The sequence below is a fragment of the Mus musculus genome, chromosome Y (genome assembly GCF_000001635.26).
Source record: "Mus musculus strain C57BL/6J chromosome Y, GRCm38.p6 C57BL/6J".
In the NCBI taxonomy this organism is placed as follows: Eukaryota; Metazoa; Chordata; class Mammalia; order Rodentia; family Muridae; genus Mus; species Mus musculus.
In genome coordinates, this window is record NC_000087.7 from 19837298 (window position 1) to 19909386 (window position 72089).

At 38.1% G+C, this 72089-nt stretch overlaps 1 long non-coding RNA gene across 1 annotated transcript; it reads left to right on the top strand.

The window, feature by feature from the left end:
- The first annotated feature begins 30581 nt into the window (after positions 1-30581).
- Gm35843 lies at positions 30582-43638 on the top strand. Its single transcript, XR_882313.1, has 3 exons — positions 30582-30610; positions 41808-41875; positions 43616-43638. It is a non-coding gene; the product is annotated as a predicted gene, 35843 (long non-coding RNA).
- The last annotated feature ends 28451 nt before the right edge of the window (positions 43639-72089 follow it).

A 72089-nucleotide genomic window follows, 5' to 3' on the forward strand; every position in this document is an offset into this window, starting at 1 on the left:
GTTGGGGAGATTAGTGGGGGTCCCATCTGGTCCTGGGATGATTTTTTCTGGCTTCTAGCAGGATCCTCTCTCTCTCTTCAGTTGTAAAGGGGACCTGAAAAAGTTGCTGGCAGTCATCCCAAGTGGACTGGTAGGAGAACATTAGGAACTCAAGGAGTCCTGTTAAGGCTGAGGGATTCTATGAGAAAGAGGAGTGATTAGTTATACATATCTGTTATACATATCTGCCAACACATCTACCAATGAAAATGGCCAGTACTGCAATGGGACTAACTGCCCGGGGCAGGGGCAGGTCCTCCTACATAAGCTCTTAAAGGCAAAGCAACAGTGGAATCTGGTTTAGATTCACTTCCCTCTGAATTATGGCCTTCTCAGCTAGGAGTCCCTCCCAACGGTCCTGTCACAGAGGCTACCCTGGGGTCTGCTGGGGTGGGCAGCTGTGAGGGATCAGGATTAGAAGTTCTTTGGGGGTAAGGGGGTGGGAAGGAGTCAAGGAAAAAGGGATCATCAATTTCAGGATAGATCCTCAGGGGGGCCGATGGAACGTGCTCTGGCAGACCCGCAGGCATCATTTTCGGTTTCATGGCTACTGCCACCATCGCTGCCTCAGCTCCGGAAGTCCAGGAACCCAGTCAGGGTGGCAGATTTTGTACCAGGTCCTGCCACACAATTATATATGGTACCGGATCAGGATGCCCTCCTGCGGTCTGAAAAATAACTTGACACCTAGAATAACAGGCAGGCTAAAATTTCCCTGCGAAGGCCAGCCCACACCGAAAGCTGGCCATTTAGAGGAGCAAAAAGTTTGCCAAGGTCTCTTCTTGACATCAAAGGAAAGATTGTTGGCCCTAGTCATAACGTCTGTCCAATGGTTCTGAGTAAGTGTTAGTGGGGTCGTCACAGTCTTTCCCATGTTAAGCTCTGTCACACACATGATAAAAACGATTACAAAGGCTACAAGACTCAAAAACAAAACCAGTCGCCTACTCTGTGTCAACCAGAGTTCCTGAAAAGAATCAGACGGCCTAGTAACAGGTCTCAGAAAGAGATCGTCAAGGAGAAAATTTATCTCCTGACTTTTCCCGAGGGGGTTTACTAGGCATCCCTGGCCCTCCCCCTGACTTCCCTGAAAGTCTCCCAGGGCGAACAAATGGTGGACACCTAGACACATCTGTCCTTATCTACTTTGCTCTCCCTTCGAAGCGCTGTCTCATAAGAGCATTTGCAAAACTGAAACTGTGATCTCACAAGATTTTCAGACAGAATATAGAGACAAAACCAAGACAAGATAGAGGGCCTTACCTCCAAGTGGGTCTAGGACCCCTGGGTGGTCACGCACCTCCTGGCCAATGCACCACATGAAAGACCCCTTCAATGAGTCCCTCTTCAGGGAGGTGCGCACACAGTAGGACACTGAGGCAGAGCTCGCTGTAACTATACAAGCTTTAATCTCACACAAACACACAAACAAAAAAAAAAGCGCCCAAGCCAGCATGCTGGGGTCGAAACTCATGCACCGCGCAGGGGGCAGGGAAGTTCAACCCCGGCCCAAACTTTTTACAGGCTTATAAAGGCAAAAACCACAAACCAAAAACAGAGGAGCCAAAAGAATTTGGGACATTACACATGATTGGCTCATTTAAATGTTGGCAGGATGATTACAAATTAACAGGGTAATATGTGCATGCTAAGGTGTAGGGAGGCACAAGGGCTTGGGACTTCTCGAGGTCAGCAGGACACCTGGTCAATGTATGATTTATGGGGTCTATAGGGAGGTGCCATCCTGCCAGATGGCCTTTTGGTCCGCCCTGATAGCAGTGGCTAGTTCCTGTATATTCTTTTTTATCTTTTATGACTGGACATTCTTAGCTACAGGGTGGGTTTGGCTGTGCCTGGACCCGCCTGGGTCTATTCTTCAGCCCTGAATTTCTTGAACTTACATACCACAATGCTATAAGACCCAAAATTATAAAATTTTGCTCTTCACTACAACATCCAAGATTTTACCTCTTAATCAGATCTCTTACTTTTTAGCTCCAAGTTACTATAGGTTTTGCAATTTTCACAATGTGTCTGACAATCTCCATCACTACAGCCTGCTGCTGTTCTTCAACAATTGTCAGACAAGCAACCAAGCTCCTGCTCTTTCTATCAAAGAAAGTCCCACCGATTCCTCTTGTTCAAAAGTGCGGCTGCACAGGCACTCTCAGGCCAAGGAGGCCTCAGTAAACTTTATCTGAACATTCAGGTGCTCTCAGGCACTCCTTTGTTGAGCCATGCCCAGGCGTTGAAAAACAACAGCCCAGTGGATAAAAGTCATTTCATTTGTACCTGGCTGTCCACTTTGAACAAATGAGCAATAATTCTGTTTTTGTGAAATATAACAGGTAATGACTATTTTAGTTTCAGTCAGTGGAAACTAACGGCTGTTCCCATTAACTCTTTCACACAAATTAACATTTTTGCTTCACGGTCCCTTTAACATTTTCGATTTCCACAGTATTCACACTAGGATGAATACTGAGACATTAAGACCAGGGACATCATTAGAGCAAAGGTAAACAACTCTGTCTCAACCTATGTTTTTTCACAATGGAAACAGACCAGAGACCATGGGGATGCACAACTCTGAATAGTTTATAAAAGGCCTTGTAGATATCTGTTCCTGTATATTGAGGGGTGTGTTTAAGTGGAAAAAACTTACATCTGTCATTTGGGAATAACACATATAAACCTCAAGTGTTTTTTTTTTAATGAGAAATGTTGACAATTACGTTTCTTATACATAGGGAATATCTGGATTAAGAACTAATCCTTACCCGGACTTCACACTTCCTCTGACCCTGACTCTGTACCTTCCAGGCTAAGAATAGTCTTGATAGCCTGATTTCCCCAGTAACAGGCTATCCAGCAGAAAAGAACAACAAACTTCTCAAGATGCAACCAGTATACTAAGACATGGTTCATGTCTAATTGTTTGCACAGACAGGCAGAATACAGTACCACTACAAAGATTTGGGAATAAGAAGCCAGTGTCTATGAAAATCAAAGAAACCTTCTGCAGCATCATGATCAGGAGTAGTGGAAACTGCAAGCTTTGTGGCTGCAGTGGTGAATACTTCTTCACCTGACAGCTCATCCCAGATTTATCACACTAACCTCACAGGCCACTTTGAAGAATACAAGCACTTTGGATGTGGACAGCTTAAGACAGAATGCTACCCAACAGGATGCCTTACATAGGCTCTATGTGGTAAGGTTGCTACAGAAAGTTAGATGTGTCTGAAGGCATTACTTGGGATCCGTTATGAGGACATCTTCTAAAGAAGTATTGTTAGACAGAAAATTAAAAAAAATGTTGATGTCAGCTTAGAAAGGGGTTTAATATCAGGATTTGGTGATAAAATCCAGTAGATTTGAATTCAGGACTGAACTGCACAACAAGGCCCAGAATTGCTAGGACTATACAGAAAAATCCATTTCCAGATAAGTTAAACAGAAAAAAAGAAGAGGAATGAAATGAAAAAAGAAGAATGTCAGTGTCCTGATGGTAAATCCTGTCTTTGTGAGCAATAATCAACAAACTTTGAAAGGAATAATGCAACAAGGTGAAAAAAAATGGACACACCATTTGAAATATCTTACATAAATCAGTAAAAAAAAAACATTAAAAATATCTCACTAAAAATGGCAATATTTGCAGGGTGTTGGTGGTGCACAACTTTAATCCCAACACTTGGGCGGCAGACGTAGGCATATTTCTGAGTACAAGGCCAGCATGTTTTACAGAGTGAGTTCCAGGACAGCCAGGGGCATATAGAGAATTCCTGTCTCGAAAAAATCCAAAAATCAGACCATACACACATATAAGAAAATAAACAAACAAACAAAAACAAAAAACAAAACACACACACAACACAGAAAAAACAGAAATACACCAATATAAGGCAATATTCCCTTTCCGTTTTGTCTTGTGGTTTTCTTTTTTAAATGTGTTATTGCATCTCAGAGATGCCTCCTCTTTTATAAACACTGGCATCACAAACACATCATAGATATGAACTTGCAACATCGCCACAGGTGGTTTACAACTCCTTCTACTTCAGTGACAAAAAGGACTCCACACACATACTCCTTCCATAGAGTAAATGTATCCAATATCATACAGATTATTCAAAACAATGGAAATATCTTCAAATTATCTCAACACTTATGCCCAGTGATCGGGTGTCTCAGCTTGAGGCTCCCAATGATCAATTGTTTATAAGTACTAGCTTGTAAAACTGTAAATGAGTTGTCTATCTGGAACCCTTTATAAGATCCTGACCTCAGCAAGGATCCTGTTCAAAGCCATTAGCCACTTTTTTTTAATGTGCACATTTAATGGGATAAAGTAATGAGACTTTTCCTAATTGTAGAAACGACCTCGTCTCTTTATTTCCCCCCACATTTTTTATTACATATGTTCTTCTTTTACCTTTCAAATGCTATCCCAAAAGTCCCCTATAACTCCTGCCCCCTGCTCACCTACCCACTCACTCCCACTACTTGGCCTTGGCATTCCCCTGAACTGTGGAATATAAACTTTGCTAGACCAAGGGTCTCTCTTCCCAATGATAGCCGACTAGGCAATCTTCTGCTACATATGCAGCTAGAGGAACAAGTTCTGTGGGTACTGGTTAGTGCATATTGTTGTTCAACCTATAGGGTTGTAGACCCCTTCAGTTTTTGGGTACTTTCTTTAGCTCCTATATTGGGGGCCCTGTATTCCATCCTATAGATGACTGTGAGCATCCACTTCAGTATTTGCAAGGCACACTATTTCATACACCAGCAAGATTTTACTTAAGGGACCCTGATATAGTTGTCTCCTGTGGTGTTTTGCCCTCAGTCACTTCTATGCTTCAGAAGAAACAAAGTTCTAGTTGTGTGCCATGCAGATCATGTACAGGGCTGTCAATATCCCCTCTCCTCCAGCAAAGCCTCACAAACAGTCACAACGATTGTCTTCCAGGACAACTTTGAGTGCCTTAGATAAGGATCAAAGCACCTCTGCTTGCTCCAATGTCTAAATGCCACTGAAGATTAAGAAATTCCCTAGCAAGACCCTAAGATTCACAGTCCAGGACCATTTCAGCAACCCATTACTTTTCTAGGGTCCAAACTTGTTGCAATTCTACAGACCTATACATTGTACCCTTAGAGCCCTTCTCAAGAGCAGGCAGCAACTGCTCCAACTGCTTTCTCCAAAAGCAGCTAAACAGAAACAACCTGCAGAGGCAGGTGATCTGCTCCTGGTTCCACCAAGGTGACTTTGCCTTTTGTGTGGGGTGGTGGTGGGAGTTTACCTGCTGTGAGACCCTTTTCCTGTAGTTGTGCTCATCCACCAAAGCACTTGGAAAGACAAGGAAAGAGTTCCTCATTCAAAATCCCTCCTCCTGCCTGTGGTGTTTGTGTTTCTAAGGAGTGGTAAATTGGCTCTATTTGGGGGGGTTCTTTTTGTCTTTGTGAGTCCACACACAGTGATTGCTCTCTCCTATCGTACCTTCTCAGAAAAATTAGAATCATAGTCTACACATCATTTCTTTTATTTTATAAACTTTGATGGTGGGTATGGTTGTTTGTGTACATGTCATTTTGCTTGGATACTTCATGTGTAAAATACCTGCAGAGGCAAAAAGACACTACAGCAGCATATGCTGCTGGAAAAGGAGGAAGTGAGAAAGAGAAAGGAAGAGGGGGACTATTAATAAATTTTAAAGCTTTCTAGTTAAATCTGCTCTTCAAGATAAACAATTGAAAGTGTAATTAGTCGCTGGCCTTGTTATATTAGTACTGACTATAACAGTAAAGCATTTGAAATGTTTTGTAAACATTTTTATTAATTTTCAAATACAGGGTAATGTGGAACTTTAAAAAAAACACTTCTTAAAAAAAAAAAAAACAAAGGACAAGATAAATCATATCCCCATGCACATTATTTAAATCACACTTTAAGAACTTTGAAATTTGGATGTCAAAAAACTTAAAAATGCCTGATAGTATCTTAAATAGGAGACATAATCATGTCTAGGTCAAATGAAAATAATCTACTTATTGGTATATGGCTTGATCCTAAGTAGCTACTTTATTGGGAAATGGACAAGCATAGGTTCTCTTCACAGAATGCTGCATATATGAAGGCTAATTTTTGTGACAAACTAAAAGGTGTGTTTGCTTAGTGCCCTGACTGTAGTGACAAGAAAGCTGTATTGGGTATATGTTTTTGACCTACCTTTGTTTATCATTTTCCCAGTTTGGACAAGCTAAGATGCCTTACTTCAAGGTTTTTAAGACTTATGGGACATGGCACAGTAGAGACTGTGTAATCTGATTTAGAAAGCCTAGTCTCAGGATAGAATTATAGTGATTCATCTTCTAACCTCACTGTGAGCAGTTATTCTAATTCAATATTGGACTGGTCTATTTATAATTCCAGTATTAGAAGAATTAGGGAAGATAGCTAAAATCTTAATTAGCTAGCAAATTTAATTTGAATCACAGCCTCCACCCCAGAGAGGCTGCAGCCTTTCTGCTATTCTCAAAGCCACCTCCCCCACACCTGGATCTCTAAGACTAAGCTTGATCATTGCTAATTTGCAACTGAATGGTGTACCTGAACTTCACCAAAGAAACTTTCACACTGTTGCTTATCACAGTCCCACCTTTGTTTCTCAAGCAGGTCATCCAAGTTCTTCAGCCTGACTGTATCAGATATACAGCCTTGCCTCCAACAGCGCAGGTGGCAGTTATTGATCTTCATTCTAGTACATATTATGACTTTGGTATGAATTGGGAATAAGGTGTGCTAATGAGGGCTGGACATTCAATGACAGACATCCAGATCTCAGAACCATACCAATCTAAGACAGAGGTACATGCCAAAGGCCATGACTGTTGATAACACAACACAGAGCCATGTTTTGTGTGAAATATAACACAAACTTGTTGCATCCATAATGGAATTTGATGCTTCAGGAAGATCTAAGATTTCCTAAGGTGTGGCCTCCAGCCACCATAACTCCCAGGCAAGACTATACAGCATAAATACATTTTAAGCCTCAGTACAGCACTTTTTAAAATATTATTAATTGGGGGGGGGGGGATAACCTCCTCCAACCTATGCAGGTTCAGACCTTATGCCATTGAGGCAGGGCCACCTGCAGTGCAGCTCCTCAGCTAATTTCCTTTGATGTGACACTACCTGCCATCTGCCATGAGGCCAAATTGGTTCTCCAAGATTTTCTGTAGTTAACTGCAATCTGTGAATTTGGTGACTTAGTGCTAAAAGGCTGTGCTGACAAATTGGTATCAGGAAAGCAAGAAACTTGGCATGGCAGAGAATGGGTTTCCCCCTTTATAAGTGCAAACTTTTATTAAATGTTTGAGCCTAGATCAGAAAAATGTCTTGGCTCCATTTTTCTCTCACCTATATAGTTCCCCTCTCTTTTCAGCCTCTGTTTGCCTCCCAGGTGAAACACAGTTCATGTTAGGTAAGGCCTGGTTTCCAACAGTTTTGGTCCTGATCTTTATCACATTGAACACAAGACAGAATTTTACACTAACACTAAAGTTATTTGCCTGTGCTTAAAATTCTGATTACAAAACACTTCCTTTAGAACAGTGGAGTGGTTGATGAACACCGGACTCTTACTTAGCAATAGTTGGCCTAGGAATTTGGAATAAATTTCGTATTATGTGGAAGATTCAAATTGAATTTAATAGTTTTACAACAAGCTAGGAAGGAAGTAGACATAAAGGAAAAAAAATTCTAGAGTAGATCAGTACTAAAACTGAATTAATCTGAGGGTTATCTGTGTGGTAGTGGGGAGGCTAGAGGGAGAGGGTGATATAGAGGGAGAGGGACAGGGACAGGGACAGGGACAGGGGCAGGAAGGTGGAGGCAGAGGCAGAGGTAGAGCAGAGGCGGAAATGGAGGTGGAGGTGGAGGCAGTGGCAGACTGAGGACCTAGAATTCCAAGCCACAGAAAGGAGCGTAATTGAGGCATTGTCTCCATAACAACTGAAAGCAACATAACCTAAGAGCATCTGTCGATTTCCTGGACAACCATTCAAAAAGCTAATCTTTCAAATTCCAACCAAAATTTTCATAGAATGAGAGGATTGGGATTTCGAAATCAGGTGAACATATTTCTTATTATTCATTAATATTTTTTACTTAAACTAGCAAAATGTATGTATTCATTTTTTTTTAATTTCCAATGTATTTCATTATTATTATTATTATTATTATTATTATTATCTTTTTTTGTTATTTTTATTACTAAAAATCAGTTTTTCAGTACAGTTCTTGTTTTCCTCTTGGTTCAATTTGGTTAGAATAGCCTCTAATTTTCTCTCATTGATTAAATAGGTTGTAACTTCTTTTGCTTTTATGTTGTGAATATAAGTTATCGTTGTTAAAAGCCTGTTAAATATACATGACATTTTCTAAAGCTAAAATTCATAACGTAAAGCAAAACTTCATATATGTTAAAACTGTATTTAAAATCTATTTGTAATATTAACCATGGTAGAAGCAAAAAATAATCTCAAACAAAATCCTGTATGAAAGGAAGAAGTGACCAGTTCCTCATTAGGCAGTGACCATGCCATCTCCACAGGAGAATATGCAGTGTAACTGTGGCTTCATAGAATGAATTGGGTAGTGTTCCTTCAGTTTCTAATTTGTGGAACACTTTCATGAGAATTGGTATTAGGTCTTCTTTGATGTTCTGATAGAATTCTGCACTACAGCCATCTAGGCCAAGGGTTCTTTTGGTGGGAAATTTTCATGATTGTTTCTATTTCTTAAGGTGTTAAGGGGCTGTTTAGATGGTTTATCTTATGGATTTGGTATATGTCTAGATAATTGCATATTTCACTCATCTTTCGCAGTGTTTTTTTTTAATTATTCATTACTTAACTATGTAGTTTATTCATTTCAAGTTTTTTTTTTCCAGGCTGCATTCCATGGAATATCTTTGGCTGAACTGGAATTAGCTCTATAGACGAGACTGACAAGGAATTTAGAGATTTTCCCGCCTCAGCATAATAAGTCCTGGGATTAAATGTGTGTTTGCCCCCCCCATTCCCTGGCACCTAGGAATTAATTTTGAAGACTACTTACATACCTTCATATAGTTCAAAATATAGTTCAATATTACAAAATGAAAGCCTATCACAGTGACTCCTGCTTTTAACCAGAGGACTATGGGTCTTATGAAATCATATCTCTTTTGACTTCTAAGACAGCCATACATACATAGCCAATTTGAGGCCAGCCAGTGCTAATCAATACAATTTGGCCAAAATGGAAAGAAAAAAAGAAAACAAAGTGAAAGTGCCTTTCTTATTTTAAGAATGGGCTACATTATGATAACACACACTCACTCACACTCAGACTCACAGAAATAGACACACACAGAAAAACACACATACACAATCAGAAACAGAGAGTGAGACAGAGACAGAGAGAGAGAGAGAGAGAGAGAGAGAGAGAGAGAGAGAGAGAGAGAGAGAGAGAGAGAGAGAGAGAGAGAGAGAGAGATCCACAGTGCTGGTGTTGGGAATCATAGCCACCTCCTATGTGGTAGCTGCAACTTTGTGTAACAGATAAGTCATCTTTTTAGATGCTGGCTCTACTTTTGAATTGGCCAAGAAAAAACTGATGCTATGCAGTCTGGAGCTGACATTTTGGATTTCATAGGATCCCTGAAAATGGTTTCTGAGCTAGAGAACATAAAGTTTAATCATTCCTGGTGCATCTCACATATCTTCTGCCCAGTCTCCAAATGAGACACACGGAATTTACTGTTGGGGAATTGATAAAGGGTGTTTATTTCTGACAAGAAGCCCCTGAAGGATTACACCAATACAGTTGAAACAACCTTAGCACTTGTCAGAATGTGGTACCTGCCTTCTTTATGCTTCTCAGTGCAGCTTCATTTAGTGTGTTCATTTAGTCCTGGTCAGAACACACCACAGAGCAGAAACAAACATTCTTTTCAATTTTTACCACCTTCTATTTTTTCTTGTTTTTGTTGTGTATCTTGACAGACCCTTGCAAGCATTAATTTATTCTTAGATGAATTTGGACCTTTTGAGTAATGTTCTCTTCCTACACCTTCCTTCTCTCTCCAGAAATGTGGAGATCTTTACATGACTCAGAGTATAAAATCATTGGCTACTCTTGCAGAGGGTCTGGAATTCAATTCCCAGTGATCATCCTGTGTGTCACAGCCACATGTAAGTTTTGTTCCAGGGGATCTGATACAAGCTAACTTAGGACCTCCATGTAGTCCAGGAATGTTCACATCCAAAAAATACACTCCTTCAGGTAAAAATGTTCATCCAATAAAAATAATGAAAAGTATGCTGTTTACCAATCACCATGTAGAACTTGATTTCCAAATGAACACACATATTATGAAGAGCAGACTTTAAAGTATGCATGTAGGTCAACCATTGTGATATGTTTTGTACTTATTTTTTCTTTCTTTTCTGTTTTTCATCCCCTAGGACCTCGCATCCCTATGACTTGGAGGAAAGTAATCCAGAGTTCTTCCATAGTCTCTGCTTCAGTTTCTGCCTCTAATTACAAGCTCTGAATCAAGTTCTGTCCTGACTTTCCTAGGTCATGCAATTTACAAGCTGAGACTTGTAAACAGAAAGAAACCATTACCTCCTTTTGTAGTTTTGGGCCCCGATCTTTATCACATTGAAATCAAGACAGGCTTGCATACTTACACTTATGCTATCTGACTGTGCTTAAACTACTGGTTACAAACAGTTTGTTCAGAACAGTGGAGTGACGGTTGAATGCCAGACAGTTACCTAGCAATTGTTGCCCTATGAATTTGGGTTACATCTCTCATTATACTGAAGATTCAAATTCAATCAAATGGTTTTAGTACAAGGTAGAGAGGCAACTTAATGTTCATAGAAAACCAATTCCACAGTAGATCAATTCTAAAACTAAACTAACCTGAATGTTATCTCAGCACTAATGAGTAGCAGTGGGACAATCAAAGGTATAGGAAGGTGCAGAGGCAGAGGTTCAGATACAGGCTGAGGAAGAGAATGTAGAGGCAGAAATAGAAGGAGAGGCAGAGTCACAGGGACAGTCATAGGAAGATTCAGAATTAGAGAATGAATCAGAATTTGTGGTGTGCATGTACCTGGTGTGTGTCTTTGTAATTCTTGGACATTTTAGGAAGTTACATTAATTCAAGTCCTGAGAGGTGGGGTGATTGGTTATGACAAAGCTATCAGATTGCAACAAGTATACCAAGACATGGTTTCTGTCTATTTGGCCACGCAGACACAAGGAATACTTATAAAAGGAGAGATTCCAAGATAATGGCTTTCTTCCTACTGATAAGCCTGCCTCCCGGAGTCTCAGCATAAACATTAATTATGATTCATTAGAAAAGAGCACACACAAGACTGCAGAATCTCAGCCAACGCTATTGAGAACACTTTTTTTTTTTTTAATCACAAAGCACTCACACAACATTTTAAAAATCCTTTACTGGATTCATCTTCTAAGTATACACTATATGTTATATTTAGTATATCATAAAATACTAAAGAGGAGTATCTACTTATGCACACTGAAAGTGTACTTCAAACAGAAAGCATTAATACTGTTACTCCATAGATGAAACATGTTTATGAAGTAACACTAAGGGAGATTTACACACAATATTTGCATTTCATATGAGGTCCCCAGATGAAACTTAATTGTTTCAAAACACATGGCACAGCATGGAACAGGTATGACTAATATTAAAATAGTAAACAGCTGAATGCAGGAAGTATGGAATACAGAGTTACGAAGATTGGTGGAATACTATATTTACATACAACATACATTAGTGAAAAACTCCTGCTGCATTAACTTTGCACAAGATCGAGCGTCAAAGCTAGTACTTTTTGTCTGGTGTTTGGTGGTTGGTTACGCAAGTTGGTTGTGGTTTTTTCGTAGCCATAGTTAAAGAAGAAGCACTAGGAAAAAAAATTAGAATCAGAGATTTTCTAATTCCTCTCTCTACCCTTATTTCTGTCCTTTCTAGTGTTTTGGGGTATAAAAAGAAGAACCTAGAAAATATCAAACACAAGCTATAAAAGTGAATCTTCCTTGCCCTCCACCAGAAATCATCAACCGTGAAGAAATACACTTCATCTTCTTTATCATAAATTTTAAAGGACTCTCTTCAATAGCTTCTTGACTGGACTGTTTGTTTTTACTTGTGTGTATGTGTGTGTGTGTATGTGTGTGCCTTGCTGTGTATAATTCCTTCCTGTGTTGCTATCCATTCATGTTTGTGGATTTACTCACAACAAAGCAGATACAGTGCATTGGATTATCTTTTGCCTTTTTTGCTTGTTTGTTTGTTTGTTTTTGTTTGGTTTTGTTTTGTTTTTTTCTTTTCTTGTGGTAGGGAGTGCATCTATGCTTTTTGTTGGGAGCTATTACTGCAACGCGATTGTCTTGATCTCTGAATTGGGTCTCACCCCCCCCTCCATTAAGAAAAGAGGGTCAAAAGCAGGCCACAGACATGCTGCTCCAAGAACAACTACAGATTGTTCCAACCCTAAGTCAGTGCTGGATGTCCTGACCTCAAGATGTACCCTGATAACACCAGTTTCCTGCTTCCACCAGTAGTCGCCAAAAGAAAAATTTCCGCTGCCCCTTCCTTCCTGCTGAGAAGTACTTCCTCTTCCCCCCTACCTCACTGCCCCATCCCTCCTGCTGAGGTGCATTGCTTCTGCCCCATTCCTCCTGCTGAAAGGCACTTCCCTTTTTGCTTGTGCATTTAAACCTTGGTCATGGTTAATACATTGGGGTCCTGATGTAATTCAGAACGTTTCCATATCTTTTTTTCGCACAATACCCTAATCCCTCTCTACCCCCCATGTATTTCTTAGGAGAAAGTCCTCTCGAGACCCTCGAATAACTGGACCTGCTGGACGGGTCAGCTTTTGAAGTTCCAAATCAAATTGAGTGACAAATCTACCTTACACAGGGTTTTGAATACTTTAACAGAAAGTATTTCTCTCTTTATTACTAAGAAATTATAATCTTGTTTTTCTTGTACTCATGAACTGTTACAGAACATTTAGTTCCATTTCTACCAATTTTATGCAGACACTAAGCAATGCCAACCCATTGCTGATATTTTTTATTGATAATGCAATTTGATCAATACATGAGTTCTTGTTTCTGCCCTGTGTCAGATTGTGTTTTCTTGAAGACTTGTATCTTATGGGCTATAACAAAAACTTGGAATGCTTGTAATGTACAGTTGAGGAAGGTGGTCTGGAGACTCGGGGGTATTTCTGTGTATAGAATGAATGCCAAGTGCCTGGTGTTCTATCAGGGAAATGTTGCACCTTAGGCTACAGGCTCATCGTTTTGTCCTCATACATTTGGGGACAATATTTTTTAGTACCACAGAGCAAACATTACAGGTACTTACTTTTTAAACTGTCAGTAATCTCTAAATCTGAAATTTGGGCTTTGGAACACGCTGTTCTCTCAAAGCTAGTCAGAAAATGCTTAGCCATATGAGCCCAATCCTTGCTTTTTATCCTGAGAGTGGAGGAAAACTGGTTTTTCCTGTAAGGGTTTTGAAATTCGAGATTCTGGTGTCAGCAGAGCTTACATGACCCCTATTGAGGTTGATCATTTGTAATAGCAAGGGAAAGGTGGGAGGATTAGAACACACTGCATTCTTCCCCTTGTGGGTGCCATCCCTGTCACATTTTGAAGAGAAACAGTGCTCCTCCAGGAAGCTGGAGGAAATTGGCCTGTATTCCTTTGGATGCTGTTAGACCCAGCCTCCAGGTTTGGACTGACTATCATTAAGGCCCCTGTCCCTGCTGCTCTCAAAGTTCTCCACAAAACAAGAGACTCTCTTTAGCTTTTGTGCTGAGTGATGTCAGCGCTGCTTCTCATATACTGATTAACTAGGCTATTTGGGCCTTAGAAGAATGTCTTTTTCTCAACTATCTATTTACCAGGTAAACTGTCAGTGAGAATGGTGAGACATATATTCTTGGCAAGGTTACCATAATTAAGGGCAGGGAATATGAAGATAAGGCAGACTTATTAATATATTCCCAAAGTCTAGCTTTAATTGACACTCTAATGACTGGCACAAGAAACATGAGATTGTAGGTTGACTTCAAAGTGTAACATATGAGGTCCATATAGAAAATCAGGAGATGACTCTTGAGAACAGCACTGGGCTTTAAAAAATTTGTTCCACCATTTCTTTCCATTATGTCACCATCTTAATAAGTATGTTGTGAATGCAGGAGATGGTGTAAGAGTGTTCTCATCTGCATCTAGCTCCCCATGGATGCTTGTACACTCTATCACTTCAAGATATCTGTGGCACAGTGGTACCTGATTAACAAAGAAGCCTTTGTAGTGCCACAGAGCAGCAAATAGTGGCCTAGGAGCAGGAAGTAGGAAGGTTGACCATGGCCCTCCTTTCAGGATTTACACTATAAAGCCGAGACTCACTGTAAAAACACACGTGTTTCAGACATTTATCTCATGGAATGTACAGAGAATATCTTTGTCGATTGGTGTGATGGATTTAGACATGACTGAAAATGCTTTTATGTTAATCTGAGTGTGCTAGTAATCTTATGCCAACTTGTGAAAAACCTAGAGTCACCTATGAAGAGGAAACATCAAATAGGATCTCCCTACATTAGATGGGTCTATAGGCATGTTTTTTGGATTAAATAAAAGTATATATTAATTTAATTTTTTCATGTAATTTGGGTTGAACAAATTCTTTCCCTACTTTATATCCCTACCATTCAACTCAGAGACACTGTGAAACTTATAGAAGTCATGGGCCAAATGGATTTAACAGATACATGTGGAACATCTCTCCCTAAAACAAGAACACACATGGTATGCACTCACTCTTATGTGGATATTAGACAAAGAACACAGAATACCCATGATATTATACAGTAAATATCTGCACCGAAGCAGTACCCATACTGTATTCATATCATCACGAATCAGTATGCACAGTTCTCAGTACTGTGCATCTCCTAAAGGAGAATTGCCAACCTCAGATTTAGCAAGGCCTCAACAAGAATTATATCACTGGTAACACCACAATTCGTGGCTTTTAGGCTATATTAGGAGCTGGAGGTCATCCTCCTCATCTCTGTTATTCCCACAGCCTGAGGAAATTAGGGGAGCATGCAGTAACAGCAAGGGTGGAAAACCAGAGACCAGCAAAGGGACTAAGACCGTCTATCAGAATAAAAACCAATCTCTTCTAATATTTGAAATATCTGCCTTTCTAGCCCTTCTAATAAACCTATTTCTCTAATCAGACCTAAAGCCAAAATGCATGGTAGAATGTCTTTAGAATGAAAATAGCAGTTGCCACCTTAAGCCTTTGTTTGCAGGGATGCACTCCCACTGCAGTCTGATTGGAGGATGTTGATTAACCTGCTTGAGAAAAAGAGACCCATCCAATGAGAAAGTAGTAATGCAAAGCTTCTTTTGGGGAAGTCCAGGTACTTTATTCAGTTGCAAATTGCAAAGCTCTGAGAGTAGCAAGAAAACAGATTTTCTGGGAGGCTGAGTCCCCAACTAAATTCTATGCAAAAGAGGAATTTTAGTTCTCAGAGTGATACTTATAAGAAGATTCAGGATCTGTGTTCAGCAAACAAATTAATCTCTTGGGCAGCCTCTGTACTCCATCTTCTCGTGAAAAAACACAAACCGAGCCCCTTCCCCAGATTATAATCGGATCTGGACCCTTCCATTCCTTAGTTAGTGGGTCCTTTCATTTTATCAATGCATATGAATTAGTAGTAACTGGATGCCAGTGGTGATCTACTGCAGACTGACCTTTAATATCAGTTTGCAAAAAAAATTAGTTCAAATAAAGTAAAGGCAAGATGTGCCTTTGGTGACCTTGGGCGATATAACTGCCACTGTTTTGTCATAAAAGGCCAATTCTTTAAGGTGTGATGAGCACATTGAACTATTTCGTTTGCCATGGGCTTATAAGGAATTCAAGTTTTATATTTGATTCCAAATTCCTTACAGAATGAAATAAAATTTTTACTAGAATAGGATGGCCCATTATCTGTTTTGATATGTTTAGGCAATCCTATTGCATTAAATGCTTGTGGGCAATGATCAATTACATTTTTAGAAACCTCTCCTTTATGCAGAGAAGCAGAAAAAAGCAAAAAGAAATCCTGAACAAGTATCGATACAAACATGTTCATATTTTAGTTTTCCAAATTCTGCATAATGGGTTATATCCATTTGCCAAATATGTTTAGACATAAGGCCTCTAGAATTGACTTATAAATTTGGCACTGGAGATAATGAAATACATTTAGGACATTGCTTTACAATCATTTCGCTTGTTCCTTAGTGATCTTATGTCTTGTGTGTGTGTGTGTGTGTGTGTGTGTGTGTGTGTGTGTGTGTGTGTGTGTGTGTGTGTGTGTGTGTTTGTGGGTATGTTATTAAAATAAAAGTTTAAAAAAGCTTTGAAATTTTGTAAGAAGAAAAGCTGAGAAAACTGTGCTGAGAAAGCAATCCAATAAGCCGCCTTTCTCCATGTACCCTGCCTATACTCCTACATGTGTCCTGTCTTGATTTCACTCAGTGATGGAGTGCAATGTAGAAATATAAGACAAACTAAGCCTTTTTTTAAAGGGAAGGGAGGAGATGGTTGGTGGGATAGGGATTTGTTGAATGGAAAATGGGAAGGGAACTATCATTTAAAATGTAAATAAATCCCAAAATTAATGAAAGAAAATATAAGTCCTGTGCAGAAATCCAAAGTGACAACATGAAACTGCTCACCTACAATCTCCTAAGCTCAAATGTGTAGGGCTTGGGCATGCATGACTTCCATCTGTGCCTGCAGGCCACTGAAATCTGCATCAACTATGTGGAGATCTACCCTGACTTCCTGGCACAGATGCTCCCCAAAATGAAGTGGGAAGTGATTGTGCTGGGAGCAGACACCTCAATCTTGGCTGAGGTACTTAAAGATCCAACTGAAAGCTATTAACAGGATGAAACGTTTTTGAGGAAGATGTACCCACATGTGGCTTGAGAATTGGATGGTACCCTGCAATGCTCAGAATCTGGACATCTCTTCCCTATAAGCTGCAGGATACCCATTATGGTGTTGAATGATGAGGATACAGAGATATAAACTTGTTAGCCACCACACTGTGAGATGGGAGTGGGTGCACAGGTGAAGGAACACCCTGGTGAAAGAAGGGGGACAGGGTATGTGATAGGGGGTTTCTGGAGGAGTGGGAAACTGGGAAAGAATACAACATTTGAAATGTAAGTTAAAATATATGTAATTTAAAAAAAAAGACCAACCATATAATTCAAAGTGAGGGGCCCATCGCTGCCACCGAATATGTAGCAAATGATGGCCTAGTTGGACACAGTGAGAAGAGGGGATCCTGGTTCTGAGAGACTCTATACCCCAGTGTAAGGGAATGGCAGAACAGGGAAGCAGGAGTGCTTAGGTTGGTCAGTAGGGGGAGGAGGGGCATGTTAATGGGTTTTTAGAGGGGAAAACATGAAATGGGATAACATTTAAAATGTAAATATAGAAAATATCTAATAAAATAAAATAATAAAATAAACAACCTTGGGAACAATAAGTTAATAGCAGAATAAAAAAAATCAAAGAAGCTGGGTGTGGTGTTGCAAGCCTTTATTCCCTTGACTTGGTAGGCAGAGGCAGGCAAATTTATGAGTTCAAGGCCAACCAGGTCTTCAGAATGAGTTCTACAACAGCCAGGCCTACACAGAGAAAACCTGCCTCAAAAAAATAAAAAAATTAAAGAGAAAGAAAGAAAGAAAGAAAGAAAGAAAGAAAGAAAGAAAGAAAGAAAGAGCAAAGCACCAAAGCACTCATGTGCATGCAGAAAAGCACTGGTTCCAAAGACAGCCCTGTCCAAATGATACAACAGCACATGTTTTCACAAAATGGATTCTGAACATGTCCTCAGATTGGTCCTTTGACTATACTATCTAGGTTATTCCCCTCATGGTCACAAGAAACAAAAGGAAGTAACATAATAGTCTGAAGCAGATATCAGACTGATGCCAAGACGAGCCTATGACTCCATCATGTTTTCTGTTTTCAAGCATCCAGAGAGTGGTTCTCAACCTTTCTAATGCTACAGTTCCTTCATATATATTCTTCCTCATGCTTGGTGAGCCCCTACATAAAATTATTTTTTCCTACTTCATAACTGTAATTTCCTAGTGTTATAAATCCTAACATACATACCTGACATAAAGATAATCTTAGACAACTCCCATGAAAGTGTCACAAGGACTTACAACTTGTAGGTTGCCATTCACAGTGCCAGGCAATACTAGTAAGACTAGCCAGCTCCTTGATATTTACACTTTCTGCCTTCCAGAACTGTCCTAAGATAGATGTGGTCTATTTAAGTTGTTTAATCATGTGATCATCTGTAAAACTACTTGGAAACACATACCCAAATGGATGATGGAGTCTATTTTTCCTGTCTTGGAATCTTGGCAGGGATGAGTCAGCTCTAATGAAATAGATGAGAAAGGTTACTGGATGAATTCCTACTCAAACTCATTGGAAACTACAGCAAATCTGTTTTGTCTGCATGAAGAATGGATGAGGATTTGTGCTCCATTATAAAGGTCAATAAATTGACTAATTTGATTCCTGCCTGTATATTTGTGTGTGCTTTGTACTTTTTTCTGCTTTGTGTTGTGTTCTGTGTTCTTGATTATTAACTCTAGGGTCCTTACCATACTTGCAAAATGAAACTTTTCTCAATTGGAAAAGCTTTCATTTTTGTACTCTGTATACAATACGATTCTTTAAAAAAATCAGTTTTTGAACCTTTGTACTAATAGTAAGATCAAAATTTCTGGGAAGACACTTTTCAATGAAAATACAGCATTTCATTCAATAGATTCAGATTACTGTCCCCCCAAATCCTTCTACAATCTCTCCACTTCTTGACCCACCCAAATTCACACTTTTTCTTTCTCCCTTTATTAAAATACAAACATGCATCTAAATAATAATGATACTATTAATGATACTAATAACAATAATAATGAAGATTAAGATACAAAATAAACAAATGAACCAGAACAGAACAAAGCAAACATAATAAAAAAGAGGCAAAGAAAAAACACAAGAACTATACATGTAGACACAGAGACATATACGTTCACAAACACTCAGAAATCTCATAAAAACAAAAAAAACTGCAAATCATAATATATAAACAAAGGACCCTTAAGGTATTCTTTAAAGAACCCTGCCAATACCTTATTATATAAAGGACCTCCAAGATTGTTATCCAATTCGATTTTCATTTGCCAGGCAAGGCTGAACTAGAGACTTAGATTTAAGCAAGGTTTGCATACCCAGTGATACCCTAGTGGAAATTCGAATGTTTTCCTTTCCAAGCTACAAACTAGAAATAACTTCTGAGATAAAGATAGTGGCATGCATGCCCTTCCCTCTCATTGCTTGGGCTCTTTCTATCTCAGACCTTGCAGGCGTTGTGCATGCAGATACTGCTACAGACACTTTTAGTTCAATGCAACTGATATTAGAAGGCCTTGGGTGAGAGTTTTAACCACTTCGACCTATGGGAGTGATAGGATGATAAGAAATATCAATGGCTCATTTAAACTTTGATTGCTTAATTTTCTATACTCATGCTGGTTTGCAGCATGACCACCTTCATAGTCTCTGTGAGTTTTGACATGATGAATGAACAGGCATTCTTCAGAGGATGTAAAGAATTAAAGCTCAAGAAATGTATGAGGTGGCCCACTAGCCACTCAAGTAAGGTTACTAGCCACTCAAGACCGCATGCCTGAACTTCATCTCTGAAATAATATACATGGTAGAAGAAGAGGATTGGCTCTTCCACACTGTCCTGCAATCTCTACACATGTGCAGTGGTTTGTGCACAGTTACACACATCTGTACTTAAGCAAACAATTGTACCCATAATGTAAGTACATTAAAATGTATAAAATCATATAAAAACAAGCAGACCTCCTACTGGAAGTTTCAGAGAGACTACATTTATAGGATTTGGAGCTTGTTTGTTTCCTACAAACCTCCCATGCAGATGGGAGGTTTTACATCTACTTTCCCACGAGTAAGTCTTCACTTGAAGCACTTGCCTGGGATTCCTGTAGAGTTGGTTTTTCTCACCACATATGAAGAAACGTCTGTGTATTCTGAGTGCCCTAGATGTTGCTGAATTGAAAAATGTACATGTAACACAGACTTCCCATAATTGCTGAAGGCAGGCCCTCCTTTCTTTCTTTTACTGTAGAAGTATCTTTTCCATTTTGTAAACAACAGACAGTAGTAGTTTCCTTCCTAATACAAATGTCTCTGGTTTAGTTAAATAGATTTATTAGCTTCAAATCAGACAATACCATGAAAGTTCATTTTCAGAAGGGTTAAGTGGAATTGAATTTGTGTTGTGTATTACTAACTGAGAGGCCAATTTATAACCACAGAGCACTTTGAGGTGAGTGGAAAAAAAATTACAATTATAAAATGCATAAAATTCCTTACCAAATTTTTATCAAACTTGCTTTATACGTAAGATCAACCAAAAATTAACAGACAACTACCAAACAGTTAAAGCATAACAATGCCAATAAATTAAAAGAAAATGCTTATTTAGAAGTGGGAAAAGATAAGCTTTTATCGAATCTGCTTAATTGTATAAGAAAGAGAAACATCACTTTTCTTCACATGCTCAGAATTTAAGAGGGGGAAACGATTCCACTCGATAATCCAGTTCTATGTACACAAAATTAAGCAAGATCCTCATAATTAATGTGTGAGTACACAATGCCTGACTCAAATTCTATCAAAGACGCTAAAGTCCTGTTAATGCAGGCTCATCAGTCTCACTGTATTTATTATTATTATTATTATTATTATTAATTAATTGCTGTTGTTGGTTTTTTGTTGTAATTAAATAATTTAAATTTAAAGTTTATTAAATTTCAGTAGGTGATATTCAAGAAATGTATAAAACTTTTCATATTGACCAGGGACAAATGACTCTGCACTAAAAAACTAGATCTCATTACCCATATTATTATCTGGTAACAGTGTGCACAAGCAGACCTGAGACCTAACAAAGTTGTCCTTTAGTTCCTCATTTTGCTCACATCAGCATATGTAAACCATTGCCAAGTTCAGAGGCTAAGAATCTGCATAGTATATTTCACAGACCAAGTACTCATCGATGACAGAAACTGTGGCTATGTACTCTGTTTATACTTTATTCCTCACGATGAAGGAACAGGAGAAAGCAAGAAACTGATGCTCTAAAGGGCTTACCAAGAAACTTCCCTGGACAATATTGGTATGAATTAGTAGAATTTGACTAAAAGAACACTTTGTCCACCAGGCTTGGAAGATGTAGAAAATGTAAAACTATTAAAGAGAAAAATGTAAAGCTGTATTTGTAATATAGTTAACAAAACACCCATGGAAGGAGTTACAGAGACAAAATTTGGAGCTGTGACGAAAAGATTGAGCATCTAGTGATTGCCATATCCAGGGATACATCCCATAATCAGCTTCCAAACGCTGACCCTACTGCATATACTAGCAAGATTTTGCTGAAAGGACACAGATATAGCTGTCTCTTGTGAGACTATGCCGAGGCCTAGCAAACACAGAAGTGGATGCTCACAGTTACCTATTGGAATGGGTCACATGGCCCCCAATGCAGGAGCTAGAGAAAGTACCCAAGGAGCTAAAGGGAACTGTAACCCTATAGGTGGAACAACAATATGAACTAACCAGTACCCCAGAGCTCTTGTCTCTAGCTGCATATGTATCAAAAGATGGCCTAGTCAGCCATCACTGGAAAGAGAGGCCCTTTGGACTTGCAAACTTTATATGCTCCAGTACAGGGAAACGCCAGGGCCAAAAAGGGGGAGTGGGTGGGTAGGGGAGTGGGGGTGGGTGGCTATGGGGGACTTTTGGGATAGCATTGGAAATGTAAAAGAGGAAAATACCTAATTAAAAAAAAGAGAGATAAGAGTTTATGGTTAATGAGGGTACATTTTTGTTAAGATTGGTTCACATAGCCTGTCTTCCACTTAGCTCTATTTCCATAGCCAATGGGATGAAATTCTGCCAGGCCTGTCTATCATCAATATGAGTGGATGTGCAACTACAATAGCCAAAACTAGGAGTTTTCATGGAAGATCTCTTTTCTGAAGAAAAATTGAGGAAGAGTAGATTGGGGTAGCAAGAGTGGAGGAGAAGTCAGGGAGCAGAGAAGAGAAGGAATACTAGTTTTGGGATGTTGATTGATTAAATAATTTAAAAAATCAGCTCCAGGACAGATTATTTTCTGGTGTTAGAGAAAACTCATCTCAACAATTATTATTAAGGAGAATTTTATTCTCTGTGATCCTAGAGTGAATTCGTATTGGTGTGTGTGTCTGTGTCGGTGTGTCTCGGTGTGTGAACCTACCATGTTGCTTAAAGTATCTAGCACAATATAATTTGTCTTTCATGAACTCACAAGCCAGGATTCACTTCTCTGACTCCATGGCCATCTTAAGAAGAATCCTCCTGGCCAAGCAGTTGTTATTTCAACATAAACCTGGGATTCAATCTACCTTGCTTCTAATTGGGACCAAAAGTATAAGCCACATGTGTTTCTCTGCCAGACTACTAGTGGATGAGACCCTCGAGTATCCCAGATGCATACCATGTTGGAGAGGGTACATAAGCTCCCATGCACTGACCTTATCAATAAATTAAATGCTCAAACGTTTCTATAGAGAAAACTGCTATACTCATTTAAAATTAAGAAATCACAAATTGTACAACCCTTTAGGCACAGGAGTAGTATTCAATCATTTAAAAAGTCCAGTGTGTGTAATAAAAGCCAAAATAATCAAAGTCACTTTACTGCTCTCTTTTACTTCCAGAGAGATGGATAACTAGTATGGACAGTGAGATCTGTAAGTGGACTTCAAATGCTTACAAGTTTCTAAGGTTTGTGTTGGCTTTCAGGTCTTCTTGTGTTCCCCAAGCTTCCTTGAAAATAGACAATGTCAAGGGAGAAACTGAGGTGACAACTACCTTGCTTACACTGAAGGAAGACACAATCTTATCATGTTGTTCATAAATTTACCTGAATCTTTGTTTTGGTATTCTATGGCGGTCAACATTATAGCCACTGAAACTGTGCCATGAATATTAATCCTTTCTGACTTCAAGAGCCCTAATAGCATTTTACATCTCTTCTGAGATAAGTGAAGATTTAAATCATAGTCCATGGTACCTGAAACCAGAGTATAGTGTCTAAGAAAACATTGCTGTGAACACAGATGTCAAACAAAAACATAGGTATGGATACAAATGTCAAAGAAATACTCATTTCTTTTATTACTAATACAAAAAAAGTGTGTGGATAACACAGATAATGAAAGACAGTGGGAAGCAACGTAGAATTCTATTGTATCTTTTTTTATGATATGAAACATAATTCTCCCAAATTTTTTAGATTTTAAACCTTCTTTACATTCTGTCCCTGCAATATGCTAATTTTCCTTAGCTTGGCAATTCTGTCTGAGTTTTCTGACTAAGTACATTCTGGTGTCTGAGAAGCCTTGATCGTCTGTTAAACATTTTCTCACACAGGTTACATGTATAGGGATGGTCAGCAATGTGGGTCAGCTGGTGCTTAATGAGGTGAAATATTTGAAGGAATGGTCTCTCACATTCAATACAGTTAAACAGGATTCTCTCCTGTATAAAATCATTGATGTTCAACTAAATTTGTATTATGATTAAAGGTTTTCTGGCACCAGGGGCACTGATGTAGTTTTATTTCTTAGTGAGTCAGATAATGTATTTTAAAATCTGAACGGTGTTTTTCTGCGTGTGAGGGTGCATGTGTGTGTGTGTGTGTGTGTGTGTGTGTGTGTGTGTGTGTGTGTGTGTGTGTGTGTGTGTGTGATATGTATTCAGGGTCCAAAGAGACCAGAAGACTTAGAGACACAAGTAGGTTTTTATTCTTGTTTTTTTTGTTCTTTTGTTTTGTTTTGTTTTGTTTTGTTTTCTAGACAAAGTTTGTTTGTTTACCCCTGGCTTTCCAAAAACTCACTCTGTAGACCAAGGTGGCCTCAAACTCAGAAATTCGCCTGCCTACGCCCCCAGCCCACAAATGATGGGATTGAAGACCTTTTCCCACACTACCTGACATTAGACAGTTTTTTTGTTAAACTATATTTGGTGTTATAAACAGAACGGGAAGTTTAACATGTACTGTTTAAGAATTGAGCCATCTCTTTCTTCACAATGCAAAAAATAACAAGAATGAATAAAGTAGAAAAATATTGTGTAATAGATATGAGGGCTTATTTATAATTGTTTAAGAGTTAAATAATAACAACAAAAAGTCAAAAAGCTCAGTCTGGACATATGTATACAGATTGCCAAGTAACTTTTAACAAAATACACAAGCAATTCAATGAAGGAAGGCTATAAGTGTCAATAAATGATGGGGAGCCAATTGGACAATGTGATGAGTGTTCTTGGGTTTGAACTTTACTGCATCAAAAATTAAATAAAATCCAACTGACTGGGCAAGACGTTAATGGATTTTTTCTTAATAATTTGAAATGGCAAGATCCATTTTGAATCTGAATCTTTCAAGTGGGAAAAGTCACCTTAAACCTGGCACACACTTATATAAATATTCTGCAAACTATATGAAAGACGTGGAAGAAGATAGTTTGTTTTCTTTGCCTGTTTGCCCTCATTGGGAAGCCCATTCCTTCACTGTCAATACAGGCCATTTTCAGTATTCCATAATACACTGGAGACTACCTGTGACAATCCACCTCATTGACTGAATAACTATTAGGTTCTTAGAATATCAGTTGGTAGACAGCTATTGTTAGATCACACCCTGTAATTCACTTTAAAGTATATTTAAAGTATATTTAAAGTATATTATATAACAAAATATTATAAATGATAAAATATATTACATATAAAATAAATTATATATAATACATACACCATAGTTTTATAAAATTATGCATATATATAATTTGTGCTGTATGTTTTGTTTCACCTGAGAGCAGTGACACATAATAGGTAAAAGAGTCAGCCTCAATCTCAATCTCAACTTCATACTGTATGTAAAATAATTCACAAGGGCATGTAAGAACAAAATAAAAGATTTAGGAAAATTGGAGTATATGTATGATTAAGAGAGTTAAGAGTTCTAGATTTCATGGAAGAAATATTCATTCTAAGAGAAATAATTGATCCTCACTAAAATTAAGAACTTTCACGCTGAGCTGGATGGTGGTGGTGCATGTTTTAAACCCAGAACTTGGGAGGCAAAGGCAGGTGAGTTTGTGGTAAAACTGTTGTACAGATTGATCTTGAGGACAGCCAGGGTTATGCAGAGAAATTGTATCTTAAAAAAACAAAGAAAACAAACAACCCCAAAACAAAAAATAACATAGAAAATATTTTTTTTTCTGTAGCCATTCCTGATTCAACAGTGAAGAAGCAATCTAAATCAATTATAACCCAAAAGGTAATATCTCCCAGAGTGTATTTTTCACCGTTACAGTCCAGGTTACACAATGTATACACAAAGGAAAGGAGTTATAGTTAACCAGTTAAACTAGTCAGGTGGTTAGCTTGTAGATGACCAGCATTACAACACTGTAGAGTGTCTTCTTCAATGGGTTAGCATAGCCCATTCTTCCTCAGATAAATGCATTTGTATATTGTCAAATATTAACATTCCTGAAGAAGACAAAGGACTTGAATTTAATACTGAGGCAGAAGCAATTGTTGTACCTGTCTGTGAATCATGGCAGGCTGCATGATGAGGAAATTATCATTAACGAATTTAGGTGGAGAAACTGGGATAACCAGAGGTAGGCAAGTGGACCAGATAATTGGTTGTAAAATATCCAGTTTCCACTCTGATCCTGACAAGTCTAGTCGCCTGGAGATCAGTAAGGTTGAATGTACCAAAGAACACTAGTGGTCTTAGCAGCAGGAAAAATCTAAAATGAGACTGCCTGAATTCAAAAGGGAAATGTTAAAATAAAATAAAACAATAACAAAAAGCAATCTGACTTTCTCCAGCCCCTCTATGGTCCAGTAGCCTCCATGGCTATTTAACACCAACAAACCACTAGTAAACACTAGTGTTGGGCAGATTTGTGTGTTGCTATAAAGCTGCCTTGATCATTTGCTTTCTTGGGTGTTATCCTTCATGAAGTTATTTCTCTCTTTTCCTTCTCTGTAAAATATATAAGACTAAACTTAAAAGCATTTTCTGAAGTGATACCTGAGTCCCACCCTCTCCATATAAGATCTGGTTACCATGAGTCAGCCAAAATAAACTCTGCCTGACATTCTTAGGTTGGATTCTGAAAGAGGTGGTTTCTGTTGTCACTGGGGTGTCACTTAGTTCCCCATTCACTAGCAGCACCTAGAACATGGCACTAGGGTACAAAGGCCAGTGGAAGTCCTCCTCTCTCAACTCATGGATGTATTTTCATAAAAAAGATATTAATCCCAGCATCTATTCCACCTCTAGAGAACATGAATGCCAGCCTAGGCTCCTATACCTAACAAAACTCTCAATCACCATAGACGGAGAAAACAATATATACAACGACAAAGCCAATTTTACACATAATATTTCCTTAAATCCAGCCCTACAAAGAATAATAGGTGGAAAACAACAACACAAGGAGTGAAACTACACCATAGAAGAAACAAGAAAGTAATCTTACAACAAATCCACAAAAACATGCTTCCACCTCTAAGAATAAAACTAATAGAAAGTAACAATCACTTTACCTTAATATCTATTAATATGAAAATTAATATTACGATCATAACCTAATTGAATGAAATTCAAAAATATGAGGAATTAGAAATTGTCCGTTTTTCATTATGTTGTTCCTAATTTGGTAAATAGGATTAATAAGTCCAATATTGTATAATCCATATAGTCTTTCTTCTTGTTTGTACATAACACTGTATTGCTGTGTGCCACATAATGGTCTTGAAAACATGCTTCCCCTATCTCAGCATCTGTATTAGTAGGATTGTTTATTTGATATTTTTACACTATACTATGGTTTTCAAAACAGCTTAAATTTTTCAAAACTCTTTATAAACCAAAATAAATGTAGACAATTAATTTGGGAAGTGGCTTATAAGAGAACAGCAAAGAGTGAGACTAAAGGGTTTGCTTGATATTTATTATTATTGTATAAATTCTGAAGAGGACTTTATAAGTTACTATTATTCTGAGATGAATGCTTTTGAAAAAAAAATCACATCCAATGAAACTATCATCAACTAACTTCTGTGACACTCTCCAAGCAGAACAATTCTTCATTGAAACAGTTGATCAATGACTTCATGGATAGACCATCTTAATAAACACCCATTCCTTAAGTGAATGTACCTTGTTACCTGTGGCCTGAGAATGACAACAATCACGCAAATCAAATAGCTTTGAACATAGCAGGAAATTAGTATCCAAAAATCATGCCTACAGTTCATTCCTTGCCACAGCAGATATGTCAACTCTACCCTTAGTACTATGGAGGTAAAATACTTTGGTGATGTGAGGGACATTCAAGTACAGCCTTATTACAATGAAATCCAGTGTCCATAAACTGTTCTTCTTTTTTTCTTTTTTTTTTTTGTATCACAGTAAGCCAAGATTTTTTTTTAATTTTACAATTATTATATACTTTCTTTGTTTACATTCCAAAAGGCCCCTCCCGCCTCCCCCCTTACCTCTCCTTGATCCCCAACATACCTATTCCCACCTCCAGGCCCTAGCAGTACCCTGAGCTGAGGCATATAACCTTCACAAAACCATAGGCCTCTCCCCCCACAGATGGCCTACCAGGCCATCCCCTGCTACACATTCAACTAGAGACATGAGCTCTGGAGGTATGGGTTAGTTAATATTGTTGTTCTTATTTAGGGTTTCAAACCATCTCAGTTCTTAGGGAACTTTCTCTAGCTCCTTTATTGGGAGTCCTGTGTTCCATCCAATAGATGATTGTGAGCATCCACTTCTGTATTTGCCAGTCACTGGACTATCCTCACACAAGACAACTTCAGGGTCCTGTTAGCATAATCTGTAAGTCAAGAATTTTAAGATCTACTAAAAACAAAACAAAACAAAACAAACAAACAAACAACAAACAAACCTAAAGACTATTTATGTTCACCAAAAAAACTAATAGTGATATATTATTTTAATATATCATACAGTTAATATATTTGGAGTTATTTAAAATTTATGAGAAAAAAAGTATTTTCAGTATTGCTGTAGACAAATATATAAATAAGACTATTCAATTGATTGTTGTTTTCTATCAAACAACATTTTTAATATTCATTTTTATTGTTACAATATTTTATAAATATTAAGGAACATGATAAAAAATGGAAGGTTTGATAGGTTTTGAGTGGGCATCAGCTGGAGGAGTTGGGGTACAAAATAAAAAGAAGAATGTAATGTAAGTCTGTTTACTCAAAATATGTTTTTAGATGTTAACAAATTCAGATAAATTGAAATTATGTACATTTTCTTATCATAATGCAATAAAAATTAAATCAAAACATATTTCTAGAACTGGTGGGATTGCTCAGCAGTTATGAGAACGGGCTATTATTTTACAGTTCCTGAGTTCAATTCCCAGCAACAACATGGTGGCTTACTACCATATATAAAGTGATCTGATGTCCCCTTCTTTCATGAAGGTGAACCCATAAAAAGAGGACTCATACATTTTAAAAATGATAGACTTAAACACATTAAAATGGTTCTATAATAATTATTATTATTAATTATTATTATTATTATTATTATTATTATTATTATTATTATTATTAAAGTGTCTAACTACTTCCTTTCATTTCTTTCCACCAAACCAGCCTTGGAAATCTAATGCACAAGTAGGAAAACACTGGAAGTAAATGGGCGGAATGCTCTTGGATACATGAAATACACACTAGACTAGTTGAAAAAATGGAAAAACTAGCTGTTAAGGGCAACTGTTGGTTGGGCATTGGTGGTTCATGCCTTCAATCACAGCACTTGGGAGGCAGAAGACAAGGATTTTTGAGTTCAAAGTCAGCCTGGTGTAAGTTACAGGACAGACAGTGCTACACTGAGAAACTCTGTCTTGAAATTTAATAATAACAATAATAATAATAATAATAATAATAATAATAATAATAATAATAATAATAAGAAGAAGAAGAAGAAGAAGAAGAAGAAGAAGAAGAAGAAGAAGAAGAAGAAGAAGAAGAAGAAGAAGAAGAAGAAGAAAAGAAAAGCACCTATTCTATGCAGAGGACCCGGCACAAAGCACCCAAATTGTGGCTCATAACATATGCACAATCACAGTTTCAGAGAAACAGTGCTCTCTTGCGGCCTCTGTAGGTAACAGAGGCATAAGTGAGAGAGAGGGGCTGCTCAGCCTAGCACATAAGTGAGAGAGGGGACCTGGGCAGCCTAGCATATAAGTGAGAGAGAGGCCCTGCCCAGCCTAGCACATAAGTGAGAAAGAGGGCCTGCAAGGACTAACATCTAAGTGAGAGAGAGGTCCTGGGAAGCCTAGCACATAAGAGAGAGAGAGAGAGAGGACATGTGAAGCCTAGCACCTAAGAGAGAGAGAGAGAGAGAGAGAAAGAGAGAGAGAGGGAGGGAGGGAGGGAGAAACGGAGAGAGAGAGAGAGAGAGAGAGAGAGAGAGAGAGAGAGAGAGAGAGAGAGAGAGAGGACCTGCCCAGCCTAACGCCTAAGTGAGAGAGAGGGCCTGAGCGGCCAAGCACATAGGTGAGAGTGAGAGGGCCTGCACTGCCTAGCACACTCTTCTATCAAGCTGAGGACTAGGAAAGTAGAGAGAGGAGAGTACCAGAGGTTGTAGGAAATCTGAATGCTCCCTTCTAAACTCTTAGGGGCAGCATAGACTCTTCTGCTGTGCATGTGTACATGCAGAAGTCCACATTATTAAATGTTTATGCACATAAATAAATAAAAAACCAAAAATGCTTACAAGAGCCTCTACAGCTGAAATTAAGTAGAGCCATTTGCTTATTTCATATGTTACATATTTGTTCTGGATTTTCAAGTCTGTAAGCACTTGTCAACCAACAAACTGGAAATCATTTGTCTTAAAGCCAGTAGATTACTCCCACCTTCTAAAATCTCCCTTCAAAGTACTTGGTATTACGTGAACGCATGCGCAGGGTGTATTCAGCCAATCAGCACAGTCCTTTGGTGAGACCTGTTTGCTCCAGCTGGCATCACAAAGGATCCTCTGAGGCTTCTGTCCGGGTCTGGCCTCTGACAACGTTTTTTTTTTTTTTTTTTTTTTTTTTTGCCATTGAGGAGCTAAGCACAGAAGGGTGCGGTTGGGAAGGTGTTCTCCTCTTAGATGAGCTGTAAGTGATAGTCTGCCCTGATCAGGGTTGTTGTACAGTTAATCGAGGTGTGACAGGGTGGGGAATCTCAGGCTCAGGAGGCCACTATGTGAGGAAAAGCCTTCTGATCGCCATTTTCTGTGGAATCTGAGGGTGAATGGAAGGTGGAGGACCGTATTCGTGGAAGAGGATTGAACAGGTCAGGGCCATAGAGAATTGGGAACCTTTGGAAGAGAAAAGCTTTGGGCCTGGGGATAGGATCAGAGAAACAGCTGCAGGACTGTGGGTCAGGGAACAGGGAGCCATTGGTGAGATGCCTTGGCGATTGTCCTGTGTGATGTTCAGGATCCCTTAGAAACACACTGAGGATTCCTCCCTCCTCATTGTCTTCTCTATGGTGTGTTCCTTTGGTATAGACTGTATGAACATTGCAGACAGTAGAATGGCATAGAAAGATGAATGAAAAGAAGAAGAGGAGATATTGTAAGAGATTCATAAGTCATTGGGGATGGATTCTGACCACAGATCTTTCTGTCTCAGTCTCCCATGTATTGGGATTAAAGACTTGCACCACCAATTTCAGCTTTTTCTCTCAGTTTAGGTTCTGTAGGATGGGATCTATCTTTGTAGTTTCAGCTGGCCCGGCTTGGCCTGGCCTTGAACTTAGAATCTTCAGATGTTTGAAATCCTCGGCTTCTCCAAATCACTAATTTCTCCAATATAAGGTCTTTCTGTGTGGGTGGTGGTGGTAGTTCATGTTTTTTTGTAGACTTAGTGGTGGATCTTTTTGATATGAATATACAGTTACCATGTTCTTTATCTTTCTGGATAGAACTGTGAGTTTACCTTAGACTGAGATAAACTGTTAAACAGAATTGCTGATGTTTTGTTTAAAAATATTCTGTGGGAGATAGGACCAAAATTCAGATGCCTCAATGGTTAAAGGATGTTGCTCATCATTTTTTTGGGAGGAGGGGAGGACTCATATGTTGAAGGTTGGCCAGTTTTTGTCTCTTTTTAAACTGAGAAATGGCAGATTGATAACTTAGGTTCTAAAGGAGGTTTTTAAAGAAGTGAGTTAAAGAAGTTTTTAAAACAAGTTGTGAGGGAGAGGGACATGATAAATGGGATACACGGAGGAAATGGTACGGGTAAGTGTATATATATATATGCATCACCATATTGAATATGTACACAGAACTCTCTCAAAGGCAATTGATTAAAAATATACATGTTAAGTAAAAAAGAAATGATCTTTCATTGAGCTAAAATAATTTTTTGATTTTTTGTTATTTTTAATTATTTAAATGATAATTTTTAATCAGGTAACTAAGTTCTTTTTTTTTTCTTTTTTTTTATTGTTTTTTTTTTTTTTTAACTAAGAAGACTACTGAGTTCTTATGAGAAAAATGGCTCTTAAGAAATTGAAGGTGATACCAAAGGAAGGTTACTTATTACTTTTGGACTTTGATGATGAGGATGATGACATAAAAGTTTCAGAGGAGGCTCTTTCGGAAGGTATAGCATTTCCAGTATTAATTGTGTCCTGCAGTTCATTAGACTTTACCTAGTCACCTGAAATGGAAGAAGTCTTTGTTAAAAGCTTACATATACTTCATTTCTAATTTTACCTATATCTCTCTATTCCTATATACAAGGTTTTGCAGCACATAAACCTACTCTTGGAACTATATCAGCATATGTTGAGAGAGAAGAACTTTCTTGATTTTGCCTCAAGAAAAGATGTGAACATTGTTCGTATAATATGTTTGCCAAACATGAATTTATTTCATAAAACCTGCAAATAAATTATTTCCATTTTTTTCTATTATATATTTTCCTTATTTACATTTCAAATATTATCCCCGTTTCTAGTTTCCACTCCAAAAAATCTCCTGTCCTCTCCCCTCTCCCCCATCTCCCCAACACACCATCTACCAATTCCTAACCCAGGTATTCCCCCATACTGGGGCATAGGATCTTTACAGGAACAAGTGTCTCTCCTCCCATTGATGCCTGACTAGTCCATCCTCTGCTACATATGAAGCTGGAGTCATATGTCCCATTATTTGTTTTCATTGATTGGTGGTTTAATCCCATGGAATTGTGGGGTACTTGTTAGTTCATGTTGGTTTTTCTTCTAGGGGCCTGCAAACTCCTTAAGCTCCTTAGGTACTTTCTCCAGATCCATAATTGGGGACCCTGTGCTAAGTCCAAAGGATGTCTGTGAACATCCACTTTTTTATTTGTCAGGCATTAGCAGATCCTCTCAGGAGATAACTATATCATTCTCCTGCACCCAAGCCCTTGTTGGCATCTTCAGTAGTGTCTGGATTTGGTGGTTTTTTATGGGATGGATCCCCAAGTGAGGCAGTCTCTGTATTCTTTTATTCTCAGCTCCAATCTTTGTCTCTATAACTCCTTCCATGATTATTTTGTTCCCCATTCTAAGAAGGAACGGCATATCCACACTTTGGTCTTCCTTCTTCAGTTTCATGGGTTTTTCACATTTTACCTTGGTTATTCTGAGCTTCAGGGATAATATCCACTCATCAATGTGGGAATATCATGTGTGTTTTTTGTGATTGGGTTAACTCTCTTAGGAAGATATCATCCAGATCCATCCATTTCTTTAAAAATTTCATGAATTCATTGTTTTTAATAGCTGAGTAGTAATTCATTAAGTAAATGTACCATATTTTCTATATACATTCCTCTAAAGAGAGTCATCTGTGTTCATTTCAGCTTCTTGTTATTATACATAAGGCTGCTATGGACAAAGTGAAGCATGTTTCCTTATTACAAGTTTGAACTTCAAGGTATAACCTTATCAATTTTATGAGGTCCCATTTGTCCATTTTTAATCTTATAGCACAAGACATTGGTGGTATTTTTTTAAAGAATATTCCCCCTTTGCCCATGTATTCCAGGCTATTCCCCACTTTCTCCTCTATAAGTTTCAGTGTCTCTGGTTTTATGTGCAGTCCCTTGATCGACTTAGACTTGAGCATTGCACAGGGGATGAGAATAGATCAATTTACATTCTACTACATGCTAACTGCCAATTGAACCAACACCATTTGTTGAAAATGCTGTCTCCTTTCCACTAGATGGTTTTAGCTCCTTTGTCAAAGATCAAGTGACTATATGTGTGTGGGTTTATTTCTCTGACTTCAGTTCTATTTCATTTATCTACCTGTCTACCACTATACCTGTACCATGTAGTTTTTATCACAATTGTTTTGTAGTGCAGCTTGAGGTCAGGCATGGTGATTCCACAAGAGGTTCTTTTATTGTTGGGAATAGTTGTTCCTATACTAGGTTTTTGTTGTTGTTGTTGTTGTTGTTGTTGTTGATTTTCTTTTTTTGTTTGTTTGTTTTTTTCAAATTCCAGGAGAATTTGTAAATTGCCCTTTCTAACTCAGAAAAGAATTGAGTTGGAATTTTGATGGGGATTGTATTGAATCTATAAACTACTTTTGGCAGAACAGCCATTCTTACTATATTAATCCTTCCAATCCATGAGCATGGGAGTTCTTTCCATGTTCTGAGATCTTGTTTCATTTCTTTCTTCAGAGACATGAAGTTTTTATCATATATATCTTTCACTTTCTAAGTTAGAGTCACACCAAGCTATTTTATATTATTTGTGAGTATTGTGAAGGGTGATTTTTCCCTAATTTCTTTCTCATCCTCTTTTTCCTTTGAGTAGAGAAAGGCCACTGATATGTTTGAGTTAATTTTATATTCACCTACTGCACTGAAGTCATATATAAGGTTTATGATTTCTCTGGTGCATTTTTGGGTCACTGATACATGCTATCATATATTCTGGAAATAGTGATATTTTGACTTCTTCCTTTCCAATTTGTATTCATTTGTTTTCCTTTTGTTGTCTAATTGCTCTGGTTAGGACTTCAAATACTATATTGAATAGGTATGAAGAAAGAGGGCAGTCTTGTCTCGTCCCTGACTTTAATGGGATTGTTTCATTTAGTTTAATGTTTCCTACTGGTTTGCTATTTTTTTTTTTATATTTAGGTATGGGCCTTGAATTCCTGATTTATCCTGGACTTTTATTATGAATGGGTGTTGTAGTTTGTCAAATGCTTTCTCAGCATCTAATGAGGTGATCATGTTGTTTTCGTCTTTGAGTTTGTTTCTATAGTGGATTAAGTTGACAGATTTCCATATATTAAACCATCCCTGCATTACAGGGATGAAGCCTACTTGACCATGATGGATGATCGTTTTGATGTATTCTTTTATTTGGTTTGCAGTGATTTTATTGAGTATTTTTGCTTCGATATTCATAAGGGAAAATGGTCTGAAGTTTCCTTTCTTCATTGAGTTTTTGTATGATTTGAATATAATTGTAATCTGGCTTCATAGAACAAATTCAATAGTGTTCCTTCTCTTTTGATTTTGCATAATAGTTTGAAGAGTTTTATTATTAGGTCTCCATGTGTAAGACCCCGAAGATGGACCTCCTCTCAAGTGCAGTAAAGTCCCGGGATGAGGTGGCCAGCCCCCCAATGACTTGAGAGAAATCCACACCTGATGCAAACTGCAAGAGGTTTTATTATCAGCTAGCTAAGGACAAACTCCTTCCACTGTGCAGGGCAGGGGCGTATGACTCTGAGATGTGACAGAAGAGGGTTTTTATTAACTAGCTGAGGAATTGGGATGATTTGGGAGGAGAGTTTGGAGGAGTTTGGAAGAGTTGGGAGGAGTGTTCTTCTCTGCCCGGATGTCCTTGGCAAAACTCCAATTTTTGAATCTCTAGCTGTATGGCTCAGAAACCAAAAGGCTTTTTGGTGGCTGTAGAGAACATGGAGTCTCTTTCTGGCTGTATTTTTATAAATCAGGGAAAACAATCTTGGAGAATGTTCAGGTGCTTTACCTTCCAGGGAGAAACACTCTGAGTTGGGGTCTCAACATTTCCCACTCCTTCTAGTACATAGTTCTGATCTTATAAGTTAGAAAATTAAACCTCTGGCCCAGCTGCCAAACAAAGCCAACATGAGGTCACAGCTTTAGGATATGTAAGATTGAGAACCTCAGAAGCCCCTTGAATGAGACAAAAGAGCCTCTTGCCAGTGGGAGGAGGGAGGGAGGGAGGTTCCTGTGCAGTGCCCACTGTGTGTGAGCAGTGCCAGGCCAGAGGGCCATGGCAGGCTGGATGCCAGAACCGGGCACATGCTGGAGGTGTGGCAGCAGGGCTTGTGAGAAGCATCAGGGAGAGTCCTTTTGATCTGAGTTCAAGTTTGCCAGAATGGTGGGTCCAGACCAGGACAGGTACTCCTGTTTGAAATTTATGTGGCACCAAGATGGTTTCTGGTTCGTATGTTTTTTGTTTTTGTATTTTTGTTTTAGTTTTTTATTGTGTTTCAACATTTCCAAGGCATCTTTTCTGACCAGTTGTAGGTCCTTCAAGTGAGCTAGTGGGAGTTCTGAAAAAGAAACATGAGGGTCAAACATTCCACCTGCTTCTGTTAAAGGGGGGTCCCCAGTTGAGGAGTTCGAATGGTGTAAGTTTAAATTTCCCTGTGGTGTTCCATACTCAGAACAAGGTGAAGGGAAAAAGAGCTGCATAATCTTTTCTGCAGGTCTCTAAAACCAATTTAGTCAAGGTTTCTTTTAATGCTATATTCATCCACTCTACCTGTCCTGAAGTCTGGCATATATAAGAACAATGTATCTTCCAATGGATCCCCCATTGTCTGGCTAACCCTTGTCTTACCTGGGCAATGAAGGAGGGGCCATTGGCTGACGAAAGTACCTTAGGGATGCCAAATCTTAGGAAATTTTCCTCTAATATCTTCTTTGCCATGGCAAAGGTGTTCTTGTTCTTATTGGGGAAGGCTTCTACCAAGCCTGAAAAGGTGTTTACAAAAAACAAATAGATGTTTATTACTGTACTTGGCTGGTTTAACTTCAGTAAAATCTACTTTTCTGTATGCTCTTGGTCAGTCAACTCTTATCCACTTTCTGGGGGGTGTTCTTGTGGTGCCCAGCAATGGTGAGGGCACATGCTTGGCATTCATTAACAATCTCATGGGCAACATCTGGCAATCTTATAATATAGCAATTTGAGCTCTTAACATTTTTTGACCTTCTGATTTTCCAAGGGCATGAGGTGGTGTAGATTGATGCTGTAGATTACCTTTCTCTTGTGGGCAGGACAGAGCAACCATCTTGGGTCTTAGCGACTCCCTGGGTAGTATGCACACATATATCAGGTATTTTGCCTGTTAATTCCTGATCTTCTGGAGTATAATCAAAGCCTGCATCTTTGAGATTATAATGGTCTTGACATTCTTTATTTTTTTCTCTTAGGGCAGCCAGGTCAGGCATCAGATTTCCCTTCACTAGGGCCTCATGGACTTTGTGGTGACTATTGCAATGTATGATGACAAGTTTTTTTGCAAAGTGTATATCTTCTAACAGTCTCTTGGTTTCTTTTTTATTTTTAATATCTTCCCCAGTAGATGTGAGTAGCACCCTTTTTCTAAAGATAAAAAGATAAAGATAAAGATAAAGATAAAGAAAGATAAAGATAAAGATAAAGATAAAGATAAAGATAAAGAAAGATAAAGATGAAGATAAAGATAAAGATAAAGATAAAGAAAGATAAAGATAAAGATAAAGATAGATAAAGAAAGATAAAGATAAGATAAAGATAAAGATAAGATAAAGATAAAGATAAAGATGAAGATAAAGATAAAGATGAAGATAAAGTTAAAGATAAAGATAAAGATAAAGATAAAGATGCATGTGAGTGGTGGCAAAGGCATACCTGCTGTCTGTTTAGATATTGATGTTCTATTCTATTGCCAGCTGCAAGGCTTGGATGAGTGTGATTAGCTCTTCTCTCTGGACAGTCATTCCTTCAGAAAAGCTGCTGGCACGGATGGTTTCTTTTCCGTTGACCACTGCTGGCACCACTTTTCTTTTACTTTCAATCAAAAAGCTGATACTATCTGTGTACCAATTGGGGCAGCCTGGCCATGGCTGGTCAGTGACTTCTTTCTTAGTTTTGATTTCTTCTGCCAGGATGTCTATACTCCTTCACTGGTAGGGAGTTGTCAGCTTCAGGCAGCAAGGTGGAAGGATTAGGGATAGCAGGGGTGAAAACTACACTCTCTCTACACTCTCTCAGTCAGTAAGAGACTCTGATAATGGGTCCTGTGAGCATTAGTCATCCAGCAATCTGACAGCTGTCTAACAATGCTTTCTAAGGCATGGGGGCAGAGGGGGTTTACTACTATAGTTCCTTGACCTAGAGTCAGTTTGTCAGCATCTTTGAGAAGTACTGGCACAGCAGTGGTAGCTTTTAAGCAAGAATGCCATCCACTGGCCACTTGGTCTTTTTTTTTTTTTTTTTTTTACAAGTAGACTACAAGTCTTGTCTATGTCCCCAGAGCTTAGGTCAGGACCTATCTCACTATTTCTGGTCTTTTATCTAAATAGAGAGTGAATGGCCATGTCACATCTGTCAGGACTAGGGCTGAGGCACTAAGCACAATTTTTTAATCTTTTTAAAGGCCTCCCCATATATGGGGTCCATGAGAAAGTCCCAGTCTCTTTAGTAAGAAGGGATTATTAGTGAGTGCCAGGTGGCAAAGCCTTGCTTTTTAACTGGTAGCAACAGAGTATTCCAGGAAGACTGACAAAGGACCAAACACGCCTAGTTCTAAGAGCCTTTGAAGGTGAGGTCTGATGCCCTCTCCGGCCTCTTTGCTCATGGTGTATTGTTGTACCCCGAAAGGAATCACACCAGTTCTCAATCTCACAATGATGGGGGGCACCATTTTTGCCTCAATTATACCCCCAGTCTTTGCCCAGGCTGTTGGATATCTCTCTAACTAGGTCCATTCTAGTACTTTTCTTGATGGGGCTTGAGGCTCATGTAATCTATATACTTCTTCCAATTTTGATGTTAAATTTATAGAGACAGAGGCTTGCCAAGGGATTGAAGTTCCTTGCAAAGAGCAGCTTATTTGGGATTTTAAATATGCTAGTATGTCTCTCCACAATAATGGGGTGGGGCTTGAGGAATGATGAGGGAGGAATGAGTTACTTGGCTTATTCATAGATTAACTTTCTTATCAGTGGTCCAAGAGTATGGTTTCTGACCAGTAGCCCCGAATACTAAGGATTGCTGGTTCCTCAATTTCTCCAGTGGCTCTGTCAGGACTGAAAACTCTGCTCTGATATCATGAAGGGAAGCCATGGGGGTCTCTTCCACCGTTAGGGTTACCCTAGTCTCACGTAGGGTGTCTGTTCCCCATATCCACTAGTCATCATCCTCTGGGATAAGGACTTAGGTGGTCTGGTATCTGTCTCTTTCTTGGGGCAGTCTCTTGCCCAGTGTCCCTTTTCTTTACAGTACCCACATTGGTCCTTATCTACAGGTGGTGTGAAGGTCCTATGGAGTTCTGAGGTCTTTTTGGCCTTGTGTTGCCCAGTTACCCTGTCTGCCTATTCCCTCCATCTTTTCTATAAACTTCCTTATCAACTGCTAATGTATCCAAAATCCTAATTAAATTTCTATCCTGCCTTCCATCTGGTCTACTTTCTCTTGACTCAGCTACTCTCTCTTCTCTTTCTCCTTTTTCTTTTTTAGTCTCTCTCTTATGGTACACTTTCTCTGCCTCCTTAAACAGATCTTGAAAAGATAATGTTTGCAGACTCTCTAGATGCTGTAACCTTCGCCTAATGTCAGAAGCAGAATGCCCAAATGAAAGCCATGGCCACTGCTGCCTGCTGGCTCTCTGACATAGTGTCAAAGGGAGCGTAATGCTTGTATGATTCTAAGAGGCATTCTAAAATCACTGCTGGGGGCTCCTTTTCCCCTTTAGGATCCCTCTTACCTTGACCAAATTGCTTGGGTGCCTGTTAGCTCCTCCCTTTCCTGCTACCCTACCCCTGTGTAAATGTGTCAACTGCTTGCTACCTTCAGGCCTGTTAGGGTCACAGTCAGGACCATTCAGAGGGAAGCCTGCATCTATTTCATTTGGAAGTTGTGTCAGCCATCCATTGGCTCCCAGCACATATTTCTTGTCTCAAGCAGAATCATTTCCTTCTCCTCTGTGGTAAAATTAAACTGCAATAGCTATTGACAGTCATCCCAAGTGGACTGATAAGAGAACATGAGAGATTCCATTAGATTAGTAAGGCTAGAGGTGTTTTCAGAGAAGGGGGCATGTTTTGCCTTCCAATTGTAGAGATCAGAGGAGGAAAAAGGCCAATACTGAAGGAGCTGCATTTCCATGGTCTGCTGGAGTAGGGCCATAAGTACTTAAAGCCAGCGCGATTGTTGAGTCTGGTCTCAATAGGCTCTGAGCTCATTTGTCTTGGTTTCCAGAAGCTGGTCACGCCCCCATGTTTCCAGCAGTACCCTTTTGAGATATCTGGGAAGGGACCGGTTGGGGATATGAGGGTGGAGTATCACGCCATTCTGGAGGTTATTACATCTCTGGAAATATCTCAAGAGGAGCCAAGGGTTGCATTCCTCCCTTCCCCCCGCCATTTACATCTTCGTTTTGTTTTTTTTTTTTTTTTCCACTTAGTGGCAGAAAGCTAGGACTAGGGAGCCCAGCTTGTTCTTCTGTACTCAAGGTTTCAACCAGGTGCTCTCTGGTGGTCAACTAACATCAACAGGTGGCAATTTTGTAGAGCAGAAAGTTCTCCAAAATCTCTTTTTGACATCTACAAAGAGATTGTGAGTCCTAGTCATAATTTCAGTTTGATGCTCATGAGTCAATCCAAGGGGAGTGCTAATAGTCTATCCAAACTGCATAGTCACATACAGGGAGACAAACAATATATACAGTAACGGAAACACATGGCCGAGTTAGCAAACTCTCACTTGGCACCCAGTAACAGAAACAGTAAACACACTCTCACTTGGTACCCAGGAACATTAAAAGATGGCCAAGTGAGCACACACTTACTTGGCACCCTGATGGGAGATGTCCAGGCATCCCTGGAGCTCCCTCAGACCTCCAGGGATGTCTCCCAGTATAGTGTGCGATTACTCCTGACATGCCTGTCAGTAACCCTCCCCTCCATACAGAATAGAAAGATTGTAAACCATGAATTCTGAATTCAAACACTGCCGGCAGACAAAAACATAGACAAAGACAGGATCCTACCGGCAAGTGGCATCTCTGAGAAATGGGATAGGCCACAAATCCAGGCAAACGAGCCCCCATATGTAAGAACCCCAAAGTTTGGCCTCCACTCAAGTCCCTGGATGAACTGTCCAGGACACCAATAACTCCAGAGAAAACCACACTTGATGCAAACTGCAAGAGGATTTATTATCAGCTAACTGAGGACATTTTTAACACTGTGCAGGGTAAGGGATTTTGACCCTGAATGGTGACAGTGGGGGGCTTTTAACAGCTAGCTGAGAAACTGAGATGAGTTGGGAGGAGAGATGGGAGAAGTTGGGAAGAGTTGGGAGGGTTTAGGAGGGTTGGGAGGAGATTTGGGAAGGTATGGGAAGAGTTGAGAGGAGTGTTATTTTCTGCTGGATGTCCTTGGTAAAATTACAATTACCATATCTCTGGCTGTAAGGATAAGAAATGAAAAGTCTGTTTGCTCACTATAGAAAACAAAGAACTTCTTTCTGGCTGCATTTTTAGAGATCAGGGAAAACAAGCTTGGGGAATGTCCAGGGGCTTTACCTTCAAGTGAGAAACAATCTAAGTCAGGGTCTATCACATGAAGATCTTATTGAACTCTGATGGTTCATCAGATCCTGGGCTTATTTTGGTTGGGAGATTATTAATGACTGCTTCTATTTCTTTAGGAGTTATGGAAGTAATACAGAATTTCTCTGATCCTGATTTAAATTTGGTACCTGATATCTGTCTAGATACGTGTCCATTTGTTTTCCTCATTTTCCATTTTTGTTGAGTATAGACTTGTTTAGTAGGATCTGATTATTCTTTGACTTTCCTAAGTTTCTGTTGTTATGTCTCCCTTTTCAATTCTGGTTTTGTTAATTTAAATACTGTCCCTGTGCCCTGTACTTAGTCTGTCTAATGGTTTATAATTCTTGTTGATTTTCTCAAAGAACCAGCTCCTAGCTTGTTTGATTTTTTTATGTAATTCCTTTGTTTGCACTTGGTTGATTTCAACCATGAGATTGATATTTGTCCTGCCTTAAAGACATCTTGAGTGAATTTGCTCCCTTTTGTTCTAGAGTTTTTAGGTGTGCTGTCAACCTACTCCAGTATCCTCTTTCCAATTTCGATTCAGAGGCATTCAGAGGTATGAGTTTCCCTCTTAGAACTGCTTCCATTGTGTCCCATAACTTTTGGTATGTTGTAGCTTCATTTTCATTAAAATCTAAAAAGTCTTAAATTTATCTCTATTTCTTCCTTGTCTGAGTTATCACTGACTATATTTTTGTTCACCTTCTATGTTTATGTGTGTTTTTAATTACTTATATTTCTATTTCAGATTAGCCTTAGTCCTTAGTGATCTCATAGGATGCATAGGATTATTTCGATATTTTTATATCTGTTGAGACAAGTTTTGTGACTGATTATATGGTCAATTTTGGAGAACGCATCATGAGGGGCTGAGAAAAAGGGATATCCTTTTCTATTCGAATAAATTTTTTATAGATATCAACTCATGTATTTGTTTCATAACTGCTGTTATTTTAACTGTGTCTCTTTTTAATTTTTGTTCCCAGGGACTTTCCATTGATGAGGGAGGGGTGTTGAGCTAATATTGTTTGGGGTGCAATGTGTGTTTTTGAGCTTTACTAAAGTTTCTTTTATGAGTGTGGATGACATTGCATTTGGCGTATAAATGTTCAGAATTGGGAATTCATCTTGGTAAATTTTAACATTGATGAATATGAAGTGTCCCTCCTCTTTTTTTTTTTTTTTTTTTGATAACTTTGGGTTGAAAGTCGAATTTATTTGATATTAGAATGGCTACTCCAACTTGTTTCTTTGGAACATTTGCTTGGATAATTGTTTTCCAGCCTTTTACTCTAAGGTAATATCTGTATTTGTCCCTGAGATTTGTTTCTAGTATGCTTGGTCTTGCTTACACATCCTGTCTGTTATTCTATGTCTTTTTATTGGTGAATTGTGTCCGCTGATATTATGAGATATTAAGGAAAAGTAGTTGTTCCTTCCTGTTATTTTTCTTGTTAGAGTTGGAATGTGATTCATGTAGCTTTCTTCTTTTAGGTTTGCTTCAAGATCAATTTCTTGGTTTTTCTAGAGTGTAATTTCCCTCCTTATATTGGAGTTTTCCCATTATTACCCCCTTGATGGGCTTGATTTGTTCGAGCATATTGTGTAGATATCGTTTTTTTCACAGAATACCTTGTTTTCTCAATCTATTGTAAAATTTTTTGATGCGTCTAGTAGCCTTGTCTGGCATTTCTTTTCCCTTAGGGTCTGTATGACATCTGCCCTGGATATTATGGCTTTCATAATCTCTGGGGATAAGTTAGGTTTAGTTTTGATAGGATTATCCTTTATAAGTCACTTGACCATTTTCCCTTAGAGCTTTTAATATTCTTCTTTTTCTTTTCTTTCTTTCTTTCTTTCTTTCTTTCTTTCTTTCTTTCTTTCTTTCTTTCTTTCTTTCTTTCTTTCTTTCTTTTTTTTATGCATTTGGAGTTTTGATTTCTATATGATAGAAGAAATTTCTCTTGTGGTCCAAACTATTTGGAGTTTTGTACGCTACTTGTATATTCATAGGCAACTCTTTCTATAGGTTAGGGAAGTTTTCTTCTATAATTTTGTTGAATATATTCACTGTCCCTAAATTTGAAAAACTTACTTGTCATTGATACCTATTATCCTTAAGTTTTGTCATCTCCTTGTGTCCTGGATTTTCTTGGTGTAAATATTTCCTTTCTAAAATCTTTTCCAAAAATTCACATGGAGAGTTTTTCCAGAGAAATTCAAATCGATAGTACTTTATTAACTATTACTTATATAGAATCCTTTCAAATGTTACTGTTTTCTATTGTTAATACAGTAAAGAGCCCAGCATTTGATAAAAATGAGAATATATCGCCTCAAGCAGAAGCAGATGAAGATATGGGGTAACATTTTCAATATTTTTGCCAGCTCAATAGATTACTTCATAAGTAGTGTTTGTATTCCCTTCACTGGAGAAGTAGATTCAGTAAGATAGCAATACAAATCTGACACTGCTATATGTTGAGTTCAAGCCCAGCTTGAGGTCCTTCAGACCTTGTGATAACAAACACATAGCAACTAGTACAATATGATCACCTGCCTGAGATCTTCCAAGATATACACACAAAGAAAAGGAGAAAAATCATGAAAATAAGAGGGGGACCAACTGGAAAGAAGAAGGGTCTCAGCAAGAGTGGGAAAGTAATGAATAAACTACTGTGGGTGTTAATGTATGAATTGGTAAAAGTAAAGGATACAAGATCACTTTGATACTCCACCATGTATTATAAATATATATATATATATATATATATATATATATATATATATATATATATATATATATATATATATATATATATATTACATTTGTCCCTAACCAAACATTATATATTTATTATAAATAATTAAAAGAAGGTTCTTTTTAAAGTTTTGTGTGGGTAAGAAAAATGTCCTACCAGTCCACTATATTTCTTGCATTAATTTTTTATTTTCCTTTCTTCACAGAGATGAAGTAGACAGTATGTTGGATAAATCTGAAGGTATGTGTTTTTGGAGGTATTTGCCTGTTTTTTAAAGAGGTCAGAAGAGGGCATCAGATTTCTAGACTGTATAGCAAAAGGGGACAATTTTAGGGTTCACAGTAATTGTAGTTTCCTTTAAAACACATATGAGATAACTTCTCAGCAAACATTCAGAATGCAAGATTAGCTGAAGATGTAGCTCAGTGGTAAATCACCATTTAAATGTGATGAGTTTCATCTTCAGTGGCAAAAATAAACAAACAAAAACAAACAAAGAAACAAAATAAAACAATAACAACAAAACCCCAAACAAACCAACAAATGCACCAAATTAAAAAAAATCCTACCAAACAAACAAAACACAATTATAAGTCTTGCAAATGAAATGTTAGGTTGTCCAGTTTGCCAAATTAACTGCAAATTGTAAAAAGAGCAAGAAACCGAGTTTGCTCTTGTAAGGAAACAAGCAAAACCAGCAATAAGCATTTTAGGAGCCTAAACTTAGGCATGATTAGAGAAGAAAAAAAAATACAGTGGCTACCACAAGAGAACAAACCTCTCAGAGGGGCTAGAGAGATGGCTGTTTTGGTAATGTGCTTTCCTTGAAAGTATATAAATTAAGGAGGGGGTCTTAAATCAGCTTTAAAAATGCAGGCTGCAACCCAGTGAAAAGTAGGTGAAGACAGCTTGCTGGCTAGCCAGGCTAGTGGCATTGGTGAGCTGCACAATTAGAGAGAACCTGTCTCAAGATTTAAGTTTGGGCAGTCAGAGGTGGTTCATGCCTTATTCCCAGCAGTTGGTAACCAGGGTGAGGTCCAGGACTACAACCCTGCCTTGAAAAAAAAAAAAAAAGGAAGTTGGAATGTGATTGAGAATGCAGCAAATGTCTATTTGCCGCCTTCTTATTCATACTTATACTGAAATGTATATGCATCAGGTTTTTACAATACTCTTTATGTGATTTACACAATCCATTAAAATGATGGTTTTTGTCTTTTTGTTTTTTCTCTTTGAGGAAATTGTCAATATTAAGAAAGTGTTATAATTTTGTAATCTCCACTGTATAGTACAAATAAACATTTTTCAAGAAAAATGATCAGCACACCTTAAAAGACACAAAGGACAGGGATGGAAAGATGGCTTAGAAATTAAGAGCACTTGTTGTTCTTGGACAGAACCAAGTTTTAGTTCCTAGGACCCACACAATGGCTCAAAACCATTTTTAATTCTATATCCATGGGTTTTGGAATTCTCTTCTAGTTTCTATGTGCACCACACATGCATGTTTATAAATACAAACATGCAAAAACAAATTACTTAAATAAATAAAACAATTGAAAATTACAAACAACAGCACCTTCATCTGAAACAAAGTAGGAGAGTCTTGTTTGGGGTCCGTTTTATTTTAGCTTTCAAGTTAGTATTGTAAACTTGGAAAATGGAAAGCCTCTGGGTAGTAGTGGCAGCTAAAATACTACCTCCTTTTTGCTCTTCAATGACAGACGACTGATTGAGCCTTTCTCACCCTTAGTACACATGTGCAAACACTGCCAATCAGCAAGGGCCTTGGCTGAGATTGTTTTCCCGCTATCCAAACCCTGTTACCCAGTATGCTTTGTGGTAGTCATCAAGCCGAGTTCTTGTGGAAGCAAGGTTCTTGAGGAAGCGTGGTAGGGAGAAGTCTCAGTAGAGGTAGTCAATTGTCTGTTGAAAGATGATTAATCCTGTTTGAGCTGGGGGCCTGTGTGGGGAAGAAGGTGGAGGGGTGGAGGTGTTACTTTAGGAGTAAGGAGAGGAGGTGACCCTCACTGGACTCAGGAAGGTACTGCTTCCAGGCTCACAATCAACTTTTCCCACTTAGGTCTCTGCTGAGAAAAACAGAGAACTTCGCTAAGGGCAGGAGTTTGAACAGAATTATCTCCTAACAGAAAGCAGGAAGGCCAGGGAATTGGAGACCCTGGAAGTCTTCTTGGGGCTTGGGGAGGTGAGGAGTGAGTAAATTGGAAGTCAGTTAGTGGAGCCAACAGATTAAAACCTTCTTTTAGCTGCTGCTGCCTGCCAGGAATTCATTAAAAACGAACTGAAAACCAGTCTTCATTTACCTCTACCTGTTGTTAAAATGGCAGATTCCCGAAATTTCTATGTATAGGCTCCAATTGCCTCAAAATACAGAGGCTGCTCTCAGCCTCAGAAGTGCTTGGACTTCAGATATAATTCAGGTCAGGTTGTTGTTATTTATTTGTTGTTTTGGTTTAGGAAAGTAAGCTCTAACTGAATATCTCAGGATTGTCTGAAACCTCACCTGCAGCTTTGACTGGCCTTGAAACTGAAGTCCCCAGCCTTACAAATGTACCTGGGCCTGAGGAAATATGTGTTCTTTATTTTTTATATTTAAAATTTGTTTGTTTGTTTGTTCGTTTGTTTGTTTTTTCTTCCTTTTTTCCTTGTTGAAGATTGAAACCAGAGCTTCTTGCTGTAGCAGTAAAATATTTGTCCAGCCAGAAAAACTTTATATTTTAGATCTGCTTTAGATTTGTATTATGATGAAAAAAATTGAGGAGCTTGGTTATGATAAAAGCAACCATGATTTCATTTGGAGATTGAGATGCAAACACATTTACTCTAATTTATCAAAACCCTAGCAACAATGGGACCAAAATTTAGATCATCCTGTGATTGCATATAAACCCACTTGAAGTCACAGTTAAAGCCATCATATTCGGTGTGTGTGTATGTGTGTGTGTGTGTGTGTGTGTGTGTGTGTGTGTGTGTGTGTGTGTGTGTGTGTGTGTATTTACATTTCAAATATTAGTCATTTCCTGGTTTCACCCCAGAAATTCCCTTTACCATTCCACCCTGCCTCTGCTTCTATGAGCATGTTCCCCCACTCACCAACTCCCATGTCCCTGCTCTAGTATTTGACTACACTAGGGCACCAACCTTCACATGACCAAGGATCTCTCCTCTCACTGATGTTTGACAAGGACATCCTCTGCTATGTATTTAGCTGGAGCCATGGTTCCCCCTCTTTGTTTGCTGGCTTAGTCCCTGAGTGCTCTGTGGGGGGGGGGCGGTCTGCTTGGTTCATATTATTGTTCTTCCTGTAAGGTTACAAACCCCTTCAGCTCTTTCAGTCCTTCCTCTAACTCCTCCACTGTGGACCCCATTATCAGTCTGATTGTTGGCTGTGAGCATGAGCCTCTGTTTTTGCCAACCTCTGGCAGAGCCCCTGAGGACACAGCCATATTAGGCTCCTTTCAGCAATTATTTGTTGGTATCCACAATAGTGACAGGGTCTGGTGTTTATATACGGGATGGATCCACAGGTGGGGCAGATTCTGAATGGTCGTTCCTTCAGTCTCTGCCCTGCACTTTGTCTCCATATTTCCTCCCAGTAGTATTTTGTTCCCCATTCTGAGAAGGACGGAAACATGCACACTTTTTTCTTCCTTCTTAAGATTTATGTGGTCTGTGAATTACATTTTGGGTATTCTGAACTTTTAGGATAATATCCACTTATTATGAGTGCATACCATAATTTTTCCTTTGGGATTGTGTTACCTCATACAGGATGATATACTTTAGACCTATCTGTTTGCGTGTGAACTTCCTGAAGTCATTGTTTCTTTATGGTCACTATACATTTTTATCACTATTTCTCTTTAATACAGCTTGAGGTCAGGGATGATTCCCTCTGAAGTTCTTTTATTGTTGTGAATAGTTTTTCAATATCCTGGATTTTCGTTATTCCAAATGATTTTGCATATTGCTCTTTCTATCTTTATAAAGAATTGAGTTTGAATATTGATGGAGAGGGCATGGAATCAGAGCTTACTTTTGGCAAGAAAGCCATTTTTACTAAATTATTTGGGACACCAATCTATGGCCATGGGAGATATTTCCAACTTCTGAGAATTTCAATTTCTTTCTTCAGAGACTTGAAGTTCTTGTCCTACAGAACTTTGACTTGCTTTTTTCGTGTCACACCAAGGTATTAAAATATGAGACTATTGTGAAGCGTGTTGCTTCCATAACTTCCTTTTCAGCCGGTTTATCCTTTTAGTAGAGGAAAGCTACTGATCGATTTGAGTTAATTGTATATCCAATCACTTTGCTAAAGTTGTTTCTCAGGCTTAAGGGTTCTTTGGTGGATATTTTGGGGTCACTAAATATACTATCTTATTACCTGTTAATAGTGATATTTTCATTTGTTCTTTTCCAATTTTTAACTTTTTGACCTCTTTTTGTTTTCTATTTAATCTGGCTAGAACTTCTAGTACTATAGTGAATAGGTAGGGAGAGAGTGGGAAGCCTTGTCATATATTAGTGGGACTGCATCATGTTTCTCTCCATTTATTTTGATGTTGGATCCTGGTTTGCTACTATGTTTATTTATGGGCCTTGCTTTCTGAATCTATCCAAGACTTTCATCATGAAGGCGTGTTGATTTTTTTTTAAACGATTCCTCGGCGTCTAATGAGATAATACTGTGTTTTTTCCTTGAGATTCTTTACATATTGGATTACATTGATGGATTCCCATATATTGAACCATTCCTGTATCCCTGGGATGAAGCCTCTTGATCATGAAGGATGATCATTTTGATGTGTTATTGGATTGTGTTTAACAGAATGTTATTGAGAATTTTTGCATCAATATTTATAAGTTAAATTGGTCTGAAGTATCCTTTCTTCATTGGGTTTTTGTATGGTTTGGGTATAAGAGTAAATGTGGCTTCATAGAACAAATTAAGTAGTGTTCATTTTCTTTTGTTTTTGCATAATAAATTGAAGATTGTTGGTATTGGTGTTTCATTGAAAATCTGATAGAAATCTGTACTAAACCCATCAGATACTGGGCTTTTTTTTTTTTGGAGGGGGGGGCTCTTAATGACTGCTTCTATTTCTTTGGGGGTTATGGGAGAGTTTACAGGGTTTATCTCAACCTGATTGAAATTTAGTACCTGACATCTGTCTAGATAATTATCCAATTCATCCAGATTTTCCACTTTTGCTAAGTTACAGGCTTGTGTAGTAGGATCTGATAATTTTTTTGGATTTACTAAGTATCTGTTGTTATGTCTCCCTTTTCATTACTGGTTTTGTTAATGTTGATACTTTCCCTGTGCCCTGTAATTAGTCTGGCTAATGTTTTATCTATCTTGTTGACTTTCTCAAAAATCCAGCCCCTAGTTTGTTTGATTTTATGTTATAGTTCCTTTGTTTCCACTTGTTTGATTTCAGCCCTGAGTTTAATTAGTTCCTGCCTTCAACTCCTCTTGGGTGAATTTCCTTCCTGTTATTCAAGGGGTTTTAGGTATGCTGTCAACCTACTACTGTATCTTCTCTACAGTTTCTATTTAGAGGCATTCAGAGCTATTAGATTCCCTTTAACACTGCTTTAGTTGTGTTCCACAACTTTCGGTATGTAGTAACATCATTTTTTTTTTAAACTCTAAAAAGTCTTATATTTATTATTATTTTTTTTATTTCTTCCCTACCTGAATTATCACTGACTGGATTTTTGTTCACCTTCTACATGTACATGGGTTTTCAATTATTTATATTATTATTTCAGATCAGCCTTAGCCCTTGGTGATTAGATAGGATGTATGAGATTATTTGGATATTTTTATATCTGTTGAGGCATGTTTTGTGACTGATTATATTGTTAATTTTGGAGAAGGCGTCATGAGGTGCTTAGCAGAATTGTCAATTTTTGTTCTAGAATAAAATGTTCTATAGATATCAACTAATGTATTTGTTTCATAACTTCTGTTAGTTTAACTGTGTCTTTTTTTAATTTTTCTTTCAAGGATCTTTCCATTGATGAGTGAGGGTTGTTGAAGTCTTCTACTATTATTGTGTGTGGTGCAATGTGCATTTTGAGCTGTACTAAAATTTCTTATATGAATATGGATGCCATTGCATTTGGACTATAAATGTTTAGAATTGAAAATTCATCTGGGTAAATTTTAACTTTGATGAATATGAAGTGTCATTCCTTGTCTTTTTAGATAACATTGGGTTGAAAGTCAAACTTATTTGATATGAGAATGGCTACTCCAAATTTGTTTCTTTGGAACATTTGCTTAGAAAATTGTTTTCCAGCCTTTTACTGTGAGGTAATGTCTGTCTTTGTCCCTGAGGTTTGTTTCTGGTATGCTGGGTCTTGCTTACACATCCAGGCGGTTAGTCTATTTCTTTCTAATTGGTGAATAGATTATGGTGATATTAAGAGATACTAAAACAAAGTCTTTCTTTCTTCCTGTTATTTTTGTTGGAATTTTGTTCATGTAGCTATCTTCTTTTAGGTTTATTTCAAGATTAATATCTTGCTTTTGCTAGCATGTGATTTCCCTCCTTATATTGGAGTTTTCCCTTTATTATCCCTTGAAGGGTTTGATTTGTTCAAAGATATTGTGTAAATATTGTTTTTTCACGGAATACCTTGTTTTCTCAATCTATGGTAAAATAGTTTTGCTGCATATTATAGCTTTGGCTCTTATTTCTGCTCTCTTAGTGTCTGTATGATATCTACCCGGGATCTTATGGCTTTCATAGTCTCTGGGGAGAAGTTAGGTGTAATTCTGATAGGAATTCCTGTATATGTTACTTGACCATTTTACCTTACTGCTTTTAATATTCTTTCTTTGTTTCGTGCATTTGGTGCTTTGACTAATATATGATGGCAGGGATTTTTGTTTTTGTTGTTGTTTTTCTGGTCCAAACTATTTGGAGTTCTGCATGCTTCTTGTATGTTCATGGACATCTCTTTCATTAGGTTAGGAAAGGTTTCTTTTATAGTTTTGTTGAAGATATTCACTGGCCCTATAATTTGGAAATCTTACTTCTCATCTATACCTGTTATCCTTATGATTTTTCTTCTCCTTGTGTCCTAGATTTCCTAGATGTAGTTACTTAATTTTTAAAATCTGTTTCAAAAACTCAAAATGGGCAGTTTTTCCAAAGAAATTCAAATTGATAGTACTTTATTAACTATTACTAATATTGCATACTTTCAAATGTTTACATTTTCTATTGTCAATACAGTAAACAACCCAGCAATTGGTAAAGATGAAAATATATCGCCTCAAGTAAAAGGACATGAAGACAGGGGGTAATATTTTCAATTCTTTTTCTTTTTTTCTTTTTTTTTTTTTTTTTTTTTTGCCAGTTCAATAGAGTACTTCAAAAGTAGTGTTTGTGTTACCTTCACTGGAAAAGTAGATTCAGGAAGATCAGCATTTCAAGGTCAGATGCTGCTATATGTTAAGTTCAAGCCCAGCTTGGGATCCTTTAGACTTTGTGATCACAAACACATAGGAACTCATACAAGAGGACCACCTGCATGTGATCTTTGACACACTCAAAGAAAAGGAGAAACATCATAAAAATAAGTAGGGGACTATCTGTGGAAAAAAAGTGTCTCGGCAAGTGTGGGAGAGTTATGAATAAACTCCTTGTGGGGTGTAAACGTATGAATTGTTAAAAGTAAATAATCCAAGTTCAAGTTGGTAGTCCACCATATATTTTATATGCATATGACATTTGTTCCAAACCAAACATTATATATTTATTATAAAAAATTAAAGAAGGTTCTGTGTAAAGTTTTGTGTGTGGTAAAAAAATGGCCTACCAGTCTCCTATATTTCTTGCTTTAATTTTTTATTGTTTTGTCTTCACAGACATGAAGTAGGCAGTATGTTGGATAAATCTGGAGGTATGTGTTTTAGAAATATTTCCCTGTTTCTTGAAGAGGCCAAATGAGGGAAACAGATCTCTATAGAACCTATAGCATAGGGGGATAATTGTAGGCTTCACAGAAATTATAGTTTTCTTTAAAAAAATACATACAGATGACTTCTCATCCAACATTCAAAACTAAAGATTAACTAAAGATGTAGCTCAGTGGTAAAGCGCCATTAAAAGTTATGAATTTCATCTTCAGTGGTGAAAACAAAAACAAAAACAAAAACAAAAAACCAGCAAAAAACAACATACCCAGCAAATTAACAAAAAAAAAAGAACCAAAGAAACAAAACACAGCAATAAGCCTATGTCAAAATTAACTGCAAATTGTAAAGTGAGCAAGAAAACCAATTTGCTGTTGTAAGGAAACAAGCAAAACCACCACTAAGCATTTTAGGAGCCTAAACTTAGGCATGATTAGAGAAATAGAAAAAGAAAACAAACAAACAAAAGACAAACAAACAAAAAATTGCAGTGTCTATAGCAACAGAACAAACCTTGAAGAGAGGCTAGAGAGATGGCTGTTTTAGTAAAATGTTTTCCTTGAAAATAAAAGTGGAGGCCTAGAATCCACTTCTAAAATGCAGGCTACCAACCAGTGCTGAGTAGGTGGAGACAGTTTGCTGGCTAGCTGAGGTAGTGGCATTGGTGAGCTGCATATTCAGAGAGAACCTATCTCAAGTTTTAAGTTGGGTCAGTCACTGGTGGCACATGCCTTAATCCCAGACGTTGGGAGGCAGAGGCAGGGAGATTTTTGATTTTGACGCCACCCTGGTATACAGGGTGAATTCCAGGTTAACCAGAGCTATACAGATAAACCCTGACTTGAAAAAAAAAAAGAGAAAATGAAAAAGAAATTTGGAATATAATTGAGAATAAAACAGATGTCTATATCTGGCCTCCTTATGCACCCATATACTGAAATGTATACACTCCATTTTTATCCTGAAACTTTATATGATTTACACAATCCATTAAAATTATGTTTTTTTGTTGCTCTTTTGTTTGTTTGTTTGTTTGTTTCTGTTTCTGGAAATAGACAACATTAACAAAGTCATTTTTTTATACTCTCCATTATATAGTAAAATTAAACATCTATCATGAGAAATGGTCCAGCACAGCTTAAAACACACACAGGATAGGAATGGAAAGATGGCTTAGAAATTAAGAACACTTGTTTCTCTTGGACAGAACCAAGGTTTAGTTCCTAGAACCCTCATAATACTCAAAACCATTTTTAATTCTAGATGCAGGGATTTTGGCATCCTATTCTAGTTTCTAGGGGAACTAGTCATACATGTTATATAAATACAAACATGCAAAAACACTTTAGTTTAAAAAAAAACAAAAACAAACAAAAAAAACAAAAAAACAAACAAACAAACAAACAAAAAAATAAAAACAATTTAGAGTTACACAGAACAGCCCCTTCATCTGAAACGAAGTAGGAGAGTCCTCTTTGGAGTTCATTTTATTTTAACTTTCGAGTTAGTATTGCAAACTTAGAAAATGGAAAGCCTCTGGGTAGTAGTGGAAGTTAAAATACTACCCGCTTTTTGAAGCTTTAATCACAGATGACTGAAAGAGCCTCTCTCACCCTTAGTACTCATGTGCAAACACAGCCAATCAGCAATGGGCTTGGCTGAGATTGATTTCCCGCTGTTCAAACCCTGTTACCCAGTATGGTGGCTACAAAGAGTTCTTGAGGAAGCAAAATTCTTGAGGAATCATGATAGGATGAAGTCTCAGTGGAGGTAGTCAATTGTCTGTTGGTTAATCCTGGTTCAGCTAGGGGTCTGGGTGGGGATGAAGGTGGAGTTTTGGAGGTGTTTCTTCAGGAGTAATGAGATTAGGTGACCCTCACTGGACTCAGGAAGTTGCTACTTCTAGGTTCACAATCGATCTTTCCCACTTAGGTCTCTGCTAAGAAAAACTGAGAACTTCACTGTAAGTGCAAGAGTTTGAACAGACTGGCTCCTAGCAGAAATCAGGAAGGCCAAGGAAATGGTGACCCTGAAAGTATTCTTGGGGCCTGGGGATGTGAGGTGTGAGTAAACTGGACTTCACTTAGTGGATGAAACAGACAAGAACCTCTTCTGTGCAACTGCTTCCCACCAGGAATTTATTAAAAAGAAACTGAAGACCAGTCTACATTTTAACGTGTTGTGAAAATGCCACATTGCCGAAATTTCTATATATAGGTTTCAAACTGCCTCAAATTCTAGAGGCTTCTCTCAGCCTCAGAAGTGCTGGGAATTCAGACATAATTCACACCAGGCTGTCTTTATTTATTTGTTGTTTTGTTTTAGGAAATTAAGCTCTAGCTCTATATCTCAGGATTGTCTGAAACCTCAATTGCAGCCTGGACTGGCCTTGTAACTGAAGTCCTCAGCCTCAGAAATGTAATGGGGCCTGAGGTATCATGCCTTCTTTATTTTTTATATCTAAATTTTGGGGGTTTTTATTTTTCATTCCTGAAGATTGAAACCAGAGCTTCTTGCTGTAGCAGTAAAATATTTGTCCAGCCAGGAAGAATTTTATATTTAAGATTTGTCTTAGATTTGTTTTGTGATGAAAAAGTTGAGGAGCTTGGTTGTGATAAGAGCAACTATGATTTTATTTGGAGATTGAGATACAGACACATTTACTCTAATTTATCAAAAAACTAGCAAGAATGGGAAAAATTTAGATCATCCTGTGATTAGATGTAAACCCACTTGAAGTCACAGTTAAAGCCATCAGTGTGTGTGTGTGTGTGTGTTTGTGTGTGTATATTTATTTACATTTCAAATATCAGCCATTTCCTGGTTTAACCCCAGGAAATCCCTATTCCATTTGACACTTGCTTTGTTTCTATGAGCCTGTTCCCTCACCCACATACTCCACCTCCCTACCCTGGCATTTGCCTACACTGGGGCATGGAGCTTTCACAGGACCAAGGACCTCTCCTCCCACTGATGTCTGACAATACCATCCTCTGCTCTATATGCAGCTAGAGTCATGGGTGTCCCTCTTTGTTTGGTGGCTTTGTCCCTGAGTTCTCTGGACTGTCTGCTCGGTTCATATTGTTGTTCTTCCTGTAAGGTTGCAAACCCCTTCAGCTCCTTCAGTTCTTCCTCTAACTGCTCCCCTGGGGACCCCATGATCAGTCTGATTGTTGGCTGTGAGCATCAGCCTATGTTCTTGCCAACCCTGGCAGAGCCTCTCAGGAGACAGTCATATTATGCTCCTATCAGCAAGCACTTGTTGGTATCCACAATAGTGACTGTGCCTGGTTTCTGTATATGGGATGGATCCAAAGGTTGGACAGAATCTGGATGGTCATTCCTTAAGTCTCTGCCCTGATCTCCACATTTCCTACTAGGAATATTATGTTCCACATTCTAAGAAGGACTGAAACACCTACACTTTTGTCTTCCTTCTTCTTGAGCTTCATGTGGTCTGTGAATTACATTTTGGGTATTCTGAGCTTTTAGGATAATATCCACTTATCAGTGAGTGCATACCATGTTTTTTTTTTCCTTTGAGATCACACAGGATGATATATTTTAGATCTCTCCATTTAATGAAGGCATTGTCTCTGTACCATTACCATACATTTTTTATCACTATTTCTGCATAATAAAGCTTAAGGTCAGGGATGATTCTCCCTGAAGTTCTTTTATTGTTGAGAATAGTTTTGGGATATTCTGGAGTTTTGATATTCCGAATGGTTTTGCATATTGCTCTTTCTGTCTCTACGAAGAATTGAGTTTCAATTTTGATGGAGAGTGCATGGAATCTGTAGATTGCTTTTGGGAAGACAGCCATTTTTACTAAATTAATCTATGACCATGGGAGACCTTTCCATCTTCTGAGATTTTCAGTTTCTTTCTTCAGAGACTTGAAGTTCTTGTCATAGAAATCTTTCACCTGCTTGGTTTGAGTCACACCAAGGAACTGTAATTTGTGACTTTTGAAAGGTGTTGTTTCCATAATTGCCTTTCAGCCTGTTTATCTTTTGAGTAGAAGAAAGGTACTGTTTTGTTTGAGTTAATTGTATATCTATCCACTTTGCTGAAGTTGTTTTTCAGGTTTATGGGTTCTCTGATGGAATTTTTGTGGTCACTTAAGTATACTATTTTATTATCTGCTAATAGTGATATTTTGATTTATTCCTTTCCAATTTTTATTCCTTTGACCAATTTTTGTTTTCTAGTTGCTCTGTCTAGAACTGTAGTACTATAGTGAATTGGTAGGGAAAGAGTAAGAAGCCTTGTCTAGTCCTGTCTTGTCTTATTTTAGTGGGATTGCATCAAGTTTCTCTCCATTTAATTTGATATTGGCTTCTGGTTTGCTTCTATTTTTAGGTATGTGCTTAAAATTCTTAATCTATCCAAGACTATTATCATGAAGATTTGTTGATTTTTTTCAAATGATTTCTCTTCATCTAATGAGAACTGTGTGTGAATTTGCTTCAATATATGTGTGTGTGTTTGTATGTGTGTGTCTGTGTGTGTGTGACAGATACATATATATGTATCTGATGAATCCGATTGTTTCATAACTTCTAGTTAGTTTCACAGTGTCTCTTTTTCATTTCTTTTTTCCAGGACCTCTCCGTTGCTCAGAGTGGGGTGTTGAAGTCTCTCACTATTATTATGTGGGGTACAATATGTACTTTGAGTTCTAGTAAAATTTCTTTATGAATTTGGTTGCCCTTGTATTTGGAGCATAGATATTCAGAACTGTGAGTTCATCTTTGATGAATTATCCTTTGATAATCATGAAGTGAAATTACTTACCTTAAAAAAAAAAGTACTTAGTGAACCTCCTCTTTTCACAGTAGGCCCTCTTGACTACTGAGGCGTTTTTGTAACAGCTTTGAAGGAATTTTAAAAGGAAAAAAAATAGATGTAAACAATTTCACAGTTCCATGTACTCATACCTAAGTGATATGTATACAAAATTCTGTACATGAAACATATTTTCATTGATCCAGTGCTAATTTTATATTAAGTCAGTTTCTTTTCTAGGAGTCTTCTGTGCTTCCTTCTTTATATGGCACAGTGCAAAACTGAATTCTTTAATGTAACCCTTATAACTTATTTTTAAATTTTATGTTATGGTTATTGTTTTTTTTTCTCCTTTCACGTGTGTATGTGCACAACTAGTGTGTCTTGTACCTGAGGAAGCCAGATGAAAGCATTGAATCCCCTGAAACTGAAGTTATAGGTAGTGAGCCACCTTGTGGGTTTTGGTACTCCAATCTCAGAAATCTGGAAGGGAACCAGTGCTCTTAACTGCTGAATCATCTCTCCAATCCCTTCATTGTTTTGTTTTGTTTTGTTTTGTTTTGTTTTTTTATGAAACGAATTATCTAACTGTAAGTGGAAGACAACTTACTAAACAATGAGAGAATGATACTCAGATTCTAAAGAATCTGTTTTAAATTATATGTAACTGAATGCTAAGTGAGCTTTCTCAGAAGACAGTAACTTGTTTTTGAGATATGGTGTCATTATGTAGTTCAGGCTGGCCTGCATTTTCCTATTTAACCTATGCAGTCTTTACACTGGAAATCTCCTGCTTAAGCTTCCAATATTAGGATCATACACAAAAAAACATCTTACATGGCTTACTAAACAATGCTCCTAATACCTATTTTTTGGACTTATTTATGTGTATTAGTGTTTTGCTTACAGTTATATATGTGCACCACATGTGTACCTGTTGCTCAGATATCAGTTGATTATTTCAGATACCTGGAACTGGAGTCAGATAGTTGTGAGCCACCATATGAGTGCTAGACACCAAACCTATGTCCTTTGCAAAGAAAAGGAAGTACTCTTAACTGCTGAGCCATATCTCTACCCCCATGAAACAATATTATATTTTTAAAAAATAATATTTTGCTTCTTTCAAGTTACCCATTTTACCAGATTTTTTTTTCAACTGAAGGATTTGCTCTATTTGGAGGAGGCAGAATAATCATTTAATAATCTGATTTTATCTAGTACTATATATGGTGAGAATATTAAACATGTACACCATAATATAGCTTCATCCTAGTTACTGAAATCTAACTGTGCATGCTAGAAAGGTACTAAACATTTTCTCAAGCATTACAATTTTCATGAACTGCAGCAGTTACTGATCAAAAGTTCCTACCATAATTTTCTTCAAGTGTTTTTTTAAAGGATATGTTCTGAAGTATAATTAACAATTCACTTTAGAAATAATTTTATTTTGATTAAAAAACTTGGAGATCTTTGTTTTAAACATAGATTTTAACATTTTTATCTATTTTTATTTATATAGGTATTTTGCCTATAAGTATGTCTGTGAGTCATATACATATGTACCTGGTGCATGCAGAATTTAGAACAGGGCTCCAGAACTCCAGTTCCAGTATCACATCCCCTGGAACTGGAGTTGGAGATATTTGTGCACATTATGTAGGTGCTAGGAATCAGACGCAGGTTTGATTCTGACAGGGTCTCATTTGTAGCTCTGACTGTCCTGGAACTCAGTATGTTGACCAGGTTAGCCTGGAACACACAAATATCTCTCTGCCTTTTCCTCTAGAATACTAGAATTAACATGGGAACCAATATGCCCGGCTGCCCTCTTATTTTAATTGAATATTTTAAACAATGGGTCTAACAGTTCCACAGTCAAGTTTGTTCTTTCAGTTGCATCATCTTTTTTAGATTTGGAAAAGAATTAGCCTTTATTAAAAGTGTTTCCCTATGAAGAATTAAGCATACTTTTGATCCTTTGTTTTGTGCATTTGTTCGTTTGAAAACTGTTCTTGAAGCTCAAAATTATTTTCCTTACAGAAATTAAAATTCAGATAAGATTAGATATTTCTTATCCAAAATACATTGACTGTTTTTTTTTCTATGTTGTGGAACATTTCTGTAGACTTTACAGGTTGAACATCCTTCATCTGAACATACCAAACCCTAAGTATTCTAAAGTATGAAGCATGTTTGTGATATCTATCATTTAATTTTAAGTTTCCATAGCATTATTGAAAGAAATTTATCTATATCTATTTTACTTGTAGACATGGAATCACCTAATTTTTCTTCAAAATGACCCTTTATTTTTAATATAGATGACATTTATAAGACGCTTCACATAAAGAGAAAATGGATGGAAACTTATGTCAAAGAATCTTTCAAAGGCAGGAACCAGAAATTAGAAAGATTTTGCAAAATGAACGAACGAGAGAGGTAGAGTTGTTATATTTGTAGGGTCAAATGTGTATCATTTTAAAAATTATATGTGGCTGAAGTTTAAAAAAAATATATCATTTCTGATTCTTTAGTAAAAATGTGTGACTTTGATTTTGTCTAAACAGTTAACCCTATAACATCATGCCTTCAAGCAAACTAAATCTAATTTTTAGAAATCTATGAAAATTTTATTTTCTCCTTTAAGTCAATGTTAATGAGATTTAAATTTTAATTTACACTCATTGTGGAAATACAGAAGTCTTGCACATAGTCTTAGGAATGTAATTTATGGATTATTATGTTTAACAATATTCAAAAGGAACAACTACAATTACATATGCAGACAATTTGAATATTTTAGTTGACATATGTTTTGCACTGTCTTTACTAAGGCAATGCATGAAAAATAAATTAGAACTTATATTTGGTAGAAAATAATGAAAAAAAACACATTGAAATATAATTAAATTTTGTACATGTATATATATGTGTGTGTGTGTGTGTGTGTGTGTGTGTGTGTGTGTGTTACGTGTGTGTTGTGTGTGTTTATATTTCTTTAATTTTGAAAAGCTAAAACATAAATGAAAACCTCTCTGATAATATGATAGGGGAAAAATCTATAATGATTTCCCATTAGATATTTTATACTGCTATTTTTCTTTTTATAGTATGAAATGTTCAATTGAATTTGTTTTGAGTGTTCTTTTTCATATTGGTATGAAATGTGCCTGCTTTTGTTACTGTGCTTTACAGGAAGAACATCAACAACAAATTTTGTGAGCAGTATATAACTACATTTCAGAAGTCTTATATGGATGTACAGAAATTCAATGAGGAAAAAGAAAAATCAGTGGTTGGTACCATAAAAAAACTTAATATTTAACCTAGTATTACTAAGTAGGAATGGAACAACTAGCCTTGGGTTGAGCATATGAAACTAAATTAAGTTCCACTATCTATCTATCCTTGCTTCTGTTCTAGTCTTACTGAGATATAAACTATTGATTGCATACTATATCAATGTAAACGACTAGGCATTTTATGGTATACAAGATCATAAATTTTCAAGAGGCAGACATTTGCAGAAAGATCAAGAGATGATTACCAGTGACTACAAAAAAAAAAAAAAGCACAATATATCAGAGTTGAAAGGAGAAAGCTTATTTATTGGTTTCACCTGGACTGTGTTGTTTATATTAAAAAACCAACTCAATTTGGTAAATCAGTTCTTACAGTCCTAAATTTAGTAAAGATTTAGTAACAACAGAGGATGGAAACAAACAATCTCAACAGCCCTGGAAGAATTTTCCTGTGGAAGAATATCAGCAAACAATTTTAGATCACGTCTCCGTTACTCTACCAGTCACTGTAGTCATCACCTGGTTTCCAAGTAAGATCTGAGGCAACAATAATCATATTAACTATTTTTTTTTATTTGACTGTTTAATAGTTTGGAAAGTACTCAATTTGAAAGGAACAGCAAATTCATTCTTGCCTCAGAAGGTATTGAGGAAGCTGCCATTATGAGTCAGTTCCGGAAAGAGATAGGAACTAAAGATAAATAATAAATACTCCAATTGAAGGCAATTTTTAAACATTGGACTCTGGATGACATTTCAAGGGAAAGTGATCATCCCTATAAATAAGGAGTCTAAAGACAGAACAGCAGGGTACTTCAAGATTTGTAATTCTGCATATGGCAGCTGGTGAGTGGGAGCCAGTAAAGTAAGAGAACCACTGGTAGAAAGAAAACTACCATGAGTGAAGGAAAGTTTTAAAGAAGAAAAGATCCCTAAATGTGTCATATGCTGCATGTGGGCCCAATAGGAATGATTTACAGGGCTGGAATATGGTTTAGTTGGTAATCTTTCTCCCGTGTAGGCATGGAGACCCCAGCTTATATTCCCTGCATTGGGATGAATGCCCACACCACCACCAACAACAACAAAATAAACAACAACACACTAGCAAAACTAAAAACAAACCACCACCACCACAACAAAAAAAAGTTGGTGTAGTGGTGAGCATTTAAAAAAAAAAAACAATCTCAGATTTAGTTCAGAGATAAGAAGATCTCCAGATCTTTGTAGCCACCAGGTGTAGCATAAATGATGAGCTCTAGGTTTAGTGAGATTCTGTCTCTGAAACAGTACTGTGAAATCAAAGATGACACCCAGTATTAACCCTTTGTCTCCAAATGTATGCAGTTGCACTTTTTTTAAAGATAAGCATTGCAAATTAGAGGTAATTTTACTTAATTATGATGATTTGAGTGCAAATGTGAGGTAAAAAATTGATCACAGTGAATAAAGGGCAAAACAGGATTGTAGTAGCCCAAGATGAAAATTGTAAAGGGCTTGTCTTAATTTTTTTTAAATGCAAATTATCATGGTTGTGTGCAACCCTAAAGAATACAATGAGAACTTTATGTTACTACTTCTATATGTTGCTTGAGATTGGAATCTAGAGAAAACCAATCTAAGCTTCCAAGACTAGGATTTTACCGAGTTCATGTATACATGGTGCATGCCTATAAACATAAGAACTTGGGAGGCTAAGGCCAGTCTGAGCATTATGAAAAACTCTTTCACATTAAAAAAAAATTCCTACCCCACAATTGGTAGCATAATTTTATTTCATGTTATTGTAAAAATATACACATATTTAGTCAAAATAGTTGTTAAAATTTTAAATCAGTTGGAAAACTATTCCTTTTAACTTTCATATAGAATTATTTTTGCTCAAATAAATGTTTTAGTATTAGATATACATTTAGTGTTTTATTGTTAGACTACCATGCATGTTGCATGGCAGTAACAACAAAAATAAACAGAATTGTTATACTAATGTTTTCCTTTTACATTTGTAGAATAGTTGTCAAAAAGAACAATAAGCATTGAAACTGTCCAAATGTAGTCAGAACCAGACCCTGGAAGCAGGTAAAGAAATGCATGAGAAGTCCATGGACGTATGTTGCACATGGTCCATAAAATGACCTTAGGAATCTAAATATGTTTTAATAATCATAAAGTTTAACTACTTATTATTTTGAATTATTTCTGACTGAAGTGACTGCTATTATACATAAAATCCTAATGGCTTTGTAGGAATTATTAAAGTTATGAAATAATAAAATGGGAATTTGACCTCAGATGTACCTCATACTTTAATAACACTATAATTATCCTGCTTTATTAAACATAACCCTAATACTAACCCTAATCCTAATCCTGACCTTAACCCTTACCTTATACATCATCTGCACAGAATCTTTCATATTTGTATCCTTGGGAGTTTATTTAATAAGAGGTACTTTTCTGTTTTAGGTTTTGATGAACTTGGGGACCAAGAACTAAGATATGCTTTTTGGTGTAGATGGTGAACTGAGAAAAAAAAATGTCTATGTTTAAAAGAGCCAACATGGAGAATAATCTGAAGTACTCGTCTACTTTCCCATCTTCAGAAAAATGAAGCATGAAAAATTTTCACTTGCTGGTTATATATATATATATATAAAACAAAGAAAAAATATCTACCTTTTTTTGTCTCCTATGAAACAGAGTTTTAAAGTTTCTTTAATCCTTTTTATTCTGATGATTCTGAGAAGGAAGTTAATCCCAGTGATGTGATTACAAAGTTAACTAGCAGTTATACCTTAAGAGTCAAAAGAGAACTTCTTTATTTTTTTTCCATTTTTTATTAGGTATTTCGCTCATTTACATTTGCAATGCTATACCAAAAGTCCCCCATAGCCACCCACCCCCTCTCCCCTACCCACCCACTCCCCTTTTTTGGCCCTGGCGTTCCCCTTTACTGGGGCATATAAAGTTTGCGTGTCCAATGGGCCTCTCTTTCCAGTGATGGCCGACTAGGCCATCTTTTGATGCATATGCAGCTAGAGTCAAGAGCTCCGGGGTACTGGTTAGTTCATAATGTTGTTCCACCTATAGGGTTGCAGATCCCTTTAGCTTCTTTGGTACTTTCTCTAGCTCCTTCATTGGGGGCCATGTGATCCATCCAATAGCCGATTGTGAGCATCCACTTCTATGTTTGCTAGGCCCAGGCATACTCTGACAAGAGACAGCTATATCAGGGTCCTTTCAGCATAATCTTGCTAGTGTATGCAATGGTGTCAGCATTTGGAAGCTGATTATGGGATGGATCCCCGGATATGGTAGTGTCTACATGGTCCATCCTTTTATCTCAGCTCCAAACTTTGTCTCTGTAACTCCTTCCAAGGGTGTTTTGTTCCCACTTCTAAGGAGGGGCATAGTGTTCACACTTCAGTCTTCATTTTTCTTGAATTTCATGTGTTTAGGAAATTGTATCTTATATCTTGGGTATCTTAGGTTTTGGGCTAATATCCACTTATCAGTGAGTACATATTGTGTGAGTTCCTTTGTGAATGTGTTACCTCACTCAGGATGATGCCCTTCAGGTCCATCCATTTGGCCAGGAATTTCATAAATTCATTCTTTTTAATAGCTGAGTAGTACTCCATTGTGTAGATGTACCACATCTTCTGTATCCATTCCTCTGTTGAGGGGCATCTGGGTTCTTTCCAGCTTCTGTCTATTATAAATAAGGCTGCTATGAACATAGTGGAGCATGTGTCCTTCTTACCAGTTGGGGCATCTTCTGGATATATGCCCAGGAGAGGTATTGCTGGATCCTCCGGTAGTACTATATCCAGTTTTCTGAGGAACCGCCAGACTGATCTCCAGAGTGGTTGTACAAGCCTGCAATCCCACCAACAATGGAGGAGTGTTCCTCTTTCTCCACATCCACGCCAGCATCTGCTGTCACCTGAATTTTTGATCTTAGCCATTCTGACTGGTGTGAGGTGGAATCTCAGGGTTGTTTTGATTTGCATTTCCCTGATGAATAAGGATGTTGAGCATTTTTTCAGGTGCTTCTCTGCCATTCGGTATTCCTCAGGTGAGAATTCTTTGTTCAGTTCTGAGCCCCATTTTTTAATGGGGTTATTTGATTTTCTGAAGTCCACCTTCTTGAGTTCTTTATATATGTTGGATATTAGTCCCCTATCTGATTTAGGATAGGTAAAGATCCTTTCCCAATCTGTTGGTGGTCTTTTTGTCCTATTGACGGTGTCTTTTGCCTTGCAGAAACTTTGGAGTTTCATTAGGTCCCATTTGTTAATTCTCGATCTTACAGAGCAAGCCATTGCTGTTCTGTTCAGGAATCTTTCCCCTGTACCCATATCTTCAAGGCTTTTCCCCACTTTCTCCTCTATAAGTTTCAGTGTCTCTGGTTTTATGTGAAGTTCCTTGATCCACTTAGATTTGACCTTAGTACAAGGAGATAAGTATGGATCGATTCGCATTCTTCTACATGATAACAACCAGTTGTGCCAGCACCAATTGTTGAAAATGCTGTCTTTCTTCCACTGGATGGTTTTAGCTCCCTTGTCGAAGATCAAGTGACCATAGGTGTGTGGGTTCATTTCTGGGTCTTCAATTCTATTCCATTGGTCTACTTGTCTGTCTCTATACCAGTACCATGCAGTTTTTATCACAATTGCCCTGTAGTAAAGCTTTAGGTCAGGCATGGTGATTCCACCAGAGGTTCTTTTATCCTTGAGAAGAGTTTTTGCTATCCTAGGTTTTTTGTTATTCCAGATGAATTTGCAAATTGCTCCTTCTAATTCGTTGAAGAATTGGGTTGGAATTTTGATGGGGATTGCATTAAATCTGTAGATTGCTTTTGGCAAGATAACCATTTTTACAATGTTGATCCTGCCAATCCATGAGCATGGGAGATCTTTCCATCTTCTGAGATCTTCTTTAATTTCTTTCTTCAGAGACTTGAAGTTTTTATCCTACAGATCTTTTACTTCCTTAGTTAGAGTCACGCCGAGATATTTTATATTATTTGTGACTATTGAGAAAGGTGTTGTTTCCCTAATTTCTTTCTCAGCCTGTTTATTCTTTGTGTAGAGAAAGGCCATTGACTTGTTTGAGTTAATTTTATATCCAGCTACTTCACCAAAGCTGTTTATCAGGTTTAGGAGTTCTCTGGTGGAATTTTTAGGGTCACTTATATACACTATCATATCATCTGCAAAAAGTGATATTTTGACTTCCTCTTTTCCAATTTGTATCCCCTTGATCTCCTTTTGTTGTCGAATTGCTCTGGCTAATACTTCAAGTACTATGTTGAAAAGGTAGGGAGAAAGTGACGAACACGTGAGATTGTGTACTATCTGAATGTCATTTGTCAAATTGAGCATCAAACTTTTTATACACAAGAAAATAGGGAAGTTAGGTGACACATTGGCAAAGTACAAATGAGGTTACTGGATGCTTAATGGCTCTTACACAAAACAGAGGAATGTAAACACAAAGACTGGCAGGAACTGGTCAATAAAACAACTGAGACAAAGTCAGCCCTATCTAAGGTCAGCTAAAGTCTTAGAAGCCAGGTGTGAGGTCTTACACTCCTAGGGCAATGGCTTTCACACCCAAGTCATATTTCTAATTAGGAAGTTTGGCTCTAGCTAACCATCTCATTACCCTAAAACCACAGCCAGATCTACTGCCTAAACCATTGTAAATTCCTGTATGTGGGAGTGATTTGGCTTTTATTCTAAGTGATAGTGTAATACCAAAGGCAATTCTGAATGTCACTGAATAGGCAACACTGAATTCCAAACCCATGGTCAGCTCAAGGACTTTCTAGGACATTGGAACACTGGCAAAGGCTTAGCTATGTCAGAAATCAATCTTAAAGGGCACTTATAATAAGATATTACTAAAAGAGAGCACATGGATCTGTATACCAAACTAACAAGGGGATAGGGTATGAATATATGGGTTATGAGAATGCCAAAGCTCCAGGAGTTGAGTTCCTTTTGAAACTCTTTGACTCATGAGTGCTTCCAGGGCTCTTGGACTGCCAAGCGGACTTCACTACAGTGTGCATGTGCGGCATCCTGGTAGACACAAGAGTCCAGTAGCTAAGGGTCTATTTTGGCCATGCATGTGAAAAAACTAACATGGAAGAACTATGGCCTGGATAGATAAAAAAAAAAACGAAAAAAAACTGGATTCCTGTAATCCTTTGTATGAGACAAGGTTCCCTGGTCCTGCTACAAATCTTGACTCACTAAAACTTCAATTATTGGGACTAGGAGTGGTAATAGCACATGTGTTTAAACCTAAGCACTCCAGAGCCAGAATCCTCTGTGATTTTGAGGCTAGCCTGGTTTACACAGTGTGTCCCAGGTTACTCTAAGCTACATAATGAGATCCTGGACAAAACCAAAACCAAAATTGAACTAGTTTTTGGGGAAAACTGACCTACCTAATGGAAGGGTGATTTAAACTTCTGCTGGAAGCCCCACATGCCTGGGCCAATCATTCTTTAATGCAGTCACTTGGGAAATTCAATGGTGTGGATTCCCAAACCACTTTGAACAAAACATCTATTCCTTGTCTAGTTTCTCTAATCTCTGACAGGACCGAAAAAAATGTCAATGCAGGTATCAGGTACCATGCCCTTTGTGGGCTATACTGGATATGTTGGGTACACAGCCTCGATTATACTTTTTCTCACCTAATCAGGATTGTGTGTTTTGGGGACTAGCTGTACAATTTTCTTCCTGTTCCAACTTACCAGAGGGGACCATTTAGAAATCTAAAGTACTAGCCAGGTGGTGGTGGCACTCGACTTTAATCCCAGCCCTTTGGAGGCAGAGGCAGGCAGATTTTTGAGTTCGAGGCCAGGCTACTATGCAAAGTGTGTTTCAGGACAGCTGGGGGTATACACAGAAACCCTGTCACGAAAATAAAAAAATAATAATATAAAAAAAAAAGAAAGAAAAGGAAAGAAGAAAAAAAATCTAAAGTACTGGTAGTCGCAAAGTAAATGGTGTGCCCTTGAAATTGGCAACTAAAAAGAAAATGAATGGCAATCTGAGTGTAAAAATCCATTAACATGATCCAGCTACCTGGACAGAGTCCTGAGGCTACCAAACTCCCATGTATATGTGAAACCATATTAGCAGTATAAGACACAGTTTAAATAATTATTAGTATAATATTATTTTGTGACATAAAATTATTAACTGTACAATACAAGAAACATTGAATTTATTACTACTATAACTCCAAAAGCCCTTAATATACATTTGTATAATAGTATCCTCAGAGGATTGAAACCGTCCACCCTAGAGGAAGCTCCTTAAGCAGAGAGATAAACAACTCAAAAGAAATCCAGGAAGCTCTTTAAGCAGGAAGGCAAACACCTTCAAAGAGCTTCAAGGAGTCCCTCAAACTGACAAAAGTCAGTAGGCTTCTCCCTGCCAAAGAAAGGAATAAAAGCTGAGAGTCCCTCTCATATGCAGAAAGATGAGGTACAAAAGAGAAATATGAGGCCAAGACTTAGAGCATTTCTTCCTGGAAGGTAAAACCCTGGACAATCCCCAACCTTATTTTCCCTAATCTCTAAAATACATCCAGAAAGAAGCTCTTTGTTCTCTATAGCCAGTAAAAAGCCTTTTTGTTTTGGTGCCTTACAGCCAGAGATGTGATAATTGTAGGAAGACCTATAGGGATATGGAGATAAAGAGGATATGCAGACTACTCCCCACCCATAGCCAAGATTACTCCCAACTCCTCCCAACTCTCCCCATCTCCTCTGAACACTCCTCCCAACTCCTCCCAATTCTTCATCTAGCTGTTAAAACCCCCTGTTCTTACTGCTCAGGGTCAAACTCCCCTGCCCTGCAAGGCAGAAGGAGTTTGTCCTCAGCTAGATTTAGTAAAAGCTCTTGAATTTGGCATCAGGGGGGGTTTTCTCTTGAGTCTTTGGGGTGCTGGCCAGCTCATCCTAGGACTTGAGTGGAGGCCCAGCTTTTGGTGGTCTTACATGTGGGTGCTCATTTGCTGAGATTTGTGGCATACCCCAGTTCTCAGAGATCCCCGCTGCGAGGTAAGATCCTGCCTTTGTCTATGTCATTGTCTATGTCTTTTTCTGCAGGCTTTTTTTGAATTTTGTATTCTTAGTTTACAGTAGCCTGTGCACATGAGAGCAACAAATTCCCTGTCTGGGATGGAGGGGAGGGTTACTGACAGATGTGTCAGGAGTAACTGGCTGCCAACCTGGGAGACATCCCAGGAGGTCTGAGGGAGCTCCAGGGATGCCTGGGTATTTCCCATCGGGGAGCCAATTGAGACTGTGCTCACTCAGCTGTCTGTTTCTGTTACTAGGTGCTAATTGAGTGGTGCTCACTCAACCATCTGTTTCTGTTACTGTGTGCCAATTGAAAGGTGCTCACTCAGCAATCCATTTCTGTTACTGGGTGCCAAGTGAGAGTGTGCTCACTCAGTCATTTGTTTCTGTTACTGGGTGCAAAGTTAAGAGTGTGCTTACTCAGCTGTCTGATTGGGTACTGGTTGCAGTTATCGTAATTTATTGTATGTATATCTTGTTTGTTTCCCTGAATGTGACTCTGACAATGAGACAGACTATTAGCACTCCCCTGGTATGAGTCTTGTGATTTGGACTGAAATTAAGACTAGGATTCACAACCCGTCTGTAGATGTCAGAAAGAGATTTTGAAAAACTTTCTGCTCTAGGGAATGGCACGCTTTGGTGTTGGTTTAACACCAGAGGACACTCTTGATTTGATTGTGATTTCTGCCCTTAAATATGTTGTTTAGGCAGATGGGACCAGGGTCTCAACCAAATCAAGTGCCATAGAATCTCATCTAAAAAAATTTAGCCAAGGACCCCCCCCATCCTTGTTGAAACCTTGAGTTCAGTGGAAAAAGCCAGACTCCTGAGACCTAACTCTCAGCCACTCAGAGAAAAAAAACTGAGATAAAAATAGTGGAGTCTGAACTGCAACCCTGGCTCCCACAAAGATATATCCAGAGATAGAAGAACCTCCACAATGGCATAACACCCTACCACCATATCCCCAACTCGTCCCCTCCCAGACCTCTCAACATGTCTGAGGTGCCACTGGGGATGTGAGGGTGGGACCAGCAGCTAGAACCTGAGGCTGTTGAGCTCGGAACCTAGAGGGAACAGACTGCACAGTGCTGCCTTTATATACTTATGGCCCTCCTCCATCAGAACCCAGACAACTGCAGTCCCTTTAGTACTGGCCATTTTCCTCTACTAATCCTATAATTTGAAGGCATATCATGCTCCCTTTTCTGAAAACCCCTCTAGCCATACTCATCTAATGTAATCTCTCATGTTCTCTCATCAGCCGACTAGGGATAACTGTCAACAGATTTTGAGCATTCTTTTCACCACAGAGGAGAAAGAAAAGATACTGCTGGAGGCAAGAAAGAACATGCTAGGGGTCAATGAATGGCTGTCACATCTTCTGAATGAAATAGATGCAGGCTTGCCTCTGACAAGTCCTGACTGGGACCCTAAAAGTCCTCACAGTAGGGGGCAGTTGACAGTTTTCCTCTGGGCTCTAGTAACAGGGCTGAAAGGAGCTGGCAGGTGCCCCACTAATTTGGCCAAGATAAGAGGGATCCTACAAGAGGAAAAGTAGCACCCAGCAGTGTTTTTTTTTTGAGCGCCTCTTAGAACCATACAGGCCTTACACTCACTTTGACCCTACATCAGAGGGACAGCAGGCAGCGATGGCCATGGCTTTCATTGGCCAGTCTGCTTCTGACATTAGAAGATTACAGTGTCTATAAAGTCTGCAAATATTATCTTTGAAAGATCTGGTTAAGGAGGCAGAGAAAGTGTACTATAAGAGAGAGACTGGAGAAGAAAAAAGAGAAAGAGAAAAGAGAGAGTCTGAAGAAAGATAAATTATACGAGATAGAAGGCTGTAAGAAATTTAACTAGGGTTTTAGATATAATTCCAGGTGATAAGGAATATTATAGAAAGGGAGGGGAAAGTAGGCAGACAGTGTACCTGGGCAATACAGCACCAAGAAGATCTCAAAACTCCAGAGGACCTTCGCAACCACCTCTAGATAAGGACCAATGTGCATAATCAAAAAAAAATGGACACTGGGCAAAAGACTGCCCCCCCCAAATAGATATCAGTCCTCCCAAGGTCCTTAACCCAGAGGACAATGACTAGGGAAGACGGGCCTTAGGCCCCCCTCCCCGAGCCTAGGGTAATCCTAACTGTGGAGGCGACCACAACATATTTCCTTGTTGATACCAGAGCAGAATTTTTAGTCCTGAAAGAGCCACTGGGGAAATTGAAGAACAAGAAAACTGTAGCAATAGTGGCTACTTGTCAGAATCCATACTCTTGGACCACTGACAATAAAGTTGATTTAAGAAGAAGCCAAGTAACTCATTACTTTCTCATCATTCCTGAATGCTCCACCCCATTGTTGGGGAGAGACTTACTATCAAAATAAAAGCCCACATAAGTTTCTTTTCAGAAGGAACTTCAGTCTTTTGGATTCCACTATCTCTATAATTTTAGCTTGAAAATCAGAAAACTAATATAGATAAAGTGAGCTCAAACCTGTTAGAGAAAAGTTCTAGAAGAGAACTGGTTAGAGAGATATCCTCAAGCCTGGTCAGAGAGTGCAGGTATAAAAATGACAAAAAGGGTGCCACCATCGTTGTGATACTCAAAGCTGGTGCGACTCCTATTGGGGTATGATAATACCCCTTGAACAAAGAGGCCTTCAAGGGCATCAGACCTCACCTCAAAAGGCTCTTAGAACTGGGTGTTTTATTCCCTTGTCAGTCTTCCTGGAATACTCTGTTGCTAACAGTTAAAATTCAGGCTTCGCCCTGGGAAAGCAGCTAAGAGGTGACCCGCTAGGGACATACTGGGCAATAAATTTTACTGACGTTAATCCAGCCAAGTACAGTAATAAATATTTATTAGTTTTTAAGACACTTTTTTCAGGGTGAATGGAAGCCTTCCACACTAAGAAGGAGACCACCAATGTCATGGTAAAGAAGATATTAGAGGAAATTTTCCCAATATTTGACATCCCTAAGGTAATTTCATCAGACAACATCCCCTCCTTCGTTGCCCAGATAAGACAATTGCTTATAGACCCCAGATTTCAGGACAGGTAGAGCAGATAAATAGAACATTAAAGTAAACCTTAACTATATTGGCTTTAGAGACCAGCAGAAAAGATTGGACAACACTCCTAACCTTCGCCTTGTTCCCAGGGAAATTTATACTTACACCCTTTGAACTCCTCCATGGGAGACCTCATGAAGCAGGGAGAATGTTTGACCCTGGTGTTCCTTTTTCCCAACCCCTGCCAGCTCACTTGAAGGCCCTATAACTGATCAAAAAGAATTCCTGGGAATTGCTGAAAAAAATCAAACACAGACACACACACACACACACACACACACACACACAAACAAACAAACAATACATAGGTACCAGGAACCACAATGGGACCACATCAATTTCAAATAGAGCATCCTATCCTGGCCTGACACCACCTTTCTAACAACCATAAAACCAGATGAAAAGGACCCTAACGGGTGCTTGTGACAAGCTCTGCTGCTGCTCCTCTAGCCTGTGTCTGGCTCCCCCATATTGGCCCCACCGAGGTCCACTGGCCCAGCCCTTCTTGCACTAACTGGGCTTGGCTCAGGAACTGAACCTCCTCCCTCCATCCCACCTCTGGTGAGAAACTCTTTAGTCTCATTAAAGGGCTTCTGGGGCTCTCAATGTAACAAATTCTAAAGATGTGACTTCATGTTGGCTTTATTTGACAGCTGGGCCAGAGGTTTAATTTTCCTAGTTCTAATATTAGAACTATTTACTAGAAGGAGTGGGGTATGTGAGACCCTGTCTTATAGCATTTATCCCTGGA